A 72089-nucleotide genomic window follows, 5' to 3' on the forward strand; every position below is an offset into this window, starting at 1 on the left:
GACAGAATTTACCTTCTTACCTTGTGGAGCTCTTTCCGTGTGCCATTCAGAGTAGTTGATCATCATATTATCAAGAAGCTTTGTTGCTTCACCAAGAGTGATGGACATAAAGGTACCTCCAGCAGCTGAATCCAATAAATTCCGTGAAGAAAAATTTAGTCCTGCATAGAAGGTTTGGATGATCATCCAAGTAGTCAGTCCATGGGTTGGGCAATTTTTAACCAGAGATTTCATTCTTTCCCAAGCTTGAGCAACATGTTCAGTATCTAATTGTTTAAAATTCATTATGCTACTCCTCAAAGATATAATTTTAGCAGGGGGATAATATCTACCAATAAAAGCATCCTTGCATTTAGTCCATGAATCAATACTATTCTTAGGCAGAGATAGCAACCAATCTTTAGCTCTTCCTCTTAATGAGTAAGGGAACAATTTTAGTTTAATAATATCACCATCTACATCTTTATATTTTTGCATTTCACATAATTCAACAAAATTATTAAGATGGGCAGCAGCATCATCAGAACTAACACCAGAAAATTGCTCTCGCATAACAAGATTCAAGAAAGCAGTTTAATTTCACAGTATTCTGCTGTCGTAGCAGGTGGACCAATCGGGGTGCATAAGAAATCATTATTATTTGTGGTTGTGAAGTCACACAACTTAGTATTTTCAGCGGTGGCCATTTTAGCAACAGTAAATAAAGCAAACTAGATAAAGTAAATGCAAGTAAACTAATTTTTTTGTGTTTTTGATATAGCAAACAAGATAGCAAGTAAAGTAAAACTAGCAACTAATTTTTTTGTATTTTGATTTAGTGCAGCAAACAAAGTAGTAAATAAAAATAAGCAAGACAAAAACAAAGTAAAGAGATTGGGAAGTGGAGACTCCCCTTGCAGCGTGTCTTGATCTCCCCGGCAACGGCGCCAGAAAATATGCTTGATGGCGTGTAACTCACACGTTCGTTGGGAACCCCAAGAGGAAGGTATGATGCGCACAGCAGCAAGTTTTCCCTCAGAAAGAAACCAAGGTTTATCGAACCAGGAGGAGCCAAGAAGCACGTTGAAGGTTGATGGCGGCGGGATGTAGTGCGGCGCAACACCAGGGATTCCGGCGCCAACGTGGAACCTGCACAACACAACCAAAGTACTTTGCCCCAACGAAACAGTGAGGTTGTCAATCTCACCGGCTTGCTGTAACAAAGGATTAACCGTATTGTGTGGAAGATGATTGTTTGCAGAAAACAGTAGAACAAGTATTGCAAGTAGATTGTATTTCAGTAAAGAGAATTGGACCGGGGTCCACAGTTCACTAGAGGTGTCTCTCCCATAAGACAAGCAGCATGTTGGGTGAACAAATTACAGTTGGGCAATTGACAAATAAAGAGAGCATGACCATGCACATACATATCATGATGAGTATAGTGAGATTTAATTGGGCATTACGACAAAGTACATAGACCGCCATCCAACTGCATCTATGCCTAAAAAGTCCACCTTCAAAGTTATCATCCGAACCCCTCCGGTATTAAGTTGCAAAGCAACAGACAATTGCATTAAGTATGGTGCGTAATGTAATCAACAACTACATCCTTAGACATAGCATCAATGTTTTATCCCTAGTGGCAACAGCACAACACAACCTTAGAACTTTCTCGTCACCGTCCTGTGTCAATGCAGGCATGAACCCACTATCGAGCATAAGTACTCCCTCTTGGAGTTACAAGCATCTACTTGGCCAGAGCATCTACTAATAACGGAGAGCATGCAAGATCATAAACAACACATAGATATAACTTTGATAATCAACATAACAAGTATTCTCTATTCATCGGATCCCAACAAACGCAACATATAGAATTACAGATAGATGATCTTGATCATGTTAGGCAGCTCACAAGATCCGACAATGATAGCACAATGGGGAGAAGACAACCATCTAGCTACTGCTATGGACCCATAGTCCAGGGGTAGACTACTCACACATCACACCGGAGGCGACCATGGCGGTGTAGAGTCCTCCGGGAGATGATTCCCCTCTCCGGCAGGGTGCCGGAGGCGATCTCCTGGATCCCCCGAGATGGGATCGGCGGCGGCGGCGTCTCTGGAAGGTTTTCCGTATCGTGGCTCCTTGCACCGGGGTTTCGTCACGGAGGCTATTTGTAGGCGGAAGGGCAGGTCAAGAGGCGGCACGGGGGCCCCACACCACAGGGCCGCGCGGCCAAGGGGGGGGCCGCGCCGCCCTAGGGTGTGGCCCCCTCGTCGCCCCTCTTCGTCTCTCCTTCGGACTTCTGGAAGCTTCGTGGAAAAATAGGCCCCTGGGCTTTGATTTCGTCCAATTCCGAGAATATTTCCTTACTAGGATTTCTGAAACCAAAAACAGCAGAAAACAAAGAATCGGCACTTCGGCATCTTGTTAATAGGTTAGTTCCAGAAAATGCACGAATATGACATAAAGTGTGCATAAAACATGTAGATAACATCAATAATGTGGCATGGAACATAAGAAATTATCGATACGTCGGAGACGTATCAGCCACCCCACCTAAGGAAAAGGTGGGAGTCCCACCTTGGGTAGGACTCCCCCCTTGAGTAGGTTTCCCACCTTTGGGAAGTTTTGGTGTTGGGGTCTTATTCGAAGACTTGGACTACAACTCTTGGGGCTTCCACCTATATAATGAGGGGCATAGGGAGGGGGCCAGACACATCAAGCCATGAGTTGGCCGCACCCCTCAAGGTTTCCCTAGCCGGCGCCCCCTCTCCCCAAACCCTAGCCCCTCTCCTCCACCTCTCCCGCAACGCTTAGCGAAGCTCCGCCGGAGTTCTCCATCGCCACCGCCACCACGCCGTCGTGCTGCCGGATTCAAGGAGGAGCTAATACTTCCGCTGCCCGCTGGAACGGGGAGAAGGACGTCGTCTTCATCAACACCGAACGTGTGACCGAGTACGGAGGTGCTGCCCGATCGTGGCACCGTGATCAAGATCTTCTACGCGCTTTTGCAAGCGGCAAGTGATCATCTACCGCAGCAATAAGAGCCTACTCTTATAGGCTTTGGAAATCTTCAAGGCTTAGTCTTGATCATCCCCTCGTTGCTCCCGTCTTCTAGATTGCATCTTGGCTTGGATTGCGTTCTCGCGGTAGGAAATTTTTTTGTTTTCTATGCAACGAATCCCTACACCGGCCTGGGATCCGGTTCAGACCGGTTGGACCGGCCTGGAGCCTGGTTTGACCGGGTCTGGCACAGCCGGTCGGCCGGCCGAGGAACCGAATCGGGTGGCGATTTTGCCTCTTCTTCCCGATGCCAAACTCGATTTTTCGCGATTTTGACACCGGGAACAGCCATGGATGACCTGCAAACTTCACCACAACAACTCCAAACTTCCTCCAACCAACCTCCTTTGACCGAGAGCCAAACTCCTCCGATCTAGAACCAATCTTCTCCGATGCAAACCGATCCAAGGAGATCGATCAACAAAACCTCGCCGTGAGCAACCCAGAAAACTGATACCACATGATAAGGGGGATCTCAGCAGATCCTCCTCGGTTGAAGCCCGATCTTTCACAACGAGAACCTGGGGTAGTAATTTCTCCCAACAACGCGATGAATGCAGCCTGGAGAAGGGGGAACGAATCCAGCAAGCAACGGATCGATGAACGATACGCCTCAAACCTCGAGCTAGACAATCCTTTATGAACACATGAACCTTCGCAACGGATATAATAGATAAACGGCAGCGCCGTACCCCCGGAGGGATGATACACGTGAACACACGCAATGGGTTAAACCGTAGATGGCCCACCACATGACCTGGCTACATTATTCCCTAATAATAACACTAAGATATAATAATGGTACAACCTTAGACTTAATCCTCGTATCAATGGTTGTCCTAGTGTACCAGGCCTAGATATCCATATCAGACATGGTTCGAAATGACATACGGTTCACAACACGATACTTATGAAGATAGAGTTCACAACAACACGTAGCAAATCATAGTATCCTCCTCGACGTGCCGTCCTCATGGGCTACTTCCGGACGGCCATCCTTTTCGTCCGCTGCCGTGGCTCTTGTTGCTGCTGCTCCTCTTGCTCCTGTTGCTCCTCCTCCTCTGAAGATAACGGCTCATCGTTCCTCATCCTCCTCAAAGATGATCTCCGCGGTGGCGCCTCATCCTCCTCAATGACAACCTTCTTTCCTCGGTTGACATAATCGTCTGGAGTGTATCGGTTTGGAGCCTTGCCCCTTGGCTTCAACTGGTAAGCATACCGTGTGGCTTGCTTCTTGCCTCGACTAATGCTTTGACTCAGAATGGTGTCGTCAGGAATCTTCACAAACATGAACACATGAGATTAGAAAAGTTGAAATTAGTAAGCACATGTTTGACAGCAACAAAATAGTCCATACCTCCGCCTCTTCAGAAGAGGATGTAGCAATTTCGCCGTCGCGGCAACCTAGCAAGTTGGCTAACCGCCGCATCTTTCGTGCAGTGTTCTGCATCATGGAAGTCATGGTTACAAAGTCACCCGAACGTAATAGCTTACATTCAAAGTTGGTGATCGTACCTTAATGAAATGTCGCAACGGGCCGACAGGCTTTTCATCTCTATGGCTCTGATCCCAAACAACCTCGCACTCCTTAGCTGTTTTTTGGATCTCGGACCGCTGTGACAAACATATTATACATAATTTAAGCGAGCACATGCCAATGTAGATGATGTACTAGCTAATGAGAGAATACATTACCACAAAGTTCAGCTCGGAAGCAATAGAAGTCGATCTCCCTTTGCGAGCATAGATGTCGTGTTGGCTTTGCGCAACCTCATCGAACTCGATGGGGTCATCCAAGATGTTGTCATCATACGCGGGGTTCACTAACTCGATACGCGTGCTTTGATGAAACCATTGGAGATAGTTGTTGAAAGCGGCCAAGTCATGAGGCACAATCTCCACATGGCCAGCATTCCGTATTGCTTCCAAACAGTGTTGGAACGCTGTGACGTGGCCTCTATGATGGACAGGCCAATTTGTGATCTTCCTCTGCCGCTGCCTATCAAGCATGCAAGAATCAAGAAGTTAGATTCTACCTCTTCAATCAACAAGCTTCCATCGCATGATTCAAGAAGTTTACCTATGAAGCGTGTGGTCCGTGTCTTGCCACTGAGGTGGGCACTCCTGATACAGCCCAAACTGTCTCATCACTCTGTGCGGCTGGTGGTATTCAACAAGCCACATGCATATGAGTGGGCAGCGCATACGCCAGAACCGCGCCTCCTCAAGGCACTTGGGGTTGAGATCAGGCATCCCCGCGCCAATATGGTAGTAGGTACCATATGGCTCCCAATCCACCTGCATCATACAAATATTTCAGAATTTACAACATGCAACAGAGTGATCGATTAAAATCGGTTACCTGCTCAGCGGTAAGAGTGTCCAACTCTTCGGTGTAGTGCCTGTACATGATCTTTGGATCGCTCGTCATCTCCGAGACATTGTCCCAAAGATATGCCCAAGTCGGCTCCCGATCAAGGTTGTTTCGGTGATGAGGCCATGGCCTCTCGTCGAGTATCCTGGGCCGCCCAACTGATAGGCGGTCCCAGCTCCATACGAAAAGTAGGAGCAAGCATCCACCAATACCGCCCTTTCCAGTCCTGCGACAAGCTTCGTCCAACTGCGAAAATAAGACATTAGGTTAGTACTTTGTCTAGCACACTACTATAGAAGAATAGTAAATACATCATATCATCACCTGCCGGTAGAGGTAGGCAAGTGTCGCTGTTCCCCAACTCCACCGGTTCTCCAACACCGTAAGCGCCTTGAGCCAACACCAATGGGCCAGCTTCCCACCACTATCAGCAAAGAGACTTCTCGACAGCATGTACCACAAGTACACACGGGTGTACGTCCTGATAGTGTCCTCGTTGGCCCCTTCCGGGCATTCTCCAAAGTTAGTCCTGATCCAAGAGAAAGATGCGCCGGCGGGAGTTCTCTCCTTTGGATCTTCTGGCGGTGGAGGAGCCATGCCAATAAGGTTCTTCATCTGCTGGCGCCACCCATCAGAAGCTGTGTTCATACACAGTGGGTCGCCCTGAATAGGAAGTCCAAGTATCATGGAAACATCCTGAAGAGTAGGGGTCATCTCGCCGGCCCTCAAGTGGAAGGTGTGCGTCTCCGGCCTCCACCGGTCGACAAGGGCGGTGAGTGCCGCGGCGTTCATGTTCGGCCCCCCACGGCTTACAAGCGATATAAACGGGAGAAGACCGGTAGGCTGGATGAACTCCGTGTACCTCTCGTCATACGCCATATCTACTGTGCCATGATAACGAATCTTCAAAGGGTGAAGATCCGTTCTCTTCTCCGTCATATGAAAAGCCCGGTGATCCTTGTCATACTCAATATCTAAGAGATACACCATCCTACATGTTTACATAAAACACCATATTATGAGCCATTCCTAACAAATATGAATTATTCCATCGCAAATACTAGGCATATGTAACAAATTTGAATGCATTTCCTAAGCAAAAAATTAGTCATTTCAACATACATAGCCATTTCAACACATACATACATACATACATGCATACATGCATACATGCATGCATGCATGCATACATGCATACATGCATACATACATACATACATACATGTAAAATTTAACATCTATGGTTTCAACAAATCTATGGTTCATACACATGCATACAATGAGGCTATCAATTTCAACACATACACATCAATATAGATTCCAGCAACCAACATTTCCAATCTAGGTTTCATGTCTAAATCGAATTAAATTGGAGCAAATCTTGGATGAATCGAAGGGCAACGAAGGGGATTACCTTGAGGATTGTATGGGGATGGATTTGGCCGGCCAGATCTGTCCAATCCGTGGAGGATTTGGTGGGGGCGGAGGAGAGGAGGCCGGCGGCGGCAGTTGGAGGCAAAGCAGAGAGGAGAGAAAGAAAGAAGAAGGTGTGGTCGGGCTGGGGATGTGTGGCGCCCTTCCGCACCGCCGATGGGAGCGGCGCCACACAGCCTGCCACGTCGGATCGGCGCACAACTCAGCGTCGAGGACGCCACGTCGGCTGGGAGAGTGGCGCCGCAAGCACGGGCGCCACACAGTGAGGTGTGGCGCCGATGTGAGGGGCACCACACAAAAGGGTTAGATGGGTGAAATAGTTGGCCGGAGAGTCAGTCTATGCTATAGTTGCAGCAAAGGGTTATTTTTGTGTAAATCCACCATCATTTCATTCTAGGTGCCAAATATCGCATATGTAGCAGAGCTTTGCTCACCATGTTTCAGATTAATGTTGCCCCAGTGCAACTTGCATGTGTTATTTTGTTCCTGTTTCAGCTTGATGTTTTTTGTTCAGTTTTGGTGCATGCAACCTGAATTTGACGTCTACACATTTCTACTTGTTGTTTTGGACATGGATTTTATCTGAAATAGAGTTGGAGGCTGAACTTTTTAGCAAGTTGCTTCTAGTACATAAAATTTGGCCCCACCCAGTGACAATTGATTTTCTTTTTTTGCGAATATTGATTTTCTTTTAACATTCACAGAGATGTACGTACGCTTTCAGAAGCTTGCATTAGCTCTAGGGAAGTAAATTTGATTTGCTGGCATGCTAAGATGAAGTCATTATAATGTTTTGTAAATCGATGAAGATAGTTGGATGACTTGCTTTGCTTGCTAGTACATGGGAATCGTAACCTGGATTCCCTAAAGTCAGCTAGTAGACTGCAGCAGAAGTTATGACATTAGTTGAGTTATTTTTTCCTGGTCAGCTTATAAGGACATCCTCTGTAGATGGTAACTTAAGTCTATAATATCTTGTATTTTTTGTTCTTGAAAAATAATTGTTCTGTCTCTACCTGTATGGAGCAATGCTGCAAATATAAGGGAGCTTTTCGTAACGAATGATTGTTTATAGTTTGAATTAGAGGACATCAAAGAACGGGCGTTCTGTAAATCTCTGATCAATCTCTTGAGGTCACAAACTCACAAGTGTTGAAATGAGGATCCTGAAGCTGATAAAATTGAGCAGGCTAGAGTGGATGAGACCCTGCCACTTCTGTCATCATGATATACTAGGTCTTTGGGAGCAATAGAGATGGAAGTTTCATCAAATGACATTGGCTGCGATATTAGCCGTCAGTTATGTTCACAGGTGAGGCTTATTGCAATGTCCAAAGAAATAAGCATTGTGAAGATATTGCAATGGTCGGAGAGTTCAGTGCATGCAGAGCTTTCCTATTGGCAGTCGCGTGCACCACACGGACGGACCAATACACAGGCAGAGGGAGCGGCAACGCCACATACTACCTCCATCCCAAGGCTTAAGGCTTATAATTTTTTTGAAAAGTCAAACGAAGTAAAGTTTGACCAAATCTTTAGAAGAATCTATGAATAAATATAATATTTTGTAGATACCATATGAAAATATATTTCATTATCTATCTAATGATATTTTTTGTACTTTTTATGTTAATATTTTTTGATAAAAACTTGGTCAAACTTGACATAGTTTGACTTTCAGAAATATAAGCCTTAACCTTTGGGATGGAGGCAGTATTACCATTGCAATTTTGGAGGAAGCCGTTTACGCTTTACAACACTGATATGAGACGACTGTCATCAATCTGATGAGTTCAAGAAACTTTCTTCGCATTGGATGATAGAGAGTTATCATATCAAGTTTTTGGCTCGGTCCGATTGACTGCCTCTACGGACATCGATAAACCATCCTTTTCCCTATATCATGGTTAGATTTATAGGATTGCCCTAGAATGCGAACCCTTGGTCTCATCTACATCTTTTTGAAATGCAATAAGTTTGCTCGCGAAAACGTAAAAGCGTTGTGTTTCGATCATCGATAAAAAGAAGAATTTATTACAAACTTTAAAAGGCATCACCCCTATCGGTGTTGGGGTTTCTGCAATGGCTGTCTCCTATATAGGTAATTTAGTATGTGTGGAAGGCACGGATGAAGATATTAGGCATCGGCTTCACCTATTAGAACTGACATTTTGGGCGTCATACCTATCAGTGAATAATATTGTTCCTTGTCTGGTGGCCCCTCTATAAAAAAATCCCTCCTTAATGAAAACACTTTGCTCCTGCCAATTTCTCTAACAAATGCTACACGGGCAACACCCCTAAAAAGAAGTGTCACAAGGCAAAAGACATGACGCTCGCACCCCCAAACTGGCTTTCAGCATTGATTGTATCAAGCATGCATGCATTGTCGGGTTATGTGCCATAAAAATAACAATATTTCTTTGCTTATAGATCCACCAAGCAGTAAGCATGATCACTAAAGAAACACTTTTGCGTGTCGTGGGAGGGGTGGGCAGTGGGACGCGGGCAACTATCTAATGCAAGATAGGACCTCATGCCACATGATCCATGCAAAAAGGCATCGTGCGGGTATATGATCCATCATCTTCACGAAATGATTGTAAACCACACAAACATGAGGGGGTTGTAACGAGAAATGCTACACTTACGGGATCCTTATTACAGATTTGCATTTACTGCTTGAGGTGTCTATTGTGGTTGCTGCAAATCAGTCAGGCCCGGTGATTTTAGGGATGCCATGCCTTGACCACCCTCCACGTCTGCCCGTAATTTTCATTCCGTAGGAATCATTCCGTAGGTGTAGTGTTATTGGGGTTGTAAATTGTAATCCCCTCATGAGCTACCCTCTGGCTCGTCTATTTCATCCAAGTTATGTGTTGCACAAACATTAAAAGTTGATCAGTATGTATATAGTAACCCGAGTGTATCATTCTGTGGATTTTATCATGTATGTATGGACAGATATATTTCAAAGAAATTTCTAAAAGGTACTTACATATCATTTTGATAATAACAAATATAAGGGGGGAAACCCCTAGCCCTCCAAGTCACCACCAACCAACCCCCAACCCCGTTGATCACCAGGCACCAACCCCGGCACATCTCCTCCCGCGCCACCAGCACCCCATCCCCTCGCTGATCTCCAGTACCCCCCACGACCCGCTCTCAGGAACAGCTCATAGGGTGGGGCAGAGGGGCGAGGGGCACTCGTCCCGGGCCCTCAGGAGCTATAGGGCCCCGGCCCAAGATTTGTTTGCATACTTAGTGTATTTGTACTTATATTTTTACTAGAAAATATAGATATCTTAAACTGCAGCTTATTGTGCCTCTATGTTGACTCCTCTTACCAACATAAATATTTTAACATTTACTCCCTAGGTTGTACGGTTTAGAATAATTCTAAAAAAATATAGAATGCCCAAGCTACAGCTTATTATGCCTCTATTCTGATACCATTTAACAGAAGAAAAATACTTTAATAGGATGAGGCGTTTTGGCACCCGGAGCATATGCTCCCGGTTTTTGAAATGTCTTCTAAAGACAGTTGGAAACATCAAAAAATTCCGAACAAAAAATTGATGTGTACATCTCTACATCATATGTGTTTAGAAAGTCGTTTCGCGGAAAACCAACAATTTGCGTGACGTGTGCAAAAAAAAAAATTGGTGCTTAAAAAAAGCTTTTCACAAGAGACTTCTTTGTCTTTTTTACATAGGACACAAAAAATGCCAGTTTCCCGCAAAATTTGCCATGTACACATATAATGTTGACACATACGCGCCATTTTATGGTTTAGATTTTTTTACCATTTTTTTTTCCTATGTAGCAGGAGAATATGCTCCCATGTTCAAAAGTGTGTTTCCGCTTTAATAGTTGTAAACAATTTTCTCGATGACACGATTTCTCTCTCGCCTTCCCAAATGTGCAGGGAAACACTGACACTCATAATATTTTTGTGATTAATTGTATAGATACATATGTATATACACATGTACACAAGTAGCTATTGGTAAAAATCCGAATCATGGCATATAGTTAGCTCGATTAATATAAGTAAATTGTTTCAAATGTCTTCATTGACATTTTGAGCACCATGGATCTTTCAAACGTAAATATTATTTAGTTGTCTATTGTTACCCTAATATTTTTCTTGCAAAATACTAATAACTTTTTAAGTATTTGTGTGTGACCAAGTGGTGGAGCTTGATGGGGATTGTCAAAGGAGCCCATAACACCAATCATACTTAAATTTTGAGTAACATTTAAAATTTAATATAAATAGATATTTTTAAGGATTTTCTATAATAGGGGGGGCATGCCCCCTTCCCTAGGAAAGCTTCGCCACTGTGAATAAGGGGCCCTTGGTGTTGTGTCGTTGTAGGGCCCTGAAATTACTTTTTCAACATGGATTTTCATCTTGATGAATTCCAGCAATTTTTCTCACCCTTAGTTGTAACTTCCATACTTAGTGTTACTGCAGAGCAAATAATGTAGGGATCTTCTTTTTATCCCTTCATCTTTGTATTTACACAACTATACAAGGAATCAACTGCTTTTGTTCTATGGCCTCGTTTCATGTCCGTTTTGATCCATGAAAAAGCTTTCTTTGAAGCCCTGATGCACTGCCTCCGGCCCGCCAAGATACATAGGCCGAGATTAGATGGTAGGCTATGTAATTTGTTTTTACCCTGATGCAAGCACCAGGGTTGGCCTATTGGGCTCCACCCTTGCTCACGTTTTGTTATAATTGCAGGCTTAGTTATATAGTATTGTAGCACGTAGACCAAATAATCTAGGTGATCCATGAATAATTAACATTTTTTCTACATAAACGCTTTTTCGATATTGAACATTTTAAGAATATGAAACTGATTTAGACACAGGCATTTCTAAAAAAAATATGAACAATTTTTCGGTTTTTTCGTTTCTACTGTTTTCTCCAGAATATTCCAACATTTTCTAAAATATGTAGAACCTTGGCGAAACTCTTTTTTTCCATAGGAGGTTCACTATTATATTACTAATGTAGATCTAGATGCTCGAGTTTTTCAACTCTCGTCCACACGCATGTCGCCTACGGGCCTGACATTTGTATGCGAGCGGTGCGATTGACCATTCATTAGAGAGGGGAACCTGAAGCTACATGCGAGGAAGCATCAGGTGTACGAGAAGCTTGGGGAGCACGACGTTAGCCCAAACAGGCAAAGGTGCTACACTTGCCCGGCAAGGGCGGGTCCAGGACAATTTTTGAGCGGGAGCAAAAATATGATAAGTGGTGCAAATAATATTTATAAGTGGAGGCAAATCAGTTTTTAGCTTAGCATATTACAAGGTAAATGGAAATGGAGTGGGGGGCAGCTGCCCCCCCCTCCCCCCCCCCCGACTATAGGCTGGATCCGCCCATGGTGCCCAGGATGTCCGCACAACAATCCCAACAAAGCCTTATCACATCTCTCTTCTATAAAGAGGACTATTTAAAGACACATGGGCCGAAGACACTCCATTGCATATGTAAGAGGTCATACGCCGTCGAGGATGATCTAAAGGCCCACACGAAGAAACGCCGGTATTTCAACTTTTTGAGCAAACAAAAGCTTATTTCAACTAACTGAACATGCTATCCTATTGTTCTCCTAAAATGAATTAACAGAACATGCTTTTATTCTCCTCCGCGTGAAGACGTTACCGACACGGACTCAGCCTGGCGTCGCACAGGCCGTCATTGCGTAGCCCATCCAGCCCGCCGGCGACGATTTTGGGTGGATGCTAGGAGACGTGGATGGTCACCAGGCTGTCTCGTGTTGGTTGGATTTCCACCAGACTAGATGCATGGCGTTCCTGCACCGACCGCTGGTGCATTGCGACGGGCACGGGTGCTTCACGCACAGAGACGGATTCAAGGTGGGGTGGGCGGGGGCGACGCCCCCTATCAATCGCGTCCTATCTTCATAGTGACGAATTAGCAGCCTGTAAAAGCCCAAACGCCCAATGCAATTAAATGCTACAGTACTACTGAGCAGCCCACAAGACACGGAAGACAATGGGACGTGTGACGGCCCTGCTTCTGCGTGCGCCGCCAGTCTGCAGCCTGGGACTCCCTACTCATCGCTCGTTGGCGCGCGTTTGCAGGGCACGCACGCGTGCTTCGTCGTTTTTGGTCGGCCCAATAACTCGTTTCGTCTGTTAGGGCATCTCCAGCGGCGCGACGCATTTCGAACGCCCAAATTGTTCGCGGGCGTCCATTTGCGTCTGGGGTTGGCTCCAGCGGCGCGACGCATTTTGGGCGCAGGCCAGAATTCAAAAAACATGAAATAGCGTCAACTTTGCACGAAATTACAGCCGCAAATTGAGGGCTGAAACAGGTTCATCACACTTTGCAGCTCGTACGGCGCAAAGTGGAGCAAAAGGGGCACAACAAGGCCTGAACAGCAATAAAAAAAGTCCAAAAGAAGGCCAAGGTGCTGGGCGCATGGCGCCGGCGCCGGCGTCGGCGATCAGGCGTCTCGCGCGCGGATTTCGGCGCGCCTCTTCATGAACCATGCTCCGGTGTCGTCGACGCCGCTCAAGTCAGCAAGTATGATCCTTGTGTCTTCTGCACGCAATTTGGCCTCGGCGTCTGCCTTTTTGGCCTCGATGTCCAGCCTTTGGACATCGAGGACCTCCTTGGCGAGGTTCTGGTAGATGGCAGCTGCGGCCTCTTTTTCCAGACGCCTCTTCTCGTCCCTAGCAGCCATGGCGGCACGGTTGTCGGCCATTATCTTCTCCATGCTCTGCGTGAAAGCAATGGCCTGCGCCTCCCGGACGAGATCGGCCTTGGTAGCCTTGTGGCCTCGTGGATGAGGTGGAAGGACTGGACGACCTTGATCGTCGTCTTCGCCGTCGAGGTTGATCGCTGTCCCATTCCTCACAGCTTCGTTGTAGGCCGCAAAGCTTATCATCCACTTGCTGTTGTTTTTGAGCAGCTCCCAACAATGGACCATATGGAAGCCCTTCTTGTGCGTCGCCCTGAACTTCTGCAAGGCGCGGGATACCTGCAATCATAGCCGCCAATGATGTAGAATGACGCAAATTGACGCAATGACGCAAATTGTGTAGAATGATGATGGTTGTATCGTGTTTACCACTGTCATGACGCCAGTGCCGCTTACGGGGTTGTTAATAGCATGTTCGACCGCCGAGCAGAACTTGACAGTCTCTTGTTTGATGTAGTTCCATCTTTTTTGGAGGGACTCCTCCGTCCGAGGGCCTGTGATATGGTAGGGCGGGTGCATCCTGGTCTCGTTGTACTGCTGCAAGACCTTGGCCCAATAGACCTTGCCCTTTTGCTAGGCGCCATTGATACAATCTTGGGTCGTTGCCAGCCACGCTTCACACAAACACTTGTCCTCCTCGTCGACGAAGCCTTGTGTCCTGCGGCTCTCCCCCTTCTTCTTGGTGGCGGGCTGTGTTGGCGCGTCATCGTCGTCGTCCACGCACACGGGTGTTGGCTGCGTCTGCTGGGTGCCGAACAGCCGTGCGGTGTCGATGTCCTCCGCATCTTGCGTCTGCTGCGTGCCGAACAGCCCTGCGGTCTCGATGTCCTCCGCATCATGCGCGCCTATCCAGGCCCGATCATCGCGAACGAAGCCGCCGCCGTAGATAATTTCTTGGATGTCTGAATCATGGCGGTCCTTCCAATAGTCCTACGAACGACCGGACATCAGATGCATGATACAGGGCACTCGCACACATTGGCAGAGCTCACGTACCGGGTCGTCCATCGTCGGGGCAGGCGGCGCCATTTCGTCGAACAGGATGCGGGGCTGCGGCATGCTCTCCTCCGGCACCTGGCGCGTCTTCTGTGTCGCGCCCGGGCAGGAGTCACCGCTTCTAGGCGTCCGGTTGAGGTCAGGAACCGCCGCCCCGGTCAACTTCACCGGCGGCAGGCCGGAGGCGAACCGCTACGCCGCGTGGCCCTGCAAGGGAGCGGGAGTTCCAGGGCGCAGCTGGGAACTTACCGAGCTGACCGAAGAGGCCGGAGGAGCGACGCCGGCGATCCCCTCTCTCTTGACGATCATGTAGCCCTCCGCCAAGGTCGGATGGAGGGCTACTTGCGCGACGCCGGCTCTGATCTGCATCTGCCAGGCCTGCTGGTTGGCGGCCGCGGCAGTCTTGATCTTCTGGTTCTTGCGCCACCCGCGACGCTTGGCGGCCTCCAGGACTTTCTCCTCCGCGGAGAGCACCTTCTTTGCCGCCTTCGGCTTTGCCTCCCAGCCGCCGCCGTCGGCGGCCCGCTTTGCTTCCGCCGGAGCTGCAGTATCCATTGTGGCTATGGCCGTGGCTACGGGGGAGTGTGGGGCGGCGGCGGGTGCGAGGGTTTGCTCCGCATCCATGGCGGTAGCTGCGGCGGTGAGGACGTCCATCGCTTCTGGCCTGCTCGCGCTGGTCTAGTTTCCAATTTGGCGCGGGGGAATGGCCAGTGGCTGGAATAATATCGCCCTCCAGCCACTGACGCGCGTATCCTACGTCTTTTTCGGCGGACACTCGGAGCGACCGCCGAGCGTCCGCCGCGACGCAAACCTGGCGCATATTTGGGCCAGGTTTGCGTCGCGGCGGACGGCCCAGTTACTTTGCGTCGCCCCGCTAGAACAGGCCCCAGACGCATTTCCGGTCACGGCGGACGAAGTGACCGTTTGCGTCGCGCCGGCTGGAGATGCCCTTAATACAAAAATACGTTTTTCTAGTTTATTACACATCCGAGTAGCAAAGACTAGATTTCAAACACTGCGTCTACAGTTTCTTCTTGATTTTTTCGAACTTAAGAAAAAAATTGAATTTGAACAAATTCGTTTCCTGAGCAAATTTTGAATACGAACAAAATCCAAACTTGAACAAAAATGACTTTCAACAAATTAAGATCCTGAGTAAATTTCGTGATTTTTTTTCGAATTTGAAATTTTTTGTATCCTGAGCAAATTTTGAATAAGAGCAAAATCCGAACTTGAACAAAAAATGAATTTGAACAAATTTAGATCCTGAGAAAATTTTGAATTTAAGCAAAAATTGAATTTGAAGAAAAAAAAATAAAAAATGTTCAATTAAAAATTGTTCCGAAACAAAATTTTGTTCAAAAAATTTGAAACGGAGCATATTTTGAATTTGATTAAATTTCGAAACTGAACAAATTTTAAATTTGAAGAAAAACTGAATTGGAACAAAAATTAGATTAAAATTTTGTTCAACTAAAAATTCTAAGGCCGCGACGCCGGTGAAGGGAGTGGCAGGGATCTGGCCCTCGGCTGCGGCCCTTGGCTCCTGGCACGGCCGCATGGTGGGAAGGTTGCCGTCCCGGGCTTGCCGGGGCTGAGGCTACTGCCCGACGGCGCTCCTAGTCCCCGACACGCCTCTCCCTTGGCCGACGACTCCAGCGGCCGCTCCTCCGTCCGTGGTGGCTCTCGGATCTAGCGGCATTCGGTGCTGCATGTGCTGGTGGTGGTGCTCTTGGCGGGGGCCCTGGCTGCCGGAGCGGCAGATCTGATGGTGTCAGCAGCGCCGTCTTCTTCGCGGAGAGCGGTGGCCGTGAGTGCTGGCCCGCGGCCCTGGCCGTGTGGGTGGCAGGGTGGCGGCGAGTGTTGGTGCGGCGTGCGGGGTTTTCCGTTGACCCTCAATGCCAGATCAAGGGAGATCTCCATCACAGACAGGTGAATATTATTTTCATCCGGCTTGATCTGCGATTTCGCCGGCTAGATGGTGGTGGGGCTTTCGGGACCGGGGGAAAACCTTGGTCGGCGGTGTCCACGATGTTTTCGGCGCCCCTGGCGTTGGTTCCCTCCTTCGAGGCTTCGTTGAGGTTCCCCTCCCCCACCCACCCCCTCCCCTGGGTGAAAACCCTAACCCTTGTGTGGGCGGTGGCGGTGGCTCGACGTCGTTTCCCTTCTTGAAGGCACCGTCTAGGCCTGCAGGGTTGGTTGACGAGTTTCTGGTTGTTCGTGGTGGTGCTTGGTGATGCTTTTTGTGTGGCGACGACCCTGGTTTGGAGGCTCCTGAGCTCTTGTACGGTGGTAGTGGTTGTTCCTTGTCTATCGGTCTTCCTGTTGAGACTCCGTTCGCCTCCGTTCTGCAACTTGAGTGTTCTCGGTGACGGTGCCTCAGGTTGGCAATGGCCGTGGTGAGATATCTAGCGCGGCAGCTGGCCTTGATCTTTTGAACATTGGTTCGATTTTGCTCTGGACTGTTTTTGGGGGGAACCTCTCTACCCACCGACGATGTGGCGTCCTTCGATCCTAGATGAGAGGGATGGGTCCCTTTTCGAAGTCAAAGACCGCGAGTTGGTATCCATGTGTTCATCTGGAAATGATGCAAGCAGAGGTCCTTCCGCTGTTGATGCCTCTCACTGTCCCTGCTCCCCTTGGTGGTGGCATTCTAGAACACTATGGTCCTAGCGTCTGAAGAGAAGTTTTCTTTTTTATCCTTTGTTTGCTTTTTTCGTTATGTGTCATGTGACTTGTTTATGCATTGTAAGCACTCTGTATCAGCCGGTTTCGTGGCTTTATTAAAGTTGTTCCTTTTCAGGGGTAGCAGATGCAGAAATAAGAACAGCTACCAACAAAGTGAACCTTTCCTCTGGGCGTCGCTCCATGTTGATGCGCTCGAGCTGATCGGTGACCGAGTTCTCGCTGGTGACTTGCTGGACTACATCTGGTTTCGGGCCTCTTGCAAGCATTGGCGCGCCTCCACTCCTTGCCCGCTTGGTTGTGGCTTGGTTGACCCACGCTTTCAACCGCGGCAATGGACGATGTTTCCGGAGGGCAGCGGGCTTCACCCGGGCCACCCTGCATTTGGCGGCTACATCCGTGTTCTCAACATCTACCTTGCTTCCACACCATGCTCGACTTCATGCCCAGGCAGCCTCCTCCTCCTGCAGCGCAACAAGGACGCCGAGTTTCCACACCTTGCTTCCCTCTGCTTGTACATGAGTAAGTTTGGGATCTTCCTGATTGGCCCTTACGATCTTCGGCTACGGATGGCCCACGCAGCTGTCTCTATCGATGCGGGTGGCACTATTACTGTCATGCTCGCGCCCAGCCATCTCGAGCGCATGGTGTATGCATCCAGTGGCGGACCCAGGAATTGAGGCTTGCCGGGGCGAACATTTTAGGATTTTTTCTAAACCAGAGATGTAAATACACATAACAAAATGAGCGATTCTTGATAGATTCATTTTATATGGGTAAGATACAACTATGAAGACCATGAAAAAACATTTATAAAAACTTAGAAACTACAAACAGTACTTTTGCTGCTTGAGCACTCCCTGCCTTCCACGACGGCTTTTTAAGTTTTGCAAAAAATATTTTCATGAATAAACATGAAAACCATGTCCAACCTACAAATGGCCAATCATCCATCGGTGGTGGATTTCACATGGCACAACAAAAATATATGTGTGCACGAGCTAATTTATTTTGCCTGCATGGACTGATACAATGGTGCGTGTGGATCTACATAAAATCAGATATCTTCGCATATTGTTTATGCTGATTTGTAGTGTAAAACTAAATGACAAATTGTTGTTGAGAATAACTATGAGGCTTCTTGTATATCCATTTGGGTCCATGAACGAGGGTTGATTGGCCCGTGGAAAATCCAAACTGAGGAAACTAGATTGCCCTACTGATATTTTTAACATTATTATTTTTTTGTTGTGCCATGTGAAATCCACCACCGATGGATGATTGGCCATTTGTAGGTTGGACATGGTTTTCATGTTTATTCATGAAAATATTTTTTGCAAAACTTAAAAAGCCGTCGTGGAAGGCAGGGAGTGCTCAAGCAGCAAAAGTACTGTTTGTAGTTTCTAAGTTTTTATAAATGTTTTTTCATGGTCTTCATAGTTGTATCTTACCCATATAAAATGAATCTATCAAGAATCGCTCATTTTGTTATGTGTATTTGCATCTCTGGTTTAGAAAAAATCCTAAAATGTTCGCCCCGGCAAGCCTCAATTCCTGGGTCCGCCACTGACGGCAATGGCCTTTCGTGGAAGCCTCCACATGGTGAGGGGCTCGAAAGCCGGGCCCTGGCAGATCATGCGCGTTGATCCACCAGATAGCTCCAGTTCTTCGTCGTGGTCGTTTACACCGCCACAAACAGTTGCGACATGTACAAACGATCATATGACTAAACCTTACCTGGTGGAGTGCAATTCTGAGCTTCTTGTGGCTGGCTTTAGCAACGGGCACTCCCGGCATGTTGTTCTGCGGCTCGCTGACCTCATGCTCGGAGTCCCTGCCATTCCATTGACAAGCATTGTCGAGCACGCACTTTTCATCGACACCTGGAGCATGACTGTCAACGCCAAGAACATACCATCCATTCAGGGGAACTCGATCACTGTCCTTGACCCATCTAAGAGTGGCCGGCTGCGACAATATGATCTGGGCAGAGGTACCTGGTCACCACTGTGTGATGGAAACTTCATCAGTGTCAGCGGCCCTGTACCGAGGCCGTACAGTCTTGTGCACCACATCGTCGGCTGTTGCCAGCGTCTTTTTTTGGATCAGTGGAAATATATGGAGCCGCCACACCATAATTCTGGACCTTGTTGGCCAAGGCTTGCCGGGATGCATAGAAGAGATTGCACAGCCTGCACTGATCAGCTGAAGTTGGTTTGGCAGTCCAATGTCTACGTCTGAAAGAGTTCTCTTTGCAGCTTATCCCTGAGCTTCCTCTGCAACAAACACACCGCTGCAGAAGGTTCACTTTGTATCCGTCGGTGTGTTTACCTTTACACTGATATCTGCTCTCGTGATGACATTTTTGGCTCCTCATGGTTTCTCTCGGATCGGTTCAGAATTCTGTTTCCTCTTAACTGTGTGTCATCGTTGGCTGTTCTTTAACTGGGTTGTGTATAATGCGACCTTCAGTAGAAGTACCTATTAAATATATTAACTCTCAATGTTGAATTTTTGGTGGGTTGCATCATTTCAGGCCAGGTGCCAAATATCGCATATATAGCAGAGCTTTGATCACCATGTTTTAGATTAATGTTGCCCCAGTGCAACTTGCATGTGTTATTTTGTTCCTGTTTCAGCTTGATGTTTTTTGTTCAGTTTTGGTGCATGCAACCTGAATTTTACGTCTACATATTTTTACTTGTTGTTTTGGACATGGATTTTATCTGAAGTAGAGTTGGGGACTGAACTTTTTAGCAACTTACTTGTACATAAATTTGGCCCCACCCAGTGACAATTGATTTTCTTTTAAGATTCACAAAGATGAACGTACGCTTTCAGAAGCTTAGATTAACTCTTGGGAAGTAAGTTCCATTCGCTGGCATGCTCAGGTGAAGTCATAATAATGTTTTATAAATCGATGAAGATAGTTGGATGACTTGCTTGCTAGTACATGAGAATCATATTCGTAGCCTGGATTCCCAAAAGTCAGCTAGTAGACTGCAGCAGAACTCATGACACTAGCTGAGTTGTTTTTTTCCTGGTCAGGTTAAGGACATCCTTTGTAGATGGTAACTTTAGTCTATAATATCTTGCATTTCTTGTTCTTGAAGAACAATTGTTCTGTCTCTACCTGTCTGGTGCAATGTTTCATATAGAAGGGAGCTTTTCCTAACGAATGATTGTTTATAGCTTGAATTAGTGGACATCAAAGAACGGACATTATGGGTGTGTTTGGTAGCCCGGGGCTACTCAGAACCTCTCCTCCCAACCGAGATTTTGAGGGCATCTGGTGTTTGTTAGGCCGGCTCTTCCCATTTAAGCATTGCTAAGGAGATACGGAAAATGGCCCAGAGCCGGGATGAGTAGCGAAGCTCAAATCGAGCTTCCCTGCTCATCCGGGATGAGCTAATCCCGCAAAGCACTGTAGCGGGCCGCGCCCCGCCCCCCAAGACCCCAACCCCCACCTCTTCCTCTCCTCATTCTCCCCCATTTTCCTCTCTCCCGTGAGGCTCCAACCCGCCTCCCAGCCCGCCGAGCGCCGCCTCCCTGCAACTCCTCGCGCCACCATCCTGCTGCTTTCCCACACGCAAGGATCCATGGAGAGAGATAGGACCTGATTGCTTTTTATTTTTCTGCTCAAGGTTCTTTGTGTGAAAAATATGACCTCTTTGCAAATTACTTTTGCTCTGACTGGTTGAGCTCAGATTGGATCACCAAACAACATCTTGGCTCAACATAGGTGAGCACACCCGAGCTACCAAACATGTGTAAAATCTCAGCTCAACTTGTATATGGTTAGATTATCTCATGTGGGAACTGAGTAGCCTCAGACTACCAAACACACCCTATGTCAATCTTTGATCAATCTCTTGGGGTCACAAACTCACAAGTGTTGCATTGAGGATCCCGAAGCTGATAAAATTGAGCAGGCCAGAGTTTTCGTATAAACTTTTTTTTGGCTCGGTCTGGTTGACTGCTCTACGGACATCCATAAGCCGTCCCTTTTCCTATATCATGGTTAGACTTCTAGGTTTGCCCTAGAATGCGAACCCTAGGTCTCAATAATTTTGCTCGTGACAAAAGCATTGTGTTTCGATCATTGATAAAAAGAAGAGTTTATTACAAGCCTAAAAAGGCTACATATCAGTATTGGGGTGAAGTGTGATGCATATGTGAACCCGCCCCCGACTCCCTCCCAACCCTAACCCGCCCATGCGCGGAGGCGCCGCGTTGCCGCCGGGGCGCCCACCTCCACCCGCCCCCTCCAGCCCCCTTCGACGATCTCCTCTCTGCCGCCGCTGCCAGGAGCATCGCCAGGCAAAGCCTGGGCGGTGTGGTGGTGGCGGCGGACGTCCTCCTGGCGCCGAATTGACGGTGATGACGACGCTCGTCGTCTCTTCCCACGGCGGCGGTGCAGCGAAGGGACGGCGGCCACAACGGATCCGGTGGTCGCAAGATGCAGCAGCGGCTCCATTCAATCTGATCCGGTCCCCATGGGGCTCGGGTGGAGGGGATGAGCGGGCTCCTGAGGGCAGCAGTGTGCGGTCATCGACTGTGTCCCTTCCGCTTCACGAGGGCGCCTGGAGTTTCTACTCTAGGCATGGCGGTGGTGGTCTTCTCTTTCGCCGGAGGAGATCGGCTAGTTGTGTGGCTAGCTTTGGTGGATCTCATGATCCGTCGTCTAGCTCCCGATGGTGAGGCGTGGCTGCCGGTGAAAGTCGGCCCTCACTTCAATCATGGCGGATGATGGCGGCGCATGTTCGTCGTTATCTTGTTGAAGGCATTGTCTCTGCAGTCTGTGTTCTTCGCCTGGGCTACTCCAGGGGAAACCCTAGACCCGGGTCTCCCGGATCGGACGATGGCGGCGTGCAGCGCCGTTCTACCTGTTGGGGGCATCGTTTTGGAGCAGACAACGGATGGTGGTGGTGCTGAGGTGGAGCGGTGTTCTTTGCTGTGTCGACATCGTCGAGTCTCCGCGGCATGGTGCAGTGGTGTCTCGGAGATGGACGTAGTGTGATGGACGCGCGCAGGATGGTGGTGTCGTCTGGCGCCGTGGCGACATCGATGGCAGGCCTGGCAAGGTCAATGCGATGACCCCTCTTGAAGATGGAGACGGCGGTAGCAGCTTCTGTGGCGTGTGCGTTGGCGTGCGCTGAGAATTTTCTTGACTGGATGTGCTTCTCATCTACTATTCGGTGGCCTGGGAAGGCATTTGGTTTTTTGGATGATGTGAGTTGGTGTATTGTCACCCCCTTCATCCCACTGTAAGTTTAGCGAGGTGGCTTCGAGTTCTTTTGTATTGCTCCTTGTAAGGTGTTGTGAATAATCTAATAAAAAAGCCGTATACATCGCTTGGATGCAGAAGCTGGGTGATATTTCCCCCTTTTCGAAAAAATCAGTGTTGGGTATCTGCAATGGTGGTCTCCTATATAGGTAATTTGGTATGTGTAGAAGGCGCGAATGAAGAGATTAGGCATTGGCATTGGAACCACTACAGGAAAACGTCAAGACTCGCTTTTTATTGGAACATGGTTTGAACTGGGTAGGCCGCGAAGCAAGCCGTCAGCACAGGAAAGTCGTCAAACTGTGCCGACGGCCAAAAAAAAGGTCGTCGGCACAAGCTTGGTCTGGTCGTTGACACAGAAACCCATCGGCAGTGCGGTCTCCGCGGTGACGGCGAGGCAACGCCATTAGAACTGTGCCACGGCTTTTTTTTTTCTCTTCAGCCCTATGCCGACGGTTTTGCCTTCAGTACGAGCTTTTTTTTCTCCACGCACCCCTAGGGAATCGCTTTTTCAGTTTTCAAACTATATAAGAAAATGTTAGAAATTTCAAAAATAAAATCATTTGAGATTACCATGTGTTATGTGTTCTAGTTGTTAGGAAAATTAACAAACATTAATTTCGATATATTTTGCAAAATTGCGTCATGTTTCACTAAAACGGTTTTTCTGGTTGCATATGACATCTGATGAAAACGTTTTTTATATAAACATATATCTACGGAAAATTTTACATCCGATTTCAACTGCCTACGGCCATTTAACTTTTTATATTCCTCAAAATAATATTTTTGTAAATTGAAGTTTTTCAGCTTTTATATTTTGACAAAAAATAAAAAAATGTTTTATTGTTTCATGATTTATTATTAGAAAACAACAATGTATTTTTAGTCAAATAATTGTTTGGAATTAAAATAATAAACAAGTGTGATGTCATGGTCCAAGATTTAATAGGATTGATATGGTACTATTGTCAAGAAAGAATAACTCCTCAGTCGGAAGCTCATCCGGAACGAACTAAAAAGTTGAGCATGATGGGATGGAGCAGCTTGAGGATAGGTGAACGAGTGGTAAATTTTACTACTAATAACTAATTCAGCCTAAGATTAAACATGCTTAAAGATTAAACTATCAAACAATTCAAAAATTGCCTCGAAAATGATGCACTTGTCCAATGGCCAAATGGGCTAACGGCCGTTAGAGCAATTCCAATAGTATAGCCGGTTGTTGGCTATAAGCAAGATGTCATGTCATCTATAGCCAACATATAGCCAACAAGTATAATAGTTGGCTGCAAAGATGTACTACTTTTTCAATGGAGGGTCCACCTTTTATTCACACAACTTGCCTAGGAGCACGTGCTAGAGCTAGCTCTTGCATAAGAGCCCACTTACATTCTCTCTCCTCCAACTAGACACAAATATACCTATTTTAATCCTTGTAGCCAGCTGACTAGGACTTATTATACTTCTCTTAGGCCTCTACCGAGCCCGCCTGAGGTATGTGCTGACGACCAAATGGCCTGTGTTGAGGGAGGATTGTGCTAACAGCTAGGTGCCGATGACGGCCGTTGGCACAACCTATATATGCGGACGGTCCAAAATGACATTTGCCAGTTCTGCCATTTTGGGACTCATACCTACCAGTGAATAATATTGTTTCTTGTCCGATGGGGTTTCTTCCAAATGTTCCTCTCTATAAATATTTTTCCCTCCTTAATGAAAAGACTTCGCTCCCGCCAACTGCTCTAACAAATGCTTCACGGGAGGATACAACTCGACACTTGCTCCTAAAAAGAAGTGTCGCAAGGCACAAGATATGACACCCATATCCTTAAACTGGCTTCTGCATTGATGGTGTCAAGTATGTATGCGTTGTCGGGTTACGCACCGTCGAAAATGATAACATTACTCCGCTTCCAAATCCACCAAACCATAAGCATGATCCCCTGCGAGGCGCATTTACGCGTGTGGGAGGGGTGAGAGAAATGATGGTAGCGGGATGCATACAACAATCTAATTCAAGATAGGACCTCATGCCACATGATCCGTGAAAAAAAAGCATCATTTGGGAATATGCTTCTGATTGTAAATCACATAAACATGAGGGGTTGTAACGGAAAATGCTACACTTCTGGGATCCTTCTTACGGATCTGCATTACGAGATGACATGTGTGATGTGGGTTGGTGTAAATTAGTCAGCCCTCCACGATTTTAGGGACGACATGCCTCCGAAGGTGTAGTGTTATTGGGGTTGTAATCCTCTGACGAGCTACTTCACTTGTCTATTTCATCCAAATTATATGTTGCACAATCCTTAAAAGTTGATCAGCCGGAGTATGTAGTAACCAACCGGAGTATCTCGTTCGGTGGACTTTATCATGTTTGTATGGACAGATATATTTCAAAGCATCATTTTGTAAAAGGTACTTACATAGTATCATTTTGATAATGACAAATCTAAGGGGGAAAACCCTAGCCCTCCAAGTCACCACCAACCAACCCGTTGATCACCAACCCCGGCACATCTCCTCCTGCGCCACCAGCTCCCCATCCCCTCCACTACCCCCCACCACCCGCTCCTACCCAGCATGGCCGCCGCTGCCACCGCCGTCCGATTCCACGCGACCGCCGCGCGGCGAGCCGCCCCGCGCCGGGCTGCGCGCTTCGCCGTGCGCGCGGATGCCGCGCAGACGGCGACGGCGTTGACGCAGGACGACCTTAAGCGGCTCGCGGCGGTGCGCGCGGTCGAGCAGGTGGAGAGCGGGATGGTGCTAGGGCTCGGGACGGGGTCCACGGCCGCCTTCGCCGTCGCCGAGATCGGCGCGCTCCTCGCTAACGGCAAGCTCTCCAAAATCGTTGGCGTGCCCACATCCAAGCGCACCTACGAGCAGGCCCTATCGCTCGGGATCCCTCTCTCCACGCTCGACGACCACCCCGTCATCGACCTCGCCATCGACGGCGCCGACGAGGTCCTCCCTCTTGACTCGTTGCTTCTTTTATTACTCCGTATCTCTTTTCACAAATCCTCCATTGTCCGTGGGAATATTCGAAAGATTCAAAAAAGGTCCCTCTAATGCACAGTCGACTGAGACCTAGATTAGCTCCTTTTCTTTTTCTTAGATCAGTGCGCTTGTGGGTTGAATAGTAACAAAACCGTAATCGAATGCTCTGATGGTGGTGCTAAAATGGTCAATCACAGCAACTTCATGTTCAATTATGTGGTCTTTGAACTGAAGATTTGGATTCTCCCCTTCTGTTTTCAAGCAACCACTTGTGACTAACTGCTTCTACTCAGTAGGTTGACCCTGACCTTAACCTTGTTAAAGGACGGGGTGGAGCCCTTCTCCGGGAGAAGATGGTTGAGGCTGCATCAGGCAAGTTCGTTGTTGTTGTCGACGAGACCAAACTGGTTACTGGCCTAGGAGGCAGCGGTCTAGCCATGCCAGTGGAGGTTGTGCAGTTCTGCTGGAAGTACAATCTAGTGAGACTGCAGGGTCTCTTCAACGAAGAGGGAGTCGAGGCGAAGCTCAGATTGAACGAGGATGGCAAGCCCTATGTCACTGACAACTCGAACTACATTGTTGATTTGTACTTCAAGACGCCAATCAAGGATGCGTTGGGTGCGGGCAAGGAGATCGCTGCTCTCGAAGGAGTTGTTGAGCATGGCTTGTTCTTGAACATGGCAAGCTCGGTCATCATTGCTGGATCAGATGGTGTCAGTGTCAAAACAAAGTGACTTTTTTGAGGGGGGCTCAGCTGTTGTTGCTGTGTTGAATTTATGATTTTTCAATGACAAGCTATCTGTGTAAAGGAGGAAACTATATACTTCAATAATATATATTTTCACACCTTTGTTGCTTCTCAGTTTTTGGTGGCTTGGAAGAATAATCTCAGTAATTGGTTGAAATCTTTGTGATTTTGATAAGTTTTGTTGCAATCACAGTAATCTTCTTGGGTGCCAATCAGTCTAGAACAAAGTTTTGAATAAACTTGGGTGACTGCATTTATATCAGATAATTCCAAATACAGCTCACTGTTCAAGTGTTGGGAAAGAATTATGTGCATCAGGCACTTAAGGCACATTTGTGTACTACAACCTAAATTAGCAATGTAATGCTCATTCAAACTTCCAAAACTAGAGGCATGTTTGATGTAAGACATGCGTCTACCATGCAGCAGGATTACATGCCCAAATACAACTGAAAATTTTGGGTTGCACTGCCAATCTTCCACATTCAGAAAACTTTCGCATATGTCTCCATGTTATGCTTGCTAAAACAGTAGTTGACACAGAATTCTTCACATGAGTGTTGTGAAATCTGAGTTGGAAAGGGGTATGTTGGTACTTCTGACTTTGACTATAATTTTATGTGCTGATCATTAAGGAGTAACTTCTAAGTTTATCAAATATATCAGAGTATGTTGCCATGTTATAGAAGTGTTACGAAACTGGAAAGATTGGAGAAGTCATTAACTAACATGCTACATGCTCAGGCAAGCAAATTAGTGAAAATATAGCAGTGCTCCATGTACCTGCTAGAAGCGATTATTATTACGATTATGATTATTATTGTGAAGAGGAAAAAGTCTGCTTCCTGTCCATGTGATCATTGCAAGGCAGCAAGGGACAACACTGAAGCAGTCTTTCCACAGTAGAAATATAAAAAAGCAAATACAGCTCAATCACAACTTGATCCACATATCAGCAAAATCTTCAGATAAATTATAGTATTGTAATAAATCGAAGAATTGTTTTTCTCAAAATGTCGACATAGTTTTGAAATTCTATTCGCAAGACCATTTCAGGTCTGAAAATTGAATTACTACTCCGCAAAGACAAGTTGGGGGAGGAAGGGGGACGAGGATACACAGTGAAACTGTACAGGGTAGACTGAAGCTAATAAAGATGCAAACTTATTGCCAGTTTATGTTTGCATTTGGAGGTCTCTAGTTATAATCCTGTTTCTTTGAAGCTCTTTGACAACCATATGGCTGTTTCTCTTGGAGACGCCTTCCCAGGCCCAAATGGCTTCAGCAAAATCCCCAGCTCCTGAAATCTCTCCTGTTGTAGCAACTGGGCACTGAACTCAAGCAAGCCCTCGAGAGCCTCAGCTCTCTGCCGGTACGATGTCGTGTCGAACCTCTTCTGCCTCCAATCAGATGACCCTCCGAGTGGACTATTGTCGATACTGATCAGGTTCAAATCAGGAGTACTGCTGCGGCTTTCGCTATCGCTCCGGAGCACTTGGAAAGTGCATTTGTCCTTGGTGATCGACTGGTCGATGGTAGATGATGGCAAGAGCTTCATGATGGGACGCAATGGATCTTCAGAGGATGCCAGTGGGAATTCAGCAATTCTGTCGATTCGAGGAGCGTTAACTGAAACATCAGGGGACTTTAGTCTGGTGAGAATGTCGGCGCACCGCCTCTTTTCAAGAGTTTTGAACATGTGCGGGGAGAGTGATGCTCGCCGTGTAGCTTGTCCTGTCTGGTCCAGTGAATACCTTGGTGGGGGAGGCTGCTGGTGTGGAAACAATATCAGGTTAAAACCTTCTATGCATAATATTTTATATCAAGTACACAGAATGCTTCGCACATGCACATGCACCTAACAAGTGAAAGGTAAAAGGAAGTCTTCAACCTTGGGCTTACAAAGGCAGCTAAAAGCAACATGTGGACAAGATGTGCAATTTTCTGCAATGGGCAATAAAATGGCACTTCCAGTTGAGGGACTAACTTTTGATGAAATATTTATAATGAAGAATTAGTTTTGCTTGGGAAAAAGGCTTTGATGTTGTTGTTGTTGAAGAATTAGTGTTGCATTGGTTACATGATTATTGATATATATCCACTGGCTAAGTGGCTAGGGACTGGAAATGTTAACAAAGTATGCAGTGAAATATGAACAATGGCTGGATGTTAAGATGAATCATGAACCATGGCTTCTGACAAGATTTTGACATTTTGTATGGAGAGATACTACATACCTCCTCTTTATGAGCTGTTCTAGCATGAAATGTCTTTGCAGGTTCTAACCGTCTCCTGGGAGTCGAGGATGCCCTTCGTGGAGTAGGTGCCGGTGATCTTGTTACTTTCGAATACTTATCATGTATCGCTTCTTCGACAACTTTCTTTGTGACCTGGACTGATAACTGATCCATTGGTTGATTAAGCAATTCAGGACAATCTTTTGGTGTTCTGGTAGATTCAGGAGGGCCATGGTTAGCAGCACTATCAAGTTTCACAACCCTCTGTACTTTAAATGAGTGACTCTTAATATATTGTGGTTTCCAATTGTCTTCATCATCAGAAGATGCAATCTTATTTGTTTCATGCCTGGTAGGAAGTTTAGCTGGGAACATATTGCGAGTAGGACTTGATTTTGATTGGACTTCCAACACATAGGGCTGAAGGTGTGGATGACTAAGCAGATCTGCAGCCTGAAAATCAATATCAATATGAGGCAATGGGATGTGCAAATGGGTGCAGAAACTATGATATATTAACCACCAAAAAATATATGTTCTAGGAGAACAACACATACACTTGGTCTGTGATCTGGACTTCTACGCAGCATGCTTTTTATGAGTCCCCTACTGCATGGTAGAAAATAAATACATCAGGAAAATTTCAGATGTCATGAATTGCTCTCAAGAACTACATACGAGTCATTGCATCTTACAGTGCACCGGAATATATAGTCGGTAAAGGAGCGACAACAGACTTGTTTATCTTGTTTATCAGTGTCTGCATATCCTGCGTGGAAAAAAAACATCATCTCAGATGCAAATTTTGGAGAAATAATCGGTGAAACATCATCTGTTATAACTTACAAAAAGAACCTATAAGTAACGGAGCAGGTCATCATAGCTACTTACAAATGCTTTGAATGCATGCTTCAGTGCAGCCATCTCATAGATGCAGCAGCCTGAAAATTGCAGATGCTTAGCCAAGAGAATAGTATGAAATTCAGACCAAGACATGCAGCTGAACACTACAAATGTATACTTACCTAGCGACCATATGTCAGACTTGGAACCATATGGAATGTCAGCAAGAAGTTCAGGGCACATGTAACTGGGAGTTCCTACAACCTTCAGAAGAAACACGTATACCAAAATAAATAAGCAACTTAGAAAGAGAAACATCAAAGGGTAGGGAAAGAAAAACTTACTGATGAAGCCAAATCATCAGAAGTCAATACTTTTGCCAGCCCAAAATCACCTGTTTCCGACAACATATTCCAAACACAAACAGAAGATATTGCCATCAGCTATCTCAAGTACTTCATAGTGCAGGTACTTTTCCTAATCAATTTTACAGAGCATGCTTACCGAGCCGTATATTTTGGTCCTTTGTAAGAAATATATTTGAGCACTGGAAAAGAAATACAGTAGATGGTGAGTAACCAGTTATGCTTGACTGCATTTTCAGTAACACATAAATAAAGGTATTTGACGTAGCAACCTTCACATCGCGATGGAGGATATGATTAGCATGCAAGTAGTCAAGTGCCATTAGGAGCTGCACAAGCCACACACAGAGTTTCTGCTTGCAGAAAAATGGACACAGCAACGGGGGAAAATTCAGTAAGCAGAATTTGTAGCTGCTGAACAGCAAATATTACAGATTGATTAACCACCTCTTCAGGGAAATGGTTGCCGTTGGCCTTCTTAATGGCCTCTAACCTGCACAATGAAACAACAACAATTTCATTACAGGTTCTAAATACAATTCAGAGCTTTCTCAGAAGTTACATACATGTCTCCTCCCTCGCAGTAACCAATGACGATGCACACGTAGCACCCCTGATAACAGCAACAAAAACATTCATTTCAGAACGGGGATCATATAAATCCTTCAGTAGGACCACGGAAACATTCATGGAGAGGACAAGAGCAAAGATTGCTCTGAGGACCCTGCCAATATGCACAGGTAGGAGGAGATGGGACCATGCTCACCTTCTCCACCCAAGAGTCTTTGTATTCCACAATGTAAGGGCATCTTACTTTTGCAATGAGCTCCATCTGTATGAACAAAATAGTGAGTTTTACACATTCGTCGAAAGGTCAAACCATCTTTTAGCAAAAAATCTAGCGTAAGTACTGATAGTATGTCATATGACACAGAAGGGATAGAGGCTGTTAAGGAGACCTCCTGGTGTGCCGATCGGCGGCACCTGACTGTCTGACGTGCGAGCCGGATCTTCTTCAAGACATACCTGAAACAAGCCATGCTTTAGAGACATTATCCATGCTGCAGAGATTCTATAGAGAAATCCATCCATCTATCCGTTCATGAAGCAAGGATGAGCATGACTGGAACTAAGCTGACCTCTTCTTCTCAACCTTGTGCCTCACCAGGAGAGCAGAGCCAAATGAGCCCTTCCCAATCTGCTCCAACACCTCATACTGATCCATCTCACTGTAATCTGATTGAGCCCAAAAAAAAATGTTTGCTTGCCTGCAAAGAAATAGATAGCCCTGAAGGACAATTCCGAAAGTGCTCTTATATTCCAATTTGAAGGCGCAGTGGTAACCGATTGTTCTCGTTCGGCTCTCCTTCTCTAATCCCCAATTGTTCACTAATCGACAAAAACAGGAAGCTATAAAAAATGCTTCTAATTCATGCAATTCCCCGATTCACACCCATGGAGATCAAAAGAGAGCATCGCTGCCTTGCCTTTGCTGATTCTTGGAAAAGAACAGATAGCACAGAAAAGGAGAGATACAGAAATTCCAAACAGATTGGAGGGATTGCAACGGACCAAGCAAAAGACGAACTCGATTAATTCTAGAAAATCCCGAAGCGAAATTGATGCATGCCAAGAATCTTTACCTGGACTGCTAATTGTTGTGCAAGGCGGTGCTGTTCCGCACGTCGCCTGCCTTCCAATTTTGGAGAGAGAAAGTCTGTGCACTCTGGTTATGGAGGGGATGGCTGGCCGTGCTCGCGAGAGGTTTTCAAAGTTTTGAAAGTGCGGAAAGAGAGATGGTGGTGGGGGGCACACACGCGCGCAGACGCGCGCACTGTTCAGGGCCAGGGGAGAGACAGGGAGATTTGACTAAGATTTTATTTGCTAAATGCTCCTCCGTGTACCGAGCATTCTTTATGGGCTTATTCGTATCGCCGATTCGTGATAGCGGACTTCATACGCGTTTCTGGTACAAGCCGGCTATAAAGGCGTGGGAGACAAATTAGTGGGTTTCTTATTCTGAAAGATATGATCCCCGAGGACATGTAAGCAAGTACTAGTACTTAGTGTCATCCTTGTGTAAAATTACTAATATCTGGCTGTATCTCGCAACGTATGAAAATATTGATATCAGCTCGACACTTGATTATTTTTATGCGAAATATAGTGATGTAAATTTTGGTATGACCAACAGAAGGCACATTGTAATAGAGGACACAGGACATTATTTACAATTATTATTTTAGTTGTATGTCGGCAAAAATCGCCACAAAAGTAATACTGGTATCATGGTATGAAAAATATGCTGAAAATGCACTAATTAGTTCATGAATGTAGAAATATGTTTGTGTCTTCATCCCGGTTATGTGTGATGTGTAGCCTCCCCTCCCAAAAATAATACAACCACCACCTCCCCCCTCCTTCCGTCCATGGCCCAAACCCGACAATTATGCTATAGCGTGTATGATCAAGTCAAAGTGGCACGAGAAACCAAATGAGGTGGTGCACATAATCCAAACGATGCCGTGACATGGAGTTCAATCTTCACTCTAACATGGTGGTGGTAGCATGTAGATAAGGCAGAGGCACAAAGGTATGGGTTGCGGCTCGATGTCATATGTGTGGAGGCCGATAGATGTGATGGCTCCATCACGATGAGCTTTGATGCGGCAGTTGGCTTCTCACTTTCCCTTTCATGAATCTTCATGGAGAACTCAAATCAGTGCACCAAATGGAATCGCTATAACAAAAGAAGTGCTTAAGTTCTTCTCTCCCAAATCCCACCAGAACAACAAATGCTACGGAGGAATATGAGAGGAAGAACAAAAGAGGATAGCAACAAAGAACTCCAAGATCTAGATCCGAAGGTTTCCCTTCACAAAGACGAGATTTGTTGGGTGGAAATGTAGATCTATATTTCCTCTCTCTTTACCTCCAAGTGATACATTGAAAATGTATCCATGAACTTTGGTGATTTTGATAGGATATTAGATGATATATGCATGATATGTGAGGTTCCCTAATTGTTTTACATTGATTATGGGGGTTTGAAAAAAAGTCCCCATTCATTGGTTTTTAATATTGCAGTACACGAAACCCATGTTCTTCTTACTTTTGAGTTTCGGGGATCTTACAGACATCAAATGGACCCAGCGTTTCACCACATCACTTTTTTGAGAAATACAAAATTTTGAGAAGGATGTGATCTAGAGCTTCCTATGCCGCTAGAGAAAGTCCATGGCACGGCCACCCCCTTGTCTGCACCATGGGGCCCACCTCTAGACCTGGCACCCCTTTTTCCTAGGTTTCGATGCCTACGCCTCCCGTCTTGACCTAAAAAGACTATATATATATGTTGGATATCGCAAAGTTGCTAGTGCGGCCATGAACAGAGACATACACGAAACAGAGAAGTCATGCAAAGATTGGGAGGTGAAACGCTGCCAGATTCGCCCCCGGTTGCTCCTATCAACATCATCACCACCGCCACCATGATGAAGAGGGAGTAGTCAACCTATGGACTATGAGTTTGTGGAAGTAGCTTGTATCCATCTCTCCCTATGATCTTCACTAATTAGAGTCACATTGCCTACATGATTGTGACATGTATCGTTTTTATGGTGGATATTTATTAAGAGATGAGTAATGAGATGCAATGAAGTATTTTTTTGATTGAACTATCGATAGATGCATATGTTACCCCGTTAATGCATGCTATGTTTTAATCAAACTTGTATGATGGAACTCATGAATGTGGAGAATGTGTGTGTGTTATGTGGAGTAGCGTGGTACTATGCATGTGGAAGTAACAACAATCTGTGTGCTAGTAAGGTTTTTATCTTTCCATTGGTTACCTCAGAAGGGATAAAAAATAATGTACGCTATTCTTCATCGAGAGACAATCTTGGTGGCCTTATTTATTTCTAGATGATAATACCAAATCCATTCCATGTCAAAGTTGCCAAGGCAATTCTCTGTTTATTTTTAATCTTGGTTTAATTTTTTTTCCTTATCAACAATAGTGAGACGTGTTGCGTCATATCTATGCTAGGATGTGATTCCCATACAAATGCTTATCAACAACATAAAATTACTTGCTATCACTTGTTTCTTGTTATTTAGTTCTTTATCCATGCCACCATATTTATGAGAGAGAAATCAAGTGAAACCATGAACCCCAATCCATTTTAAACCATAAGAAACACATTTAAACTTGCTTCACTTGGACTTTTACTTTCAACACTTTATTATTATAAAAATACAAAAAATACTTTCTTCACTTTACTTGCTTCATTTATTTAAGTTTAGTATTACTTGAACACTCGTGTGCCTAACAAAGACCTCGGTGGAGTTTGGGACACAAAATTGTTGCATTTTCTTGACATGTTGTTTGAAGAGGATAGAAGGAAGAATTTAAAAAAATTCCTCGGGAGTTCGATATAAACCCTCAAGTCACCCTTGTTGCATTACCCACTTTGAGTCCGAACGCATTGGAAAATGTGTGTAGGTTTGTTGTCATCACCAAGTAGATGCACGAATCATAGGAGGAATAGAGAGATAGAAAGTTCAAGAAGGTCAACAATGGAGGGGAAAATAGTCTCAAAAGATTGGGAAACGTTTGGGGAAGAATATCCGTTAAAAAGGTCCCTGGATATCCAACTGCTAAAATATATTCGCTAGCGCTTGCAGTAGTAGTCGCAGTAGTGACACCCACCTACTTTCGGTTAGCCACCCCAAAGGTTAGCTGACAAAAATAGGGGCGGTAGTTCTAGGAAAGGTTGCAAACTACCTCCTTATGGTACTACCGGCTTACTACGGGTCTACTATCATTTAAATGATGACAAATACTCGTGGAAAAAAGGCCTGGTTTGGTAGTAGACCGATACTATCAGTGGTACTACCTTCCCCAAGGGAGAGCGCTACTACCGGCAACCGACCCGGCACTACTGGATCAGGAACCAAGCGCCTCTACCGCGAGCCCCTGATGCATGTAAAATGCATAGATGAACTTTGTCCTTTATCATACTGAATTTCCACATATTTGTAACATATATGATGATAATACCATGTTTTACATTGATTTATGAGGATTTACCAATGATTCCCTTTATTTGATTTATAACTCTGCATAATAGAAATTCCATGTTTCACGTATTTTTCAGTTTCAGAGACCTATACAGAGTCAAATTGATCTGAGATTTTTGGAGCGTCATTTTTTCATCACAAGAAGAACCCTGGAACCTGGAAGCACACCTGGATGGGCCTGAGGCCCAAAAGACACCAGGTGGCACGCCCTAGGGCATGCCACACGAGGTCTTTCGGCCGTTAATCGTCCAATTCACTTGATTCTTTCGCCCACCGATGTATTTTGACCTAAAAATCACTATATATGGCCCCGAAGAGTTCTCAGGAGGAGAGCGCCGCAGAAGACAAAAACACGAAAACAGAGGCTGCAGCAGCGAAGATTGGAGAGGGAAGCTCCACCCGGATCACCGCCGGTGAGATCTCCACCTTCTCCAACGTCTTCATGATCATCACCATGATCAAGGGGGGTACTCCACCTCCGGACTACGGGTTTGTGAGAGTATCTTGATCTATTTCTCTCACGTTCTTCATAGTTCTTAGTGCCATATGAGCTGTCCTACATGATTATGGCCATATTTGTAATACATATGTGGTCGATCCTTATTCTATGATATTTTGCTATGAGATCTGATCATATTATGTGCAAGATGTATTGATAGATGCATATTATGTACCCCGCTCTTAAGTATTTGTTTGGATACAACTTTTATGCAAGAGAGTGTGTGGGGTGATGTGTGTATTAGATGGAGTAGGATGGTTTTAGTTATTGAATAGTGATAACAAATTCATGATCTATTATGGTTTTGCCTTTTCTTTTGCTACCACACTAGGGATAACGTGAAGGCATGTGCTATGTTTGTCACATGACAAAAGTGATGATCTTGTTTATTCAAGGTAGCATATTTGATATTCATACATCATGTCAAAGTACTTATAGCTATGCTCTGTTAATTCTTAATACAAGATTGCATGGATTTTTCCCTTTCTTGTGGAGTATAAGAGAGATGTGTCGCATCATCTCTATGTTAGAACGTGATGTCCATATGAATGTGTATCTTTCACATGTTACTATTTTACATCTTCATATCTCATTGATGAATTGTTATTGTCCGCTACAACTTAAAAGACATAATAGTCAAGTGAACCCATGAACGCCGTTCCACTTTTTATCATAAGAAACACCATTATATTTTTTTATCTTGTTTCTATTTGCTGCACTATTTTAATCCGAAAATACAAAAATATTTACTTTTCCTATTTGCATCCAAAACACCAAAAACAATCAACCCTTTTACTATTTTTACTTAGTTGCTTTATTTTATCTAGTTTTACTTATTTTGTTACTACTTGTGTTTTATTTACTTACACAAAACCTTGTGCTTGACAACCACATGGTGGAATTTGGGACACAAGGATTTATTTTACTTTGCGGGATTGCTAGAAGAAGATAGGGGGAGAAAACTCTTTGATTAATTCCCCGAGAGTTCGATATTAACCCTGGAGTCACCATTGTGAGGAAAATTGCTTCCTGGACTACACACTCTGCATTTGGAGTCCCAACGTTTCAAGAGTTTTTGCTACTCCACCAGCCTCATACAAGGGTGGTAATACGTGATTGGTCTAAACTTTCCGATCCTAGGATAACCGTACAAACAAGTGAGACCAAAACTACAAGATCTTTTGCAAGAAAAAACTAAATAATATGAAACCAATTTTGTTAGAAATATTAATAACCAACAAAGACTGAAATACCAATTATATAGAGTTGTGAAATATTTCTCAACAAAGAATCGATAAAACTCCAACATATAAAACGCAACAAGGTTTTCATAGGAAATCCATTTTTTATGAACTGGAGCTTATCATGAGAATAATCACAAGATCTAAATCAACACATGGAGAAAATACAAATACCAAGCAAGAAATATGATTCCAAGGATGCAAATATTTGATATCTCTTTAAATGATACGATCAAGTTACTCAATCAAGATCTCCCCTTGATACCACGGCTAACGATCCTATAACTAGGTCTCCCAACTAACATTACGAGACTGGCAAAAGAGAAAACACTATGGAAGACAAATCTTTGTCCTAGCGGATTCCACTTGATCTTGATGATGACGATCTTGTCCACCTCAATATATAATGTCTTTGTTTATTGTGATTTCTTGGTGAAGGATAGAAAATTACTCCCCATACTCCACTATTGGAGACCCTCTTTTTAGGTACGTTGATAACTGCAAGAACATAGATCGATTGTAGCTAGTTTCAAAATAAGAGTATCGAACCACGAGGAGCTATTGGTTAGATTCTTAATGCCCCTCGTTACTTTTATCTAGGGGTACTTGTAAGTTATTGTACTTCCAAGATAAAGTATATAATAGTTGTTTGTGTTGATAGGTAAAATTAAATAAGAACAAAGAAATAAAGTAATGTAACCAAGAGCTAGAGAGTGTTGAGAGTGTGTTTGTGGTATGGTTGAGGGGTTCTCAAGGAGTGTAGGTTCCACCACTAGTATTGCTATTACTTATGATTAGAATGAACTATATCTTTTCCAAGCTACGTGTGGGGAGAGCTCCATAATAAGATAAATCCAGAAAATTATCGGTCATCGCATCTCTAAATAACCACATCAGCTAGTCTTCTGCAAGCCACATATTGAATATTTCTATTAAGGGTTTTACCCCATGGTTATCGACATGAGCTTAGTGAAGCCCTCCTCATCCCACTCATCCATGTATTAGAGCGTCGATACGGTAATGTCAGTTCCTGCCATTCACTCTACCACACTTTCAAAGGGTAGTTCCCTCCTTGTACATAAGGCAAATATTATGTGGTGCACTTCACATAACATCAAGAAGAGAACTAACACAAATTCATAGATCAAAGATATAAAAAATCTTTATTTCACATCATAATATTACTAGGGTTTCTCCATATCTCTCCAAGAACAAAGGGACTACTCATACATGAAGGGTATCAACATTATGGCAATATGAATATGAAGGTACAATTGCATACAAGTCTAAATCCTAATAGAGTTCAGATCACAACCAAGTAGACAAAGGGGATCGGTGATGGAGACGTTGATGATGATGATGATGATGATGATGATGATGATGATGATGATGATGATGATGATGGCGATCGATGTGTTGCCCTTCAAGATCCTAGCCTCCTCCTCCTCTTCTGTGTTGGTGGAGATGGTGATGGAGGCGGCGGATATGGAGACGGCGGTGGCGGCGCTGGAGCAGCAGGGCTCCGCCCCTAGGGCGTGGATGATGAAGTGGCGCCTCTCCTTGCCTCCTAACTTCTTTATATAGGCGCTGGAGGTCGGTTTCGCGAACCTACGGAGCTGGGGGCTGAATATGCCCATAAGGCCTTCACAAATGTTGTTCTTTTTTATGAAAAGGATCCAAGTAGCCTGGTACGGGCGGACGGTACGGGCGGGTTTGCCCGTACCGATGGTCGTTAAACTTGCTGATGCTTTCGTATTTTGCTCGCTATTTCTTCATCCAAACTCCGATTGAGGTGTTCTTTGGCTCGTTGAACTCGTATGGATGAGGGATACAACACCAGAGACTTAGAACTTAAATATACGATGTTGGAAAAATATCTCTTTTCCTACACCTTATATGGCTAAGTCTGGTGCCTGTACTCTCCCATCTTGTATCCTCTTGGTCCCTTTTGCTCCGTTTTTCCATGATCTCCTATAACACTTGAATACGTGTCAAAGACAAGGGAAACATAATAAAATCCTACTAAAACTACTAAATATGCGAAGCTCATATGAAAATGAACAAGAACTCGTAAGTATGCAAAATATGCATAGGTGTATCTAGCTGGAGCATGAAATGAGTGACAATATGAGTAATAGTATACTTAAAAACCCCAGTAAAATAGTGCTAAATTTCGAGCTATCATACGTCTTCATATATCCATTCACCCCTTATGAATCTTAGATGAATCTATGTTATTTGTAGTTACATTTCATCATATTAGCATCATATATTATGATTTATTACCTTGCTCTACATTGATTTCAGGAATTTTTCAAAAGATCCCCTTTATTTATTTTTAGCTTTGGAAGGAATAAAAATCTTCTTTTATTATTTTGGATTTTATGGAGCTTCGGGGCTCCAAAAAGTTCAAGATCAACATGGCATGTTTGATAATGTCCATACTAGCAAAATAAGCTAAAGTAGGACCTGAGGTTCCTAACGGGCTGAAAATGGCGTCCCAAATACTCCAGGCCATGCCACTAGTACGTAGGATCTGGAGCCTTGACCCTCGCCTCGTCTCCTCCTTCGCGTATATGTCTTTATATACCCCATAAACATTTCATACCAATAGTTGCAAACTAGAGCGTTGTCGCCACCACCACGATCTTTATTTTGGGGATTAGATATGTCTTCCTCTCCGCATCAGAGAGGAGGCATCGTCTTCACCACCGTCATCGTCATGCCCATCTTCATCGACCATGTTCTCCATCTCCATCACCATGTGTATGTATTTCCCTGTAGGCATGTCAGGTGGACGGGAATTCAATGGTATGGACCATGTAATAAGGTTTAGCAACCAAGATTTATGGTGTTTGTCCCACGGATGTTCTAGTATGGATGTTGATGCACTTATGCTATTCTTAATGCTTGCTATTAGGGCCTGAATAACATGACTCAATTCTGAAATTTTATTGACCCATCATATATGAGAGTTGGGGATTTATCTACACAATGTATCACATGTTGTATTGTTGAACGTGTAAACATATAGTGATACCCTTGGGAGAACAAGGAGGAGATGGTATAATTTTAAGAGCTTTTGTATTCATGGAGTGTTAATGTATTGTTTTGAGCTACTTGAAAATGTAGAACATAATTACCTTAGTTCAAAATGGCATCGGTGAAATGGGCGGGTAGAACAATAGATGTTGTGCAAGTTCTCTTGTTAGCACGTTCAATTAAATTAGGAACACATGCATACATATGTACTAGAGTCAAACAACGTGGCACTATATTTGTATTACATGATTGCTCTCATCCATGCAACATCTCGCTGATCAGCTCATGCCTACGCTTTTAATCACACACATTTACAACTTAAAACATTCCGGTGAAAGCTTGAAATTTACTGCTATATATTACAATTTTACTTTACCACTTTGATCCAACTGTTGCATTCATATATAACTTATTTTTTTAGAATATTGATACACATGTGTGGTTGTGAGTGACATGTAAATTGCTAAAGTCTTATTGGTATTCTTGTGATTCCCTTGTGTCGAACTATAAATTTGGTAATACTTCCCATTGAAAATTCAGCGATCCCCTGTACTTGTGGGTATTCACTTCAAATGGACGGCGAGCTTCAAGCATAGGATCTCTTATAGGTGGATCATCTTGATTTTGACTTCAACTTGATCAACCTTGAACCATTTCTTCTTCTTCATGATGATGATGATGATGATGATGATGATGATGATGATGATGATGTTGTCTTCAAGTGAACCATGAAAGATCACACGGTCTTCTTCAAGACATGCTTCCAATAGGCTCATTTATCACAAGACCATTCTTTGCATAACAAATTTAACATCTTGTCCATCAATTGATATTTTTCTTGATCAAATCAAAAACATTTATTTGTATCAATTATCTTGATGCCCAATACTTGATCCATATCATTCTCTTCAGGGCATTCTCTCTTGAACCCAACATATGGTCTTCAAGCCAAGACTATGGACAATTCCTTCAAGTATAAGTCAATGAAAACATTAGTCCGGAGGGATTGTCATTAATTGCTAAAATCACACGTGGGGGCTCCATGTCCTTTCACCTACTTCGTTGAGAGATGAAGCTTGGGTGGGAACCTCGGATCAAGGTTAACAATAAAGTTGGGTCATTGGGACACTTGTGTAGGGAAGATCTAGAACCTCAAGCATAGTTTTGGTCCCCGCAAGCATGTTTGTGTGCACTTAGCGACATTGTTGTATACTAAAAGACAAGATGTTTTGCTGCTTGGTTGACAATGGAGACATGTGAGGTAGCTTGCTGAAATTTGACGACTTATATTCTTTTGGGTGTTCAAAATTTTCTAGCATTTTTTGTGTGGGAAAGGAGTTGCAAGCAAAGGCCTTGCCACTAGTGCTTCCGTCGTCGCTCCCCTCCTTTGAGTCAATGTTGGAGAACTCTAATACATTTCCATTCTCGGATGGTTCGGTTTTGTGGGTGAAAACTCAAGTTTCGGGTTTTTAGAGCTAGCAATGGTGGCACCCATGTCTATTCCGTATTGGGGGCATTGCCTTTTAGATTAAGTTTTTTTCTTATTGCACTAGAATCCTTTTGTGTTAGAGTGGGTGGACTCGAAGGAAACTACCTAAAATGGTGAATGTGCCTCAAGGTCGCAGCCTTAGAAAGAGATGGATGTAGTCCTATGGGGTAGGATGGATGCTCGACATGGATTGGGTGGAAATTATGTCTTATCGGAGTGGTGCACTTGTTGACTCGAACGAGGCATTGTAGAGGGGGTAGCATGACTTTATGATGAATCAAATTTCACCAGATGGTTTGTGTAGTGATGGTGGTATGTGAGCGCTTGACATGTGAACCTTCTATTAGATGTGGCATTGTATCCGAGGGCCAATATGGTGCTATGTCGAGGCGCCGGACCAGTAAGGTGGTGTTGGTGTACTGCATGGTGCAAGGAGGACAACTAGATATCAAGATGGAGGCCTTAAGAGTGTGGGAAACAAGGTTTCCATAAAGTTGCTGTTGTGTCGGGATGCATTTGGCATAGGTCTCGTGGAATGTCCGCTTCTTAACCTATATGGGAGCATCGCAGTTCTGCTCTCTAACGGTGGTGGTAGGTCAACTAGTATCCTCAAAGCAGGTTCCCTATTGGCTTGTGAGCATATGGTTGGTGTGTTAAAAATACTTCATTCACCTCTTCATCAATGAGCGACATGGCACAAATTGTTTGATTTTGAGTGAGCTTAGGTCTGGATGTATAAGTTTTATTCGCTTGGTTTTCTTACAATTAATAAAGGAAAATCTTCACATTAGTTATGCGAAGAAGTACACACACCTTTTGACTTGGTTAAGAAAGATCTAGTAATACATCAGTTGATTGAACATTAACTAATGTTCCCAATGTTGTGGCATATTTTTCATCTAGTGGCAAAATGTAATATTGTCTGTATCTCCTACGAATCTTAGTCAACCTTACAAATTTGAGTATGCATTACTATAAAGAGTATTTCACCATGACGTCACATTTTGTTGATCAAATGAATATAATGTAATGTGTGTTGGAAGAGCTGAAACGCATATTAAATCTTACATGGATCCTAAGAAAAAAATGATGACACTCAAAGACGAGAAAGGGTGTAGCAAGCAACACAATACTTCAGAGGAGTTGGAAACAACCCCAGATTCAGACATTTCCAAATAAATCAACCTTGTAAACTACTGAATCCATGGGCAGGCAAGTTAGATGGATTAATGTTTGTCGATATGGATTGAGAACTAAAGTAATCCTTGGTCAACTAAGTATCCGGGAAATCATAAATCCTAACTTTGTGTGGTGTTGTTCACGCCCATGCTTTCTTGTAGCCGCTATACTTAGATTAGCCACAATAGAAGTATCATAGATAGTATCATGCATGCCATATTGGTAAAAATATGATGTGGCATAACAATTAATAAGGAGATACATGAGAACGGTATCATGGGTAGATACAGTATCATAACACGTAAAACTAGAAAACTTGATGGCTAATACATCATGTACACAAATTTGCATTGAGATTCTACAAAATATTAAATATGATAGAACTATGATACTACCTTATGATATTAGAGCAAATACAATAAGTTCTAGTCAGGTGGCTATAAGAATTAAAATAGTACTCCCTCCGTTCATTTATATAGTGCCTATAGATTTTCGGCATTTGTTTCAAAATATAAGGTTGTAGCTTAGCTTTTTTTCAATTACCCCTCCCAGTTCAGCTCCCAAATCGTTCAGCTCCCAAAAATTGTTATGGTAAGTTAGAAAGATATGGATTTAGCAAATTTTACGTTGATCTCAAATCGTTTAGCAAGGGGTCTTGTGTAAAAAATACTCTTGCGCTAATTTCCGTGCTAAAAAAGAATAGGCACTATAGAATGGAACAGATGGAGTATATATTATTACTTAGTTGGAGGAGAGAGATGAGGAAAGAGAAGAGGAGTGAGCTATTATGTAAGAGCCAACTCTAGCACGTGCTTCTAGGCACTTTGTGAGAGTGAAAGATGAAAATACTACATTTTATAGCTCACTATTGTATATGTTGGCTCTAAGTTAGCTATAGATGATATGACACTTAGCTTATAGCCAGCAGCTAGCTATACTATTAAACTTGCTTTTATACATTATAAGGGTGATATCATAATTAAAGTAGTATGATACTTTCTATTGTGACTAATCTTAGTCGTGACAAGTCATATAATCTTAAAAATAGTAACACAAATTTTCTATTTACTAAATGCGTTTTCAAACAAAAAAAAAATCACCTAACAAGTACCTAAACTTGTCTTAAATGGTCATAATTCAACATGAACCCGTTTTTCCTGCACATGCTATGTTTGAGATATTGGATTTTTTGTTCACGATTGACTAATTAAGCTCAAGTAATTCATTTGACCGATCGATTTCTGTTGAAAAGAATTTTACATCAACTTTTACGATGGGAGAAACAGTGTTCTTGTTCAAGCGGAGTTCACGTGTTTGGCATGATTCTGCATTACAATTCCTTCCTAGGAAATCTAATCCAACGGAGAAAAACCATGCACACGTGCACGCTACAGGCCACACGTGCACGCTCATATATCAGGACCGGAACTCTGGTTTTTCAGTGCATTTTTGTCCTGTTTTTTTCAAGATTGCAACAGTGATGATTAAAGCGATCATAACTGGTCCGATCGCGACGGACAGAGGACTGGACTGTAGGCGATGAACTCAGGCTAGCTAACTAGCTTAATCAAGCAATCGTGGATTCGTTAATGATCATCAGAAGTGTGTGTGTGTGTGTGTGTGTGTGTGTGTGTGTGTGTGTGTGTAGGGCAGGGTTTTAGACTTTCTGTTAGGACAAGGCCATCATGGGTTTCCTCTTTTGTCGTGTGTTCAAGATAGGCATCCGTGTTTTTGGACCAGAGACGAAAAAATTCGAAAGAAAATGATTGCAACGTGTTTTTAATTAGTGATGTGATGCCGCATCACAACTCCACTGTTGTTGGTTAGTGCATGGAAAGCAATCGCTTGAGTGCAAGTCATTTCCCTTAAGGGATCATATAATAGTTTTGAACGATTTAGATGATCTTGGAAGCTAGTCATAGATATGTCCACCGGGTGAGTGGGCATGGTATCTCTTACTCAAGAAAATGTCAATCACTCTTTCTGCTGTATAGCCTAAACCATGCATTTGACAAGTCAAAAATGCAAAAGGGCAAGAAAAATGGAACCTGTCAGACAACCTGGGGCACCAGACCAAGAACGACCCTTTACTATTTTCGAAGAATTTGTAGAACAGATCGTCTTGCAGCAAGGTCGTGGCGATAGTTGCTGCTCTATTGCAATGGTTCTTTACAATTTTAGCACAACGACTTCTCGTCTGTCTACTACAACAAGGTCTATTTTAATAATTTTTACCCGGCTTCGATGATGAAGAGGCGAGCAGGGCGGCACGTTTTTGGCTCGCTTCAGCGCTTGTAGTTGTCGCAAGGTGGTCTAAATACCTATTTATAACTTCTATTAATTTTGGTGTTTTTTGTACTATTGTTGATGATGAATAATAGATTTGTGGTCCTTTTCACAAAAAGAATCGTGCTAGTAGGTTAATCCTAAGCGATTTTCAAAGAAAAGAAAGGTATGACTAAGCAGACTAATATTTAAATTCGGCTAGTTGTTAATTTTTCTTTTTAGAAACGGCTTCTTTTAGAAAACTAGGTTTTTACTACTTCCTCTGATATGGAGTGAATACTAGGGGAGGCTCAAGCACTCAGGACCCTGATTATCTCGAGGGACATCCGAAGATGAAAGAGTAAGAGGCTCTTAGAAAGAAAATTTTTGCAGGATAATTCCCCAATGAACATGAAGAAAATGGGAATTCTAGATATCAAGTGAATGAGTTTTTTCTGATGCTGAAACTAAAGATAATAATAACGAAGAAGATGATGTGGAAATGTCTCAACCACATGAAGAAAGATGATACTAATAAAGTACCTAAGCCTCCAATAAGTGAAGATCCTCAATCCTCTAAGGAGAAAAGTAAGAAGAACAAGGCTCGACCTCAACCAAAAAGTGAAGAAAGGGATCCATGGGTTTAAAGAACCATACCATATCCCCAAGAGGTAATGCAAATTTTAGATAATGAAAGATTTTAGAAATTTTATTGAATTGATAAAAAGCTTATGCTTGAAAATTTCTCTTGTTGATGCGATTAAAATCCCTCCTTATTCCAAATATATGAAAGATATTGTTAATAACAAAAAAAAAAACTTAATGAAGCTATTACTGTCATGTTTGCTGACTATTCTTTTAAGGGAAAGCTACCAGAAAAGCGTGGAGATCCAGGTATTCCAACTATTCCTTGCACCATTAAAAATACGTATGTGAAGTATGCTCTATGTGACCTTGGGGTAGGGGTAAGTGTCATGCATTTCTCTCTTCATAAGAAGCTCAACTTAAACAAGTTAGTTACCACTGAGGTTTTACTTCAAATGGCTGATAAATTTACTGTTATTCCTATTGGTATATGTGAAGATGTTCCTTTAATGTGTAAATTCCTACAGAGTTTGTGATATTAGAAATGCCTGAAGATGATAACTTATCTATTATTCTTGGTAGACATTTTCTAAATACTGCAGAGGCTGTGATAAATTGTACTGAAAGCAAGGTTACTTTCCATATAAAAGGGAAAGAGCACACTATACATTTTCCGAAGAAAAATTCTGCAGAGTTACCTAAGAAATGTGTTAATGCTATTGAACCAAGAAAGATTGGAAATACCAATTCCTCCTCCAAAACCCAAGTAACAAACATTAATGGCTAGAACAATTCCAATCCATCATGAGGTACCCTGAAAATTTCCTTTATTATTATTATTATTACTAAACCATTGTTTCTATCTTTATCATAGTGGTAATGATACTTGATCAAACTCATTCTTAACATGATAATGATAAGATAATGATTCCCATTGAATTATTGTTGCACTAGTACCAAAGTTATTTGAATTCTTTTACTTAGTATTGAGTTTCTTTAATTATTGTCTGTCTGTTTTTGACACTTTTTGAGTTCTGGAAATTTTTACACCGAAAATATTCTCCAAAAATCACAGAAAAAAACCCAGGCTATTTTTCTGCATAGGGAATCCACCAGGCGAAAGGACAAGGTGAAACAGCAAACAGGGGAGAAACAGGCACTAGTGGAAAGCCCACCCATGCAAGGCGTGCCACCTAACCTTGTGGGCCCCATAGGTTATGTTAGGTGAGGAGAAAGCTCCCAGGTTCTTCCCCTCGATTCAAAACCCGACCAAGTATGTAATGTCCCAGGTTTAGAGATGATCGAGGGGTAGATTTTAGAAAGGGATGTGCATTGCATCGTAAATTCTGGGGAAATTTCGCGCTTTTAAAAGAAAACTGCATCAAGGGGGACAAGTTTCTCTCTCGACACCTTAAAGGGTTAGGGTTTCGAGAGTGAGACAAACTTGTATCTCACTTAACTAACTTAGGGTTTTGAGAAGAGAGGAGAGTTAGTGCATTACAACTTAAGTTGCATGATTGAATTCAAACACAAGTTGCATTTGAATTTCAAATTCAAACACCATATGAATCTCATAATTCAATATTGAGGTAATTCTTTAAACAAATTATAAATAATAAAGAATATGAACAATACAAATATTAAGTAAAGCTCATTAGAGAAAATTGGAGCTTTATTGATAATCACACATGATACATTGTCATTACAATATTCAAAATTGAAATAAGAAATGTTACAACACATTACATAAATTGAATAAAAGGAAAAATAAAAAGAAAGATTACAACTTAATGAAATTTCCTAAACTACAAGTTGATCTTCATGAAATCCTTGACCAAGATGATCTTGCACTTCATCTTGATCATCTCCAAGTTCCCTGCAAACACACAAACAAGAAAAACAAGTTAAGCCAAGTGGCAAAGCCACTTGGCAGATTAGAAAAGAAGTGAATATGGTGGATAATACCACAGCTCTGCCGAGCTGATCCTCTCACCAGCCCAAGTCCCAAGCACACACACACAGGCTGCTCACACAGCTAGTGTGCATGCACAACAGCACCTCACACATAGGGAGAGTCACCAACAAGTGCCAGGCACTGCTGTCGACCAAGAGAGCCAAGTGAGGGCCATATAAAACCTTTTCCACCGCCAGAACTCAAGCAGTTCATCAGCAGCAACTCACAAGGGTAAGAACACCAAGAACAGCAAGAACAGGTGAACAGCCAGAGCTGTCTCACCTATTCCACAATCACCAGAAACAAACCAAGCATCAAGGCTTGCAAGGATGAGCAGGGCAAGCACACCAAGTATCCAGAAGAAATCCTCTACACCAACAATAATTCTAGGAGCTGGAGTGAGGTATACATCCAACAGCCTGAGCAAGATCATGTCTTGCTCATAAATAAACATGCTATCCATCACAGAAGTACAGAAGGGTAGAAACCCTGTTTGTGTCATCATCTGGCTACAAAGTCAGTTGGTACAAACAAATATGGGAGAAACCAATAGGAAATGAACCAAGGGAACACTGGTTATGCTAGATCAGTGGCATAACCAAGGAAATCCAGCAAGGATGCACACCTATCTAGCCAGCCCAAGTTATCCAGCACCTACAACCAGTACACCATCAGACAGATAGACCATGTGTGTCTATTTATGTTTGTCATCATCAAAAGCTACTGGAAATTCCCTCAGGAATCAAACAGATAGCATGAGAAAGCCACAACAAAGCCACAGAGAGGGGAAGCTACCCATGATAGCATCAAAGAGCTGTCAGGGCCACCTCAACCCACAGCCAACACCTTAAGCCACCACATCATCACCCAATAGGGTTCAGTAGTGGCCTAGGGTATCCAACCAGTGGTTGGCATCCATCTAGCCTTACCAAATTCATTGAAATGATCATTACTGCAAGCAGTTCACATCATTTATCCATTTAATAAAGCAAGATAAATAGATAAATGAAATACACAAGCAATTGATCCAATGGATCATTGCAAGCATCAACTGATGCTTAAGCAAGTACCAGCACACACCAGACCAAGCCTGTGTGATGCACACACATCACAGAGTGAGCAATAGTGAGGCACATACACCAAAGAGCAGCTTTTACAAGCAACTGGTGATCAAATGAACACCAGAAGCTTGCTAGAGCATGCTACAGCATGCTGGAACCCATTCCAATTATTAACACATGAACAGATAATTAAATCAAACATATAACTGAACAATTGCATCACAGATAAGTGAATTAGGCAGCACAATTGTATCCAGTAGCACTCCATCAAGTGATGGAGCTGTTAATTCAACAGCAAGACTCAATTGAGCATATCCATGATTTAGAGCATAAACAATAGCACCTCAGGAGCACTGGCACTTGCCAAAGGCAAGGATCATGCAGCATGATCAAGCCAGAAGCAAGCAATTGCATACACAGGAGAGGCATGGTATACAGAGCAACAGTAGTAGTTAAGAAAATTAAACAAAGCATCACAGTATGCTCAAGAACAAGAGCTCATAAGTTAGAACAGCAGGTGCTAGAGAAGAACAACACAGCACAGTAGTTAGGATCCATGGTAGATGCACAGCAGCAGCACAACAGCACAAGCAGCATAGCAGCAGCACAGCAACATACGTGCATACATAGCTAGCAAGGCGTAGCAGCAGCACATCGGCACGGCCAGCATCTCCACATGGAGAAGTAGGCCAGTGGCCGAGCTAGACGAAGAGGAGGAGAAGGAGAAGAGGTAGAACAGGTAGAAAAGGGAAGGAGAAGCACATACCGGGGAGGAGATGGCTGACACGGCCATGGCGGCCATGGCGGCGCACGCCAGAGCACACGGCGGCACCAGGCCTGGCCAAGCCAAGCCCTGGCGACCACCACAGCACCCCAGCGCTGCACCACGCACCCTGGGGAGCGCCAGGAAGAAGGGCCATGGCCTCTCCAACGCACGGCGGCGGCGGACGCCGAAGGCCCTTGCGCACTGGAGGGTCGATGGCGAGCGAACGGGGACGCAAGCGTCAGATCGACGCGGACCATCAGGTCCACCGTCGAGAGGCGGTCCAGATCCACACGATCTCACCGGCGGCGACGGCCGGAGTTGGCCGGAGTAAATCGGCGAAGGCGGCGGCGACGCGGGAGTCGCGAGAGCGAGGGGGCTAGGGTTCGCGAGGGAGAGAAGGGAAAGGGGACTGGAGCATCCGACCGAGCCCAACGTGTGGCTCTGGTTAGGGTTAACCCACTGGGCCACCCTGACAGGTGGGCCCAGGGGCATTTTTGGTATTTCATAATTCTAATTAAAACAGAAACTTTGAAAATACACAGAAAATGTTAAATAGCTCTAAAAAAATAATTAAAAATATGAAAACCACGCAAAATAAAATTCTTTATCATAATAAAATATGAAATGGAATTTTTGAAGACAAACAAGATTAAGTCCAAATTTGATGATTAAAATAATCATTTAAATTACACCCTATATTTTCAATAATGAAAATGAGTCCATAAATTCTTTTGGACTTTAAAAACACCTTGACAACATTTCAAGGTAGTATTTTACCCTAAACAGAGTATCCCTAAATCATTCTTAGTATTAACCTCTCATATGAAATGATAAAAGCACCGGAAGGGGGGAACAACCCTAAAAGCTGAATCATGCATAATTGCTTCTTTAACCATTGCCCTTATCGGACAATGTGCTATTTTTCAGCAACAGAGGACAAGGGTCAGTCCACACCATCCAACTGCAACACTTTGCAGTGTTCAAGCAAGTTCATCACTTGCTCATATCATTTGAGTATTTTTACCAAATTACTTGCAAAGTACTACGTTTATCACTATTGCATAAAAAGCAAAACCACTATTTTCATAACTATGAATATGACTATGTGGTGGGCAATGGAACCATGGATTGTGTTGATATGGTGGAGGTTCCATTGCAAGGGTTTATATCCATCTAGGATTAAACAACAAATGTCGTCCAGTGATTCTTGTGCCGTAATAACCGTGTTAACCATAAGATCTGGAGTGGGACGGAATAGTCAATCGTATTTCCACCTCTTGTACATCAACGGATGCACTTACCGTAGAGGTTGTATCTTGGGGAGCAATTGGAGGGTGGGGAGCCCCTTCTAATTTCCCACGGTATTGCTATTGCTTACCGTAGCGGTTGCTGCTTGCGGAACAACTGGAGGGTGGGGATCCCCTTCTAATTCCCCACGGTAATGTGGTCTATGACGGGTTGCAGCTACCGGCGAAGGAGTTTGGTTAACGAGTCCCAGACTATCGTCGTGGTCAGGGTCCATCCTTAATTGGTGTAAGCGGACCGGCGAGGACCCAGGTAGCGGAGGAATATGATTGGCTATGACCTTATACCGAGCCTCACACCGAAGGAAGTGTGGACGGGAAAGCTGCTCGGTTGGCACCAAGGTTAAGATCTCTTATGGGTAAAGCAACACACCTCTGCAGAGTGTAATGAATCGTGACCTGTCACTCCCTGTTCCGGGATTTGGAACTGCGAACGCTGCCGGAAAGGAACTCCATGAAGTTCTAGTAAACCGGTGAAGGCTGACGGACATAGTTCTTTGGAATAAAAGCAACCTCTTGAAGAAATGTTTATCAAAACCTCCATTGGTATTAGACTTTCTGGTCTAATATCGTAGCTAGTGCATTAATCACCTCTTTTCTATAATGAACTTGTTGAGTACACTCGTACTCATACCACTCTTAAATCCCCTGCTTAGACTGTCTGAATTGACTGGAGGAGGACAACGACGACCCTGAAGGAGCCGAAGTCATCGGCTATGAAGAACCAGACCTATCTGTAGGTGTTGAAGGTGTATACTACCTCATAGTCTACGGAACCGGGGAGGGTTCCGGAGGAGAGCAAGCTTAGACCGATCAAGTAGTAGTAGTATCCGAGCAGTACGAACTCTAAGTACTTAACTGCTCGAGGAGAATAAAATGTACAACTTAGTAAGACTCTTATATTGTAAGTTAAGTTGGGTTCGCCTCGAACCCAGGAGTATCCCTCTTAGGACCCAAGAGGAGCTCCGAGATGATATGTACATGTTTCTTGTAATAGTAAATGAATGAGTTATGGACCTGCTATGTTCTGTTGTACTACTCTGAGGGATGTAATATTTGCGGATTGGTACTTCGTGAATGTTATATCAACGACTGGCATACTACAACATGCAGTGGTATGCAAGGTCACCACAGTTGGTATCAGAGCAAAAGCTTTGACCTTAGGTTGGAACCTAGTAAATGGGACAGAACGTTAGGAGTCAAATAGGATTAGTAAAGAATTCTCTAAAAATATGGTGTATATTCACTTGAGAATAAAAAAAATCATATCTTTTAGTGCGATAATTCTTTATTATCTCTATTATGATGCATCATTACTAATATTATATTCTTTCTATTCTACAGCCAACTATGGCAAGTTCACGTTCGGGACGTAACGTGAAAATGATGGAGTCAACATTGAGTGACTATGACGGAGGACTCGCAGACATTCTTCGTGCCATCTTACTTGAATTTGGGTGCGATCCCCAGATCCAAGTAATGAAATACATGTACTACGACGGTACGGTATTGGCCAAGTGTAGGGTATGACTAAGACTTCCAGAATCCCTAGGAATGAGTATAGTGATGCCAGCAGGTGAGGCTAGAACTATCCGAACAGCCTACCCTATAGCCATAATGAGAGCCATCACTGATATTCGGGAACATAAGACGAAGGAGCTTATTGGTTCCGAATTCGCACACATTCCACATATGGAGGAGGAAGATGATCCTATGCTTAATCACTTCAAGCTTGCAAAACGCAAACCAGCAGAAGCCGCTAAGTACATGGATAACAGCCGCAACCTTCTGTCATTGTTCTTTCAGTTGAACCGACATTTGTCGGGGGCAATCGATACAATGTTAGAAGAGTTTACTGAGCCCAAGGAGGAGGCGAAGGGGAAAGAACCAATGGAGGGTGAGGTTCACACACCAGTTTATTCAGCTGGTGATTACATTAGTATTGACCATCCCGAACAACAAACCACACCCATTACACCTAGGTACTATCCTAGTAGTTCCCGTGGAGGATATGAGGGTGGAGAGGAATCCGGTAACCATCAGCGTTCCGAGACTCCTATAGAGAACTCAACAGGTTGGCATTGGGGGTCAGACACGGGAAACTCTGGCGATCCAGTCAGAGGTAATTCTGAGATGAATGAGGACGCCACAACCCAATTCCAGAACAATCAGTATAACAGGGGAGACTATGAGGAGTATCCTATACTGATTGAGTCAGATACTGATGGTGGAAATACCTATGGCGTAGTCACAGGGGAGTACACCCGATGGGTGGATTATGATGTTTTGAATAATCAGTTCATGAAACAGATTTCTCCCTGGGATCATCCTCTGATTCCGACTACCAGCCGACGGGAAGACCCTACGTTCCAGATTCTGTCAGGAGGACGACACGTTCGACCGGATGGAAGCCTGGGATGTACCGGGAGTGAAGCACGACTAGAGACTACCAAGGGAGGCGAGATTACAATACAGTAGTACCACATGTATTGTAGTGTGTAATATTTGTAGGAAATTTGTACATATACTTCAATAAGTGAGTTTGCATACTAACATCATCACTGAGTATTGTAATAAAACCACTTAAGTATGTATATACATGGTATATGTTTTGTATGATTTGGGTTTGCTTCTTGATTTCCATTGCGTGACTAGTTCTGTGCACAAAGTTGAGCTCAGAAAACTTGCGCATGGAGTAACTATGAGTACCACTTTGTGTTGCAGAACTAGGGGGATATGTCGGGATTGACGGGTGAGGAGAGCGAAGCACAGCGCATCGAGCGCGAGGCCAAGCAGAAGGAAGAGGCTGATGAGGCAGCCAGAAACCAGTTTCCACCACCACCACCACCCATGTCGCAGCAGAACTTCCTCCAATACATGCAAATGTTGGAGGAAAGGCAATGTAAGACTATGGAGCAGCAAAACAAGTTCTTCCAGGAGCTGCTTCAGCAGAACAGGGTGGAAAGGCCAGACAATCAGGGAGTCACTTTGTCGGACTTCCAAAATACAAAGCCAATATCCTTCGCATACGCGCCCGAACCAATGGACGTGGAGGATTGGTTGATGGACACTGAGCGTAAGCTCAATACTGTTGGATGCAACGATCTGGAGAAGGTCAGGTATGCAACACACTTGCTGTGTGGACCCGCCGCATCATGGTGGGATAATATAGTAGCCGTTTATCCGGGTGAGAAAGTATTTACCTGGGAGGAGTTCAAGAGGAAGTTCTGGGAATCCAATGTCCCTGAAAGCATAGTAGAACTGAAGCGTCGGGAATTTGAAAGTCTCAAGCAGAAAGATAAGGCCATCCTGACTTATGTCAGGGAGTTTTCCAAGTTGTCTCGGTATGCGGTTGAGGAGGTCAACACCGAGGACAAAAAGAAGAAGAGGTTCATGCGGGGATTAAATCCCCAGTTCAAGGTACAGCTCAGGATGATGAGAGCGACGGAATTCCAGGAGTTGGTGGATGCAGCCATCACTCTTGAATATGATTTCAAGCAGCTGCAGGAGAAGAAGAGAAAGAAGGCTAAATTTGAGCCTAAGAGATATGTCAGCAACAAGCCTAACACTGGCTTGAGTTTCAAACCAAGGTACAACAACAACAACAACAACAACAACAACAACAACAACAACAACAGGAGGAATCAAGGATTCCAGGCCGCAAACCAGATTGTTTGCCGCATTTGTGGATTTCGAGGGCATCTCTCACAAGATTGCAAGAAACCCAAGATAATATGCTTTGGGTGTCGGCAGGAAGGGCACATGTTGAAGGATTGCCCTAAGAAGAAGAATGGAGGAGGTCAGTCAGGAGGAGGAGGAAATCGAGGCGGGAACACTGGAGGGAACTGGGAGAACAAGAAACCCTTCGGCAAGTTAAACTGCACCAGCTTGGAGGAGGTGGTGAACTCCGATCAGGCAGTGATAGGTACGCTTCAGATACTTACTCATCCTAGCAAAGTACTTTTTGATACTGGTGCAACTACATTATTCATTTCTTAGCAATTCATCATCAAACATGGGATTAGTTGCACTAACTTAGATACACCCATAACCATACTTTCCGCGGGGGGAACGGTAGTAGTAACCCACACCAAACAAGGACAAGTCATTATGATCAATAAATGCGCGTTTGACGCAGACCTGTTCATTTTACCAATGAAGGACATTGATGTCATTCTTGGTATGAACTGGTTAGAGGCTAATGGAGCATTGATCGACTGTGTGAACAAGACAGTGTCTTTGAAAAGCCCCGATGGAAGTAGAATAATCTACCAAGGAGATAAGCATACACAGATTGAAGTAGAGCTACAGTTGAATAGCATGAAGGAAGTAAATCTGGTGGATATACCTGTAGTGAATGAATTCCAGGATGTTTTTCCTGAGGAATTACCTGGAATGCCACCATATAGGGAGATAGAGTTTACTATCGACCTAATTCCAAGAACAGCTCCAATTGCTAAAGCACCATATAAGATGGTGCCTAAGGAGTTAAAAGAACTCAAGGAACAATTGGATGACTTGGAACAGAAAGGATTTATTCAGGAGAGTATCTCACCATGGGGATCACATGTGATCTTCGTGGATAAAAGAGATGGAGGCCGAAGGATGTGCGGAGACTACAAGAATTTGAATAATGTTACTATCAAGAACAAGTACCCACTTCCTAGAATACAAGATCTATTTGATCAAGTTAGAGGCGCGGGAGTCTTTTCCAAGATTGATCTAAGATCCAGTTATCATCAGATAAAGATCAAGAAGGAAGACGTTCCGAAAACAGCCTTTGTCTCAAGGTACGGACATCATGAATACCTAGTAGTACCTTTTGGATTAACCAATGCCCCAGCAATCTACATGAATCTTATGAATAAGATCTTCATGCCATGCCTAGACAAGTTTGTCATCGTATTCATTGATGATATTTTGATATATTCAAAAGATAAAACTGAGCATGCTGAACATCTGAGGATAGTGTTGCAAACACTAAGAGAACATCAACTCTATGCCAAATTCAGCAAGTGTGAGTTTTGGCTAGATTAAGTAGAATTTCTTGGTCATGTTATTAGCAAAGATGGGATAGCTGTTAACCCAAGCAAAGTAGCAGCAGTTTTAGATTGGGAAGCACCCAAGATTGTCAAAGAAATCCGTGGATTCTTAGGAATGGCAGGATACTATCGGAGATTCATTGAAGGATTCTCCAAGATAGCAGGACCGATGACTAAGCTGTTAAGGAAGAACACACCGTTCGTGTGGTCTGATGAGTGTGAAAAGAGTTTTCAAACTCTGGAAGAGAAACTCACGACAGCACCGGTGTTAGCAGTCCCGGAAGTTGGCAAGGATTACACCGTGTACTGTGACGCATCCAAGCATGGATTGGGTTGCGTACTCATGCAGGATCGGAAAGTAATATCATATGGATCGAGGCAACTCAGACCTCATGAAGTGAACTATCCAACGCATGACTTAGAATTAGCAGCAGTAGTATTTGCACTTAAAACTTGGAGACATTTTCTCTATGGAGCCAATCCATATTGTGAGCTCTATACTGATCATAAGAGTCTCAAGTACTTCTTCACTCAGAAGGAACTCAATATGAGACAGAAAAGATGGCTTGAACTGATCAAAGACTATGACTTGACAATCAATTATACTCTAGGAAAGGCTAATGTTGTAGCAGATGCTTTGAGTAGGAAGAGCACTGGAGGAGTGGAACAAGAATTATCACCGGAGTTGAGGAAGGAAATAAGCCAAGCCCAGATACAACTTTGGGAGAAAGAAGCTCATGAAGGACTATCGGCGTTACAAGTAGCCGATGAACTAAGTGTTAACTTAAAGAATGAGATAATCATGGGTCAATTGGACGATCCATTCATCATGGAGGAGATGAGAAGGATTGATGAGGGAAGACCATCAGAATTTCACCGAGGAGAGTCGGGATCATTATGGTTCCAGAAAAGGATTTGCGTTCCGGATATTGATGAGATCAAGGAAGTTATACTCCGGGAAGCACATCAAACACCATACTCTATACATCCGGGAAGTACAAAGATTTACATGGATCTCAAGGAATTATTCTGGTGGAATAACATGAACAGAGAGATAGAACAATACGTGGCGGAATGCCATACCTGCCAAAGAGTGCAAGCTGAACATCAAAGTCCGGCAGGAAAGTTACAACCTTTACCAATCCCAGAATGAAAATGGGAAGAGATAGGAATGGATTTAATCACCGGACTACCCATGACTAATAAAAAGAAGGACATGATATGGGTAATCGTGGACCGGTTGACGAAGAGTGCACACTTCTTAGCAGTAAACCAGCAGGATAAAGGAGAGAAACTCATCGATCTTTACATCAAAGAGATCATGAGTAAACATGGAGTACCCAAGAAGATCGTGTCAGATCGAGGATCCGTGTTCACATCAGCATTTTGGAAGCAATTACATGAAGCTTTAGGATCCAAGTTAGACTATAGCACCGCCTATCATCCTCATACGGGAGGACAAATAGAGAGAACAAACCAGATATTGGAAGATATGCTTAGGGCTTGTGCCCTAGACTTCGGAGGATCATGGGAGGAACACTTACCACTAGCAGAGTTTTCGTACAATAATAGCTATCAAAGCAGTATCAAGATGGCACCATTTGAAGCTCTGTATGGAAGTAAGTGTAGATCACCGATATGTTGGTACGAGGCAGGATCAAGCAAAGAGTTCAATCCAGATTATGTCAAGGAAAAGCAACAGATTATTGACATTATAAGAGATAGACTGAAGATAGCTCAAAGTCGACAAAAGAGTTATGCCGATCAAAAGAGAAGAACATGGGAGCCACAAGTTGGAGACATGGTGTACCTTAAGGTAAGTCCGATGAAAGGTCTTCAGAGATTCGGAGTAAAAGGGAAGTTGAGCCCTAGATACATCGGACCTTTCAAGATACTGAGTCAGAACTGAGGGTTAGCCTTTGAACTGGATCTACCGGGAAGGTTAGCTCAAGTTCACAATGTATTCCATGTGTCTCAACTCAGGAAGTGTTTAAAGACCCCAGACGAGCCAGTATCACATGATGAGCTCGAGTTACAACCAGACTTGACCTACATCGAGAAGCCAGCTAAGATTCTCGAGGAGAACTGGAAACAACTCAGGAACAGAACCATTAAGTACTGCAAGATTCAATGGAAACATCACCCCGAGAGGGAAGCCACCTGGGAAAAGGAAGAAGACCTGAGGAAATCATACCTCGAACTCTTCAGGTATTACAACCACAACTTCGGGACGAAGTTTTCTTTAAGGGGGAAAGGCTGTAATGTCCCAGGTTTAGAGACGATCGAGGGGTAGATTTTAGAAAGGGATGTGCATTGCATCGTAAATTCTGGGGAAATTTTGCGCTTTTAAAAGAAAACTACATCGAAGGGGGACAAGTTTCTCTCTCGACACCTTACAGGGTTAGGGTTTCGAGAGTGCGACAAACTTGTATCTCACTTAACTAACTTAGGGTTTTGAGAAGAGAGGAGAGTTAGTGCATTACAACTTAAGTTGCATGATTGAATTCAAACACAAGTTGCATTTGAATTTCAAATTCAAACACCATATGAATATCTCATAATTCAATATTGAGGTAATTCTTTAAACAAATTATAAATAATAAAGAATATGAACAATACAAATATTAAGTAAAGCTCATTAGAGAAAATTGGAGCTTTATTGATAATCACACATGATACATTGTCATTACAATATTCAAAATTGAAATAAGAAATGTTACAACACATTACATAAATTGAATAAAAGGAAAAAGAAAAAGAAAGATTACAACTTAATGAAATTTCCTAAACTACAAGTTGATCTTCATGAAATCCTTGACCAAGATGATCTTGCACTTCATCTTGATCATCTCCAAGTCACCTGCAAACACACAAAGAAGAAAAACAAGTTAAGCCAAGTGGCAAAGCCACTTGGCAGATTAGAAAAGAAGTGAATATGGTGGATAATACAACAGCTCTGCCGAGATGATCCTCTCACCAGCCCAAGTCCCAAGCACACACACACAGGCTGCTCACACAACTAGTGTGCATTCACAACAACACCTCACACACAGGGAGAGTCACCAACAAGTGCCAGGCACTGCTGTCAACCAAGAGAGCCAAGTGAGGGCCATATAAAACCTTTTCCACCGCCAGAACTCAAGCAGTTCATCAGCAGCAACTCACAGGGGTAAGAACACCAAGAACAACAAGAACAGGTGAACAACCAGAGCTGTCTCACCTATTCCACAATCACCAGAAACAAACCAAGCATCAAGGCTAGCAAGGAGGAGCAGGGCAAGCACACCAAGTATCCAGAAGAAATCCTCTACACCAACAATAATTCTAGGAGCTGGAGTGAGGTATACATCCAACAGCCTGAGCAAGATCATGTCTTGCTCATAAATAAACATGATATCCATCACAGAAGTACAGAAGGGTAGAAACCCTGTTTGTGTCATCATCCGGCTACAAAGTCAGTTGGTGCAAACAAATATGGGAGAAACCAATAGGAAATGAACCAAGGGAACACTGGTTATGCCAGATCAGTGGCATAACCAAGGAAATCCAGCAAGGATGCACACCTATCTAGCCAGCCCAAGTTATCCAGCACCTACAACCAGTACACTATCAGACAGATAGACCATGTGTGTCTATTTATGTTTGTCATCATCAAAAGCTACTGGAAATTCCCTCAGGAATCAAACAGATAGCATGAGAAAGCCACAACAAAGCCACAGAGAGGGGAAGCTACCCATGACAACATCAAAGAGCCGTCAGGGCCACCTCAACCCACAGCCAACACCTTAAGCCACCACATCATCACCCAATAGGGTTCAGTAGTGGGCTAGGGTACCCAACCAGTGGTTGGCATCCATCTAGCCTTACCAAATTCATTGAAATGATCATTACTGCAAGCAGTTCACATCATTTATCCATTTAATAAAGCAAGATAAATAGATAAATGAAATACACAAGCAATTGATGCACCAGAGCCTTGCAGATGATCCAATGGATCATTGCAAGCATCAACTGATGCTTAAGCAAGCACCAGCACACACCAGGCCAAGCCTGTGTGATGCACACACATCACAGAGTGAGCAATAGTGAGGCACAGACACCAAAGAGCAGCTTTTACAAGCAACTGGTGATCATATGAACACCAGAAGCTTGCTAGAGCATGCTACAGCATGCTGGAACCCATTCCAAGTAGTAACACATGAACAGATAATTAAATCAAACATATAACTGAACAATTGCATCACAGATAAGTGAATTAGGCAGCACAATTGTATCCAGTAGCACTCCATCAAGTGATGGAGCTGTTAATTCAACATCAAGACTCAATTGAGCATATCCATGATTTAGAGCATAAACAAAATAGCACCTCAGGAGCACTGGCACTTGCCAAAGGAAAGGATCATGCAGCATGATCAAGCCAGAAGCAAGCAATTGCATACACATGAGAGGCATGGTATACAGATTAAGTCCAAATTTGATGATTAAAATAATCATTTAAATTACACCCTATATTTTCAATAATGAAAATGAGTCCAAAAGTTCTTTTGGACTTTAAAAACACCTTGACAACATTTCAAGGTAGTATTTTACCCTAAACAGAGTATCCCTAAATCATTCTTAGTATTAACCTCTCACATGAAATGATAAAAGCACCGGAAGGGGGGAACAACCCTAAAAGCCGAATCATGCATAATTGCTTCTTTAACCATTGCCCTTATCGGACAATGATGCTATTTTTCAGCAACAGAGGACAAGGGTCAGTCCACACCATCCAAGTGCAACACTTTCCAGTGTTCAGGCAAGTTCATCACTTGCTCATATCATTTGAGCATTTTTACCAAATTACTTGCAAAGTACTATGTTTATCACTATTGCATAAAAAGCAAAACCACTATTTTCATAACTATGAATATGACTATGTGGTGGGCAATGGAACCATGGATTGTGTTGATATGGTGGAGGTTCCATTGCAAGGGTTTATATCCATCTAGGATTAAACAACAAATGTCGTCCAGTGATTCTTGTGCCGTAATAACCGTGTTAACCATAAGATCTGGAGTGGGACGGAATAGTCAATCGTATTTCCACCTCTTGTACATCAACGGATGCGCTTACCGTAGCGGTTGTATCTTGCGGAGCAATTGGAGGGTGGGGAGCCCCTTATAATTCCCCACGGTATTGCTATTCCTTACCGTAGCGGTTGCTGCTTGCGGAACAACTGGAGGGTGGGGATCCCCTTCTAATTCCCCATGGTAATGTGGTCTATGATGGGTTGCAGCTACCGGCGAAGGAGTTTGGTTAACGAGTCCCAGACTGTCGTCGTGGTCGGGGTCCATCCTTAATTGGTGTAAGCGGACCGCCGAGGACCCAGGGTCAGGGTATGCAACAAAGGGTGGGTGTGCGAGGTAGCGGAGGAATATGATTGGCTATGACCTTATACCGGGCCTCACACCGAAGGAAGTGTGGACAGGAAAGCTGCCCGGTTGGCACCGAGGTTAAGATCTCTTATGGGTAAAGCAACACACCTCTGCAGAGTGTAATGAATCGTGACCTGTCACTCCCTGTTCCGGGATTTGGAACTGCGAACGCTACCGGAAAGTAACTCCATGAAGTTCTATTAAACCGGTGAAGGCTGACGGACATAGTTCTTTGGAATAAAAGCAACCTCTTGAAGAAATGTTTATCAAAACTTGCATTGGTATTAGACTTTCTGGTCTAATATCGTAGCTAGTGCATTAAACACCTCTTTTCTATAATAAACTTGTTGAGTACGCTCGTACTCATACCACTCTTAAATCCCCTGCTTAGACTGTCTGAATCGACTGGAGGAGGACAACGACGACCCTGAAGGAGCCGAAGTCATCGGCTATGAAGAACCAGACCTATCTGGAGGTGTTGAAGGTGTAGACTACCTCATAGTCTACGGAACCGGGGAGGGTTCCGGAGGAGAGCAAGCTTAGACCGATCAAGTAGTAGTAGTATCCGAGCAGTACGAACTCTAAGTACTTAACTGCTCGAGGAGAATAAAATGTACAACTTAGTAAGACTCTTATATTGTAAGTTAAGTTGGGTTCGCCTCGAACCCAGGAGTATCCCTCTTAGGACCCAAGAGGAGCTCCGAGATGATATGTACATGTTGCTTGTAATAATAAATGAATGAGTTATGGACCTGCTATGTTCTGTTGTACTACTATGAGGGATGTAATATTTGCGGATTGGTACTTCGTGAATGTTATATCAACGACTGGCATACTACAACCTGCAGTGGTATGCAAGGTCACCACAAAGTACCACTCAAAAAAATTTCTCATGCTCCCTTGTTGCTCAATTTTTGATCTCCAAATTTGGCCAGCTATTTCCAAATCCCTTTGGAGGGATTACTCCTTCGTATGTGACTCTTCCAGCCATACAATTTATTTTTGATATAATGTTTATATTTTTAGGAGGATGTTGCTTTTGGCGTCACATATTATGCTTGAGAAATCCATGGAGTTGCAGATTTTAGGTTGAAATAACTTATAGTTTCTCTTGGTAGAGCCTCTGTGAGTATTTTTTTAAGCGGATATAGCTTGCTACATCTAATTATTTAGTGGTTTGTGATTAAGGTGTTGCAAGGTTTCATCACCCATGGACATGGTAAAGGGACTCTTTAGTTGGTTGAGTTCAAGGAGGAACTCCAAGGTCTCCATCAACCTTGACGATGAACAACAATATGAAGATTATACGATTTGCAAGGTGGACAGCTTAAACATAAAAACTACAAGTTGGCATGATCCCAGTATGTTTAGTGTGCTGCATATAAATGAAGATTTCAACCACTTCTTGGAACAAACAATGTTGAGAGGATTTGCAAACTTCCCACAAAAGATTTATGCTGAGATAAGTCGCAGATTCCTCGCCACTTTTAGGGTTGTGCACACAAAAGAAAAGGTTGACAGGAAAAGTAAAAGCACTCCTAGCACCTTTGATGTTAAATTTGTTATGACGCAACAAAGAATTTTCATGTCTTTAGAGGAATTTTGCAAACCTATTGATGTCCCAAATTTTGGGAGTTGGGAAGAAATCCGAAGTGACACTGATGCTAGCCTCCGGGAATTCTGGAGCGTAAGTGTAGATGTGCCCTTGGATATCCGTAGAGGGAAATTTACTCATATTTAACATCGTGGGCTCAAATATTTTGCTTTGTTCCTAGTTAGGGGATTCCTGACGAGGAAGAACACCACTGGTTGCACAGGTCCTATAATTTATCCGCTAAGATGTGCAAAGGAGGGAACCTATCCTGATTATAATTTGGGTGTAATTCTTGCTAGGATATTATCATATGTTGTAGCACATAATGATTCTAAACCTCTTTATGATGGAGCCATTGCCACCATGATCTATGAGCATATTAAATCTGAAAGGAAATTTAGAAATAAAGGAATTGAAATACTAGAATCTAACTTGTTGGATTCCACTTTGTTGCTTAACATGAGAATAATAAAATGTGGAATAACAACATTGTGACATATGGATACATCGTTAGACGTGGTAGCTTTTATTCTACTGTGCTCCCTCATCTTGAGTATTTTGACAGGTTATCAAACAGATGGATTGTTGAGGTGGAAGAGCCTGGATGGGAAGAAGCTCCTGCAACTCCAATAAATGATGCATGCGAGGTGGTTCCTGAACCTCTCAACCAGGAGGTGTTGCAAGAGGTTCCTGCACCACCAGCCTAGGATGGATGGGAGTATGCGCCTGCAACACCTGAACACCACCCTGGGGCAGGATCTTCTACCTAGTGGGGGGAATGAGGACGCTCCTTCAGAGTGGGCACAGTGGGAGAAGCAATGACCCTACTATGATGATGGATCATATGGTTGGGGCCTGAACCCCGACTACCCTTGCTACTAGCTTCACCCCAAGCTTGGGGGATTATGTCTTCTTCCCCTCATCTCCATTGTATATTGTCATGCTAGCTTTGTTTAAGTTGATTGGATTATAGTTCTTGTTAGTTTACAATCTGGAAAACCTAAAAATATTTTTATTTTAGCTTTAGCATGTTGTTTTGTTTTCGCAAAAACACAAAAAAGATTTTCGTTTTTTTTGAAAAGAGAGTAACAAATCTGCATGATGTTGCCCACCGTTTTATTTTTAATTCTTCACATGTAACTCCGATTGGGAAATTATAAATTTTCATCCCCCACTCAAAAAATTAACAAAAATTCTTGGGATGCTTAAGTATGGAAACACTTGGATAAATAGCTACTGGAATTTGTTAGTATTTTTTATTTTCGTCGCTAAAAGTGGATAGTTGAACTTGCAAATGATCTAAAATGAATGCTATAAATATATATGAATCACAAGCACCATGAGCGACCATATTGACATCATTCTATTAAGATTGCTACGGTAAGAAATGATGTTTTGAGTGAACCAATTTAAAATCTCTTAACTCTATATGTGAGCATATTACATACTACGCAGCTCAAGTTGGGAGACGAAGAACAAAGGATAAATCAGTATGTGAGGATTGATGAAAGAGGTATGACACATTTGCTATATTTATGTATGGAATTTAACAATAGCAAACACTTGTGCATAGTTTCATCAATACTTGGGGAAGTTATATTAGATGTTTACTATCGTTGTGTTCTCCTCGCTATATATGATGCAAATGAGATATTATTGAGGATCATTACTTATACTTGATTGAGAGATAGTAGCTTTGAATAAAAGTCTATGCATACCATTATTCTTGTTATTGCAGACTTGTCACATATTCAATGATGAATAATATTCCTATGTGTCTTTAAAATACGAAGGTTGATGTCTGTGTGACGGTCCAGTCTTTTAAATGGTGAACCTCATCGTTGAAGCATATGTAAGTCTGCTGATAGAATCTTTAGTTGACCAATCAACCTCCTGCTAGCATTTGAACCAATGAGCCACCACTTAGAGAAAGGAAAAGAAAAAGAAAGAAATAAAAACGAAGAGGAAAAGAAAAGGAAGAAAAGAAAGAAGAAGAAGAATATAATGAACCCAATGGGTCGGCCATTATGATGACACCAAAGTAAGGGCTAAAACTAAGAAGTGCCCAAAGGTAAATCAAAGAAATGCATATACACTCAGAAGGGCAAAAACCTCAGCCACTCATATAAGGTGTTAAAACTAAGAAGCAAACACCTATCCCACTTCCACTCTATCATTTGGTCAACTAAATATACTAGCTACTGATGACCCACAAGTATAGGGGATCGCAACAGTCTTCGAGGGAAGTAAAACCCAATTTATTGATTCGACACAAGGGGAGCCAAAGAATAGTTGTAAGCCTTAACAGCGGAGTTGTCAATTCAGCTGCACCTAGAAACAGACTTGCTCGCAAGAGTTTATCAGTAGCAATAGTTTTATAGCAGTAGCAGTAGTGAAATATCAGCAACAGTGTAACAAAGACAACAGTAGTGATTATAGTAAACAACAGGATTAAAATATGGTAGGCACAGGGATGGATGAACGGGCGTTGCATGGATGAGAGAAACTCATGTAACAATCAAGGTAGGGCATTTGCAGATAGTAATAAAACGGTATCCAAGTACTAATCAATCCATAGGCATGTGTTCCATATTTAGTTGTACGTGCTCGCAATGAGAAACTTGCACAACATCTTCTGTCCTACCAGCCGGTGGCAGCCGGGCCTCTAGGGAATCTACTGGAAATTAAGGTACTCCTTTTAATAGAGCACCGGAGCAAAGCATTAACACTCCGTGAACACATGTGATCCTCATATCACCGCCTTCCCCTTCGGTTGTCCCAATTTCTGTCACTTTGGGGCCTCGGGTTCCGGACAACAATACGTGTATACAACTTGCAGGTAAGATCATAAAACAATGAATATCATCATGAAACAATAACATGTTCAGATCTAAGATCATGGCACTCGGGCCCTAGTGACAAGCATTAAGCATAAAAAGTTGCAAAAATATCATAAAAGTACCAATTACGGACACTAGTCACTATGCCCTAACAATCTTATGCTATTACATGACCAATCTCATCCAATCCCTACCATCCCCTTCAGCCTACAGCGGGGGAATTACTCACACATGGATGGGGGAAACATGGCTGGTCGATGGAGAGGCGTCGGTGGTGATGATGGCGATGATCTTCTCCAATTCCCTGTCCCGGCGGAGTGCCAGAACGGAGTTTCTGGTCCCGAGACGGAGTTTCGCGATGGTGGCGGCGTTCTGGATGTCTTCTGGCGATTTCGTCTAACCCCCGTGCGTTTTTAGGTCGAAACCTTTAAGTAGTCCCGAGGGAGGCACCTGGGGCTGCCCGAGGCGCCGCCACCATAGGGCGGCGCAGCCCAGGGGCCCACCGCGCCGCCTGGTGGGGTGGCTGCCTCGTGGCCCCCCTCCTTCTAGTCTTCTGTCTCCGTCAATGTTATGGGAAAATAGGCCCATTGGAATTAATCCCGGGGATTTTCCTGAAAGTTGAGTTTCTGCACAAAAACGAGACACCAGGGCAATTCTGCGGAAAACAGCGTTAGTCCGTGTTAGTTGTATCCAAAATACACAAAGAGGCAAAACAATAGCAAAAGTGTTCGGGAAAGTAGATACGTTTTGGACGTATCAACTCCCCCCAAGCTTAGCTTATTGCTTGTCCTCAAGCAATTCAGTTAACAACTGAGTGCGATAAAAGAACTTTCACGAACACATTTGTTCATATGATGTAAATATTCTCATGATATGGGCAAGTACTTAAGCAATGCATAATAAGATACATGCAAATAAAGTCATCTAATAGCTATGTCAATCATGGAAAAGGTACCAACAAATTAATAATAAGCATCATGAATCATGTCTATCAGCAAGATTGCAATGTTCATAAAAGGATATGATAAAGTGGTATCTCGCTTGCCCGTATTTGTACAGCAAAACATAAATGCTCGGGCACCTTTGAAGTTCATGGAAAGACTGGAAGTAGATATTATCAAAGATAAAAGCATCAAAGTTATACCACAGTTAATCACATTTTGGGACAAGCATATTATACTAAGAATGATAGTTGTGCTCTCAAGAAAGTGCTCAAAGAAAGGATGGTGACTCAATGTAAAAGTAAAAGATTGACCCTTCGCAGAGGGAAGCAGGGATTAACATGCGCTAGAGCTTTTCATTTTTAAAACAGGAGTAAAATTATTTTGAGAGGTGTTTGTTGTTGTCAACGAATGGTAGTGGGCACTCCAACTACCTCGTCAACCATACTTTCAAGAGCGGCTCCCATGAAGGATGTTATCTCTACCAGCAAGTTAGATCATCCCTCTTCTCTTTTGTTTACACACGTACTTTAGTTTTATTATGGATGACACTCCCCCCAACCTTTGCTTACACAAGCCATGGCTAACCGAATCCTCGGGTGCCTTCCAACATTCACATACCATGGAGGAGTGTCTATTTGCAAATTAAGTTGCTTACTGATAAATCAGGGCAAAACATGTGAAGAGAATTATTGATGAAAGTTAATTAATTGGGGCTGGGAACCCCGTTGCCAGCTCTTTTTGCAAAATTATTTGATAAGCGGATGTGCCACTAGTCCATTGATGAAAGTCTGTCAGGAGTAAATGACAAGGTCGAAAGATAAACACCACATACTTCCTCATGAGCTATAAAACATTAACACAAATTGAGAAGTATTTTGAAGGTTTAAAGGTAGCACATGAGAATTTACTTGGAATGGTTTGAAATGCCATGCATAGGTATTTATGGTGGACACTCTGGAATAACTTGGTTTTCAGGGGTTTGGAAGCACGAGCAGCGTTCCCGCTCAGTACAAGTGAAGGCTAGCAATAGACTGGGAAGCGACAATCAAGAGAGCAGTAACTGTCATAATCATGCTTGCGACAAAATAAATTAACGGAGGCATAAAAGTGATACAAGAACTCTGACGCAAAGTAAATCATCGAGGCTTAATTGACTTTTGTTCAGTCATATGCATGCGTGAGCATGTGCCAAGTCGATTCAAGTGAATTATTCAGAGGAGGATACCTCAATGTCATACCTATTTATGAATAAAACAATGCAAGCAAATATTTATGACATGCTACTCATATTAATAAATTGGAGCTAAACATGAGAGATCATGAACTACTAGACTTTCTTAAATGACATATACCTCACATGAACCAACTAAGCATGCTCACATGGATGAGTATATGTACAAAAATGAAAACAAATAGAGTTCATACCAGCCTCTCACCACAGTCGAGTTGTCGTAAAGTGGTTTTCTAATAAGAGGGAGATGATATTTGGGGAAGTGCTGATTGAAAACAGATTCTGGACTGATAGAAAAAAAATTGTCAAAAACAGCCAGAACGTCATTTTGCGAAGCCAATTTTTTTGCATGTTCCCCAGGTTGTTATCTAACTTTCATTAGTTGAACACTTTTCGAGCTGAGCAGCGGAAGAATTTCTTAAAAATCGATTACTGTACTGCTGACAAGTTTGACGAATTTCTGCTGCTTTGTGTTTATGTGACTCTTTTAGTTTTCATTTTCTTGTTTTTTGCTTTGTTTCTTTCCTAAAACACAAAAAGGCCAAAAATATTTCTGTTGTTTCTCTTTACCATTTGTTTATTTTGGTTTCTTGCTCTTATTTTGCTTTATTTGCTATCGTTGGTTTGCTATAAGAAAATCCAAAAAGATTTTGCTTTGCTTGCTTGTTTCCTTTTGTTCTCGTCTCCAATTCGAAAACACCAAAAATATTTGTTGTTCTTCTTTGGTTTTGTAAAGTTCATTATGGAGTTCAGCGGTCTTCGGTGGCTGGAGCTTGGTTTTCATTCCATATTATTCAAGCTACACAAGTGAAAGGCAATAATGACAAGTATGTACAAGTATCCAGCAATTGTAATATGCAATGAATGAGTGATGCCGGTATACCTCCCCCCAAGCTTGGCCTAAGTGGAGATCAACCCCAGCGAGGGTCAGGATTCCAAGCCGGTGGATCATACATGGCGTGGTCATAATAAGGTCCCGGTGCAGAAGAAAAGGGTGAAGGCTCCTCATGCCCAAAATGTTGATGCGAAGAACTCGCTGCATCGGATGACAAGTCGAGGTGTTCCTCGGCCTCCTCCGTGCCGTCCCCTGCATGATGGCCATCCCCCTCTATGTAAGCATTCAGTTCACCTTCCGTGACTGACCAATCCTTCCTGGAATCAAGGTTAAACAAAACAGGTGCAGGCAATCCTACTAGCCTTTCAGTTTTCTTAGTTGTTCTCCAAGTTTTCTTGTAAAATGTTATCTTGTAAGATAGGTTACTCAAATTAGACAAATCAGAAACAAAGTCATGTTTAATCATGGAGACAATGTCAAGTTTCTCCATGGAGAGCTGAATATCAAGATGGTGAGGTTCTACACCATGCATATCTAATAAATGAGAGGCGATGAGACCTCCACAAATTCCTCCCTTCTCACGGTTAGTAGCAAGTCTATAGGCTATCAAAGCACCCAAATTATATGTCCTATCACCTTGCAATGCAGCAGCTAGGAAAGCCAAATCCTGGATAGATAACTTACTTGCATTCTTTCTAGCAAGAACGCACTTGGTGATGAAATAAGCAAAGTAGCGAATAGCTGGGAGTTGAATACTACTGATTTTACCGCTATCATCTGAGAAGCTTCTCCCTTGACAAATCATCTTGTATAGACTTAAGAGCTCCTGCAGTAGTCCCCTAACCTTCTCGCATGATCCCCATTGTGGCACTCTAATTGCTGCACAAAAATCATCAAAAGGCAAGTTGACAGTTTTATTATAAATTTTGTATCGAACCATGGGGTTAGTTTCGGACCAATTGAATTCAAAATCCTGCACCACCGACATGGTTAGTTTTGCATATTGGCAAGGTTCACCAACAACAAAACCTTCCAACCCTGCATTGGAAATCAGATTTTGAACATCCCGCAAGATTCCTGCACTCCTCATAAAATCAACACATGGGTAGTAAGAGGGGTATACTCCCTCTTCGCGGTGAACTCTCATAACTTCTTGCACCTCCAATTCTTGTTGGTTCAGTTGGTGCCTATTCCAATCCATTTTCGGAGAGCAAATGTGCCAAATTTTAGACAGAAATCTGGGCTGAGCAAAGAGATCGAGAAATCCTGAGCTCTTGAGCAAAAACGCGAGTGAGAGAAAGTTGGTACGAGTTTTTTCGGGAGAGAGAGTGAAATGGGAGGAAGGGATGACTTAGTGGGGCAAGGAGGGGCCCACACCACAGGGTGGCGCGCCCCCCTCCTTGGCCGCGCCGGCTGATGACCCACAAGTATAGGGGGTGTATCGTAGTACTTTCGATAAATAAGAGTGTCGAACCCAACGAGGAGCAGAAGGTGTTGACAAGTAGTTTCGATGAAGGATTCACTGTAAATGCTCACAGACAAGTATTCAGGGGGTTTTGATATAGCAGATAAATAAAGTACAAGTAAGTAAAATGCGAGAGTAATAATTGCAGTGAGTGGCCCAATCCTTTTTAGCACAAAGGACAAGCCGGTTTGTTTACTTATAATGACCAAACATTCTTGAGGACACACGGGAATTTAGTCTAGTGCTTTCGCTTCATATAGTTGATTAATTTTCATTGTTTTGATAAGTGTTGCGTGGGTGAACCTATGCTAATGCACCGCCCTTCCTAGTACTAATACATACTTCTGATTATACCCCTTGCAAGCATCCGCAACTACAAGAAAGTAATTAAGATAAATCTAACCACAGCCTTAAACTCTGAGATCCTGCTATCCCTCCTGCATTGATATACCAACGGGGGTTTAGGTTTCTGTCACTCCGGCAACCCCACAATTAGCAAACGAATACAAGATGTATTCCCCTAGGCCCATAAAGGTGAAGTATCATGTAGTCGACGTTCACATGACAACACTAGAAGAATAACACCACAACTTAAATATCAAACCATTGAATATTACTCAATCATAATTCACTACTAACATTTAGACTTTGCCCATGTCCTCAAGAACTAAACGAACTACTCACGAGACATCATATGGAACATGATCAGAGGTGATATGATGATGAATAACAATCTGAACATAAACCTTGGTTCAATAGTTTCACTCAATAGCATCAATAACAAGGAGTAACCAATATCGGGAGAGTTTCCCCTATCAAACAATCAAGATTCAACCCTAGATGTTACAGCGGTGACGAGGTGCAGCGGTGGAGATGACGGTGACGGTGGTGGAGATGATGGTGATGATGATCCCAATGAAGTCCAGCTCGATGGCGGTGACGATGGCGTCGATTTCCCCCTCTGGGAGGGAATTTCCCCGGCAGATTTCAGCCTGCCGGAGAGCTCTTTTCTCTCTGGTGTTTTCCGCCCCGCAGAGGCGGCTGTGACTCCTCGCGATTATTCTCCGGGGCTTAGGTTTTCGGGACGAAGAAGTACGCGAAGGGGAGGCGGCCGAAGGGGGCTGTGGGCCCCCTCCCCACAAGGCGGCGCGGCCAGGCCAGGGCCCGCGCCGGCCTATGGGGGGGGCATGGCGGCCCTCCTCGGCTCCTCCTTTTGGCTGGCTTCATCTTCGGGAAAAATAAGATCTTCCGTGTAATTTCTGTCAATTGTTGATCTCCAGAAATATTGCATTCCGACGGTGCTTTTTCCAGCAGAATCCTGACTCCGGTGAATGATCCTCCAATAATCATGAAACATGCAAAATAGATGAAATAACATAAGTATCACCTCTAAATATGAAATATATCGATGAATAACAGTAAATTATGATATAAAATAGTGATGCAAAATTGACGTATCAACTCCCCCCAAGCTTAGACTTCGCTTGTCCCCAAGCAAAACTGAACTCAGTAAACAAGACCACATGTTTATGGAGTGAAGAGTCGATAAATAAAATACGGACAAGAAGCATCATATTAATTCACACAAGACATTCTAGTGAACAACTTCCTCATATAATTCAACTTGAAACAAGTAAAAGGAAATCACAAATAAAGGTGCATAGGAAATCATAATTGGTGATGGCAAACTTCGTTCTTGGTCAGAGAACAGTTAACAGATTGTACTTATCTATCGAGCAGCGCTCTTATATTAAAACTTATAGCAAAACTTGCATACTCAATCATAATAATCTCCTCATAATCATTGATAACCTTCAAAGCTATATTCATTCAGATAAAACTTGTACTAAACAAGGAAGAATAAAAGGCATGATTAAGTAGATCACAGTATAAATGGTTTGATCACAACAACTCAATTGCTTGCTTAAGATAGAGGGAAATAGGTTTACTGACTCAACATAAAGTAAAAGATAGGCCCTTCGCAGAGGGAAGCAGGGATTAAATCATGTGCTAGAGCTTTTTCAGTTTTGAAATCATATAGAGAGCATAAAAGTAAAGTTTGAGAGGTGTTTGTTGTTGTCAATGAATGGTAGTGGGTACTCTAACCCCCTTGCCAAACATACTTCCAAAGAGCGGCTCCCATGAAGGACGTCGTCTCTACCAGCAAGGTAGATCATCCCTCTTCTCTTTTGTTTACACACATGTACTTTAGTTTATTTAAGGATGACACTCCTCCCAACCTTTTCTTTCTCAAGCCATGGCTAACCAAATCCTCGGGTGCCTTCCAACATTTCACATACCATGGAGGAGTGTCTATTCCAAAATTAAGTTGCTTACTGATGAATCAGGGCAAAATACGTGAAGAGAATTATTATTGAAAGTTAATTAATTGGGGCAGGGAACCCCGTTGCCAGCTCTTTTTGCAAAATTATAGGATAAGTGGATGAAGCCACTAGTCCATTGGTGAAAATCC

At 43.4% G+C, this 72089-nt stretch overlaps 4 protein-coding genes across 6 annotated transcripts; 2 read left to right on the plus strand and 2 right to left on the minus strand.

Moving 5' to 3' along the window:
• Positions 1-5737: 5737 nt before the first annotated feature.
• Positions 5738-14622, minus strand: LOC127322007 (uncharacterized). Its single transcript, XM_051350957.1, has 4 exons — positions 14611-14622; positions 14405-14544; positions 12650-12829; positions 5738-6416 (listed from the first exon to the last, which is right to left on the minus strand). The coding sequence occupies exons 1-4, from the start codon at positions 14620-14622 to the stop codon at positions 5738-5740; spliced, it is 1011 nt and encodes a 336-aa protein (XP_051206917.1).
• Positions 14623-17106: 2484 nt separating this feature from the next.
• On the plus strand, positions 17107-17975 carry LOC127322006 (uncharacterized). Its single transcript, XM_051350956.1, has 2 exons — positions 17107-17172; positions 17364-17975. The coding sequence occupies exons 1-2, from the start codon at positions 17107-17109 to the stop codon at positions 17973-17975; spliced, it is 678 nt and encodes a 225-aa protein (XP_051206916.1).
• A 7104-nt stretch (positions 17976-25079) lies between these two features.
• LOC127322051 (probable ribose-5-phosphate isomerase 3, chloroplastic) lies at positions 25080-26433 on the plus strand. The gene is made up of 2 exons (XM_051350999.2): positions 25080-25552; positions 25882-26433. The coding sequence occupies exons 1-2, from the start codon at positions 25172-25174 to the stop codon at positions 26317-26319; spliced, it is 819 nt and encodes a 272-aa protein (XP_051206959.1). The 5' UTR covers positions 25080-25171; the 3' UTR covers positions 26320-26433.
• An 852-nt stretch (positions 26434-27285) lies between these two features.
• Positions 27286-31064, minus strand: LOC127322095 (serine/threonine-protein kinase Nek3). Of its 3 annotated transcripts, none has more exons than XM_051351055.2 (14): positions 30918-31064; positions 30738-30804; positions 30545-30610; positions 30345-30391; positions 30226-30271; positions 30051-30131; positions 29918-29960; positions 29758-29807; positions 29596-29677; positions 29462-29511; positions 29266-29339; positions 29128-29179; positions 28571-29023; positions 27286-28101 (listed from the first exon to the last, which is right to left on the minus strand). In XM_051351055.2, exons 1-14 carry the CDS (start codon positions 31001-31003, stop codon positions 27535-27537), a joined length of 1764 nt encoding a protein of 587 aa, XP_051207015.1. In that variant the 5' UTR covers positions 31004-31064; the 3' UTR covers positions 27286-27534. The 3 variants fall into 3 exon arrangements, with proteins under 3 accessions (XP_051207015.1, XP_051207014.1, XP_051207013.1); XM_051351054.2 differs by having other exon boundaries at positions 27286-28104; XM_051351053.2 differs by having other exon boundaries at positions 29462-29677.
• Between the last annotated feature and the right edge of the window lie 41025 nt (positions 31065-72089).

Source organism: Lolium perenne, chromosome 2, assembly GCF_019359855.2.
Source record: "Lolium perenne isolate Kyuss_39 chromosome 2, Kyuss_2.0, whole genome shotgun sequence".
NCBI lineage: Eukaryota > Viridiplantae > Streptophyta > Magnoliopsida > Poales > Poaceae > Lolium > Lolium perenne.

What these genes read in the sequence shown, in the direction of transcription:
- LOC127322007 (XM_051350957.1), bottom strand. An exon ending in CTGTTCGGCACGCAGCAGAC is followed by an intron (nt 12,830 to 14,404) that starts GCAAGATGCGGA and finishes GGGCTTTTACAG; the next exon opens with GCTGCTAATTCGTCACTATG. An exon ending in AACCAACACGAGACAGCCTG is followed by an intron (nt 6,417 to 12,649) that starts GTGACCATCCAC and finishes GTAAACATGTAG; the next exon opens with GATGGTGTATCTCTTAGATA.
- LOC127322006 (XM_051350956.1), top strand. Translation starts at nt 17,107, where the DNA reads ATGTGGCGTCCTTCGATCCTAGATGAGAGGGATGGGTCCCTTTTCGAA. An exon ending in AAGTCAAAGACCGCGAGTTG is followed by an intron (nt 17,173 to 17,363) that starts GTATCCATGTGT and finishes ATGCATTGTAAG; the next exon opens with CACTCTGTATCAGCCGGTTT.
- LOC127322051 (XM_051350999.2), top strand. Translation starts at nt 25,172, where the DNA reads ATGGCCGCCGCTGCCACCGCCGTCCGATTCCACGCGACCGCCGCGCGG. An exon ending in CCATCGACGGCGCCGACGAG is followed by an intron (nt 25,553 to 25,881) that starts GTCCTCCCTCTT and finishes TCTACTCAGTAG; the next exon opens with GTTGACCCTGACCTTAACCT.
- LOC127322095 (XM_051351053.2), bottom strand. Translation starts at nt 31,003, where the DNA reads ATGGATCAGTATGAGGTGTTGGAGCAGATTGGGAAGGGCTCATTTGGC. An exon ending in GCCGATCGGCACACCAGGAG is followed by an intron (nt 30,611 to 30,737) that starts GTCTCCTTAACA and finishes TTGTTCATACAG; the next exon opens with ATGGAGCTCATTGCAAAAGT. An exon ending in GGACCAAAATATACGGCTCG is followed by an intron (nt 29,808 to 29,917) that starts GTAAGCATGCTC and finishes TGTCGGAAACAG; the next exon opens with GTGATTTTGGGCTGGCAAAA.